This window comes from Hylobates moloch, unplaced genomic scaffold (assembly GCF_009828535.3).
Source record: "Hylobates moloch isolate HMO894 unplaced genomic scaffold, HMol_V3 SCAFFOLD_9, whole genome shotgun sequence".
Lineage (NCBI taxonomy): Eukaryota > Metazoa > Chordata > Mammalia > Primates > Hylobatidae > Hylobates > Hylobates moloch.
The window spans coordinates 121644201-121713993 of record NW_026652284.1 but is presented as its reverse complement, the minus strand read 5'-3'; the positions used below and the strand labels follow the sequence as shown (position 1 = coordinate 121713993).

Below are 69793 nucleotides of genomic sequence, written 5' to 3'. Positions count from 1 at the left end.
CATGGTGAAACCCTGTCTCTACAGAAATACAAAAATTAGCCAGGCGTGGTGGTGCCCGCCTGTAATCCCAGCTACTCGGGAGGCTGAGGCAGGAGAATTGCTTGAATCCAGGAGGAGGAGCTTGCAGTGAGCGGAGATTGCGCCACTGTATTCCAGCCTGAGTGACAGAGCAAGACTCTGTCTCAAAAAATAAAGTAAAATAAAATAAAAAATAAATGTCATAGTAACAGCTCCAACCTCACAAAGCTCTTGGGAAGACCCCACAAGACAGTGCCTGTCAAGTGCTGCGTTGCTTCGGCCTGCACAGAGCAGGTGCTCAGTAGATGTCTTTATGACTGTGCTTTTGAATCCTCCTCAAGCCCTGAGAGTCAAACAAAATAAAAAAAAGAGCTTGTTGTTTAGTGGTTAGTTAGGTTAACAGAAGCAGGGTGCAGGAGTATACATCTAGGAGGAGAGTAAGTGTGGGGAACGATCCTCTCTGGGCCACCTCACATCCCCTCTGTGCCCTGATTTCAGTGGCAGTGGCCCATTCTGAACAAGCTTGGACCCTCCTCCTCAGTGCCTGCCTTCCGTGTGTACCAAGCCCCGAAGGGCAGAGGAGGGCCAGCCCTCCACAGTGTGGCAGGGCTCTGGTGGATACACCTGCCTCCCATCTGCAGAAGGACCTTCCTCAGGTGTCCGGCACACTTCCCAGGAGGTCCTGAAACCAGCTGAGACCTCGATAACACACCTGTGCTGGCTCCCTCACGTGGTCATCACAAGTAAACCACCTGCGCCCACGTCCCCATCTCAGGCTCTGCTATCGAGGGAACCAGCGTAAGCAGCCATGCCCCCGATGCGAAGAGGAAGCAGGGCTTGAGGAAGGCCAGGACTCGGGGGATTGGCGTGCAGGAGCGATGAAGGTCATTTTCATTTCCCTCCTTACCCCAGTTTCATTAATGCAACCATGCTACTGTGATGATGAAATTTTCGTTTGTGTATTAGTTGTGCCTGTGAAACGTGCTCTCTCTCTGCGTCTGTGGTCGGGAGTTCTGAGTGGCTGGGCTGGGCAGTTCTGGCCGGGGTCTCATGAGATGCAGTCAGATGGCCAGGGTTCCAGACATGCAAGGGCCCGCCTGCGGCTGGGGGATCCCCTTCGGAGCCCTCTCACTGTCCCAGCTGTCCAGGCCATGCAGGTTATTAGCTGCTGCTTGAGAGTCTTCCTCAAGACACCCCTCTGTAGGGATGCTTGGGTGTCCTCCCAGCGCTGGGGCTGGCCTCCCCCACAAGGAGTGACCCAGGAGAGCAAGACACGTGTGATCTGACCTCAGAAGCCACCCAGCGCCACCTCACTGTGTTCTGTGGGGCACCCAGGCCTGCCCTGACTTGGCGTGGGCAGGATGGGGTGGCTTCCCGAGCCTGCAGCCAGTGCCGCCTGCAAGGATGAGGGAAGGCCACTGCAGGCTGAGCTCTGGCCCCTTGGGGGCTGGGGTGGAGGTAGGGCAGTGCCTGACCTGGACTTCTGAGACCACCAATGAGGTAGGGTGTGGGAGCTTGGTGGGACACTGAGCTGGCACCTTTGCACCAGCGGGGCTACCCTAAGCCTGGATGCTGTAGCTGTGTGGCCCATTGACAGCTGAAAGCGCTCCTGGCTCCCACTGCCCCTGCATTTGGCAAACTTTCATTGAGCACCTGTGCCAGGCCTCACTGGGACCTGCAGCGGGAGCTCCCCTAGACAGTGCTGCAGCTACTGTAGTGGGGGCACCCAGGAGGCACGTCCCAGGCACTGCCTCTGAGCAGGGACCTGCCAGCCAAGCGTTCTTCCTGGAGGAAAGGGGCTGGCGCTCAGCAGGCAGGAGGGGCGCCTTGGCGGAGGGAGGATGGGGGAGTCAGCAGGGACCCTGTGGCCTGGTACTGGGGTCCCAGGCAAGAGCTAGGGTGTCTCCTGGGGATGACGGGGCCTCCCTGGGGGTGACTGTGGCCAGATGTCCCACCACACACAGCCCTGCTCGCCTCAGCCCCATCTGGCACCTGCCATTGCACTTGTGACTCCCAGCTCCCGGAGGACCACCGTCCATAGATGCTCCCGCCAGTGAGGAAGCTGAGACACCCACGCTGCGGCATTGAGGATGCCTGGAGGGTCAGGGCAGGCGAACTTGCGGGGAGTGGGCCTCAGGAATGCCACACGGGCGCCCCCTCGTGGGGCCTGTGGGGCAGGGCCGCTGCACTGGGTACGAGCTGGGCACAGGTCACGGGCACCGCCCTCAGCCAGGTCGAATGCTCTGCTGTTGCTGTAGGGCGATGTTGAACGTTTTTGAATGAGAGGCCTGCATTTCCATTTTGCCCCAGGCCCCTGAAATTACGTATCAGGTCCTGCCTGCAGGTCCGCCACTTGGCTTCCTCATCTGCTGGGATTCAGGGGAGACTCCAGCAAAAAGCATCCACATGCCAGCCCTGCAGCACCCTATTCAGGGCAAGAGGCAGAGCCGCAGCCGGGGTCTGCTCCTCACCCCACAATCCCGGTGAAGGAGGGTGTGATCTGGAAGCGCGGGGCCCTCCACTCAGTCCTTTGAGGCTGAGCGTGTTCACAGCTTGACTGAGGCTCCCACACACATGGCATGGCCAAAGGGAGACCTCTCGTGTGTCTGATGTGCCCCCATCCTGTGGCCCATCAAGGTGGGGTCCAGCTCCGTCCTCTCTGCACTGCAGGGTCCAGCAGAGCCGGCCTGGAGCGGCTGGTGGGGAGAGTAGAACCGTGCTCCCCGTCCGCCCCAGGAGCAGGGCTTTGGGACGCCATGGCTGGCTGTGGCCTCAAAGGTGGTGGAGGGCTCGGGGACTCTCAGAGCAGGCCTGGCAGCTGGTGGATGTCAGGGGGCTGGCCCAGCCACCACCCCCTACTTCCATCCATGGAGACTATGGCCCTGGGAGAGGCCTCCTCAGCACCCAGGGCTCCCGGGGGTCAGGACCCTCCCCCAGAGATCAGCCTGGGAGGGCCTGTCCTTTCACCTCCACCAATGCAGGCAGAGCCCGCTCCATGAGTTGCCCACACCAGGTCCTGAGGCCCAGAGCAGAAGCCCTCCCCAGCTGCAGCCCAGACCACTGGCAAGTGGGGAGTGACAGGCTGGTCTGCAGGAAGACCCCCAGCTGGGCCTCAGCAAGCCCGCCCCTCAGTGTGACTTAGGAAAACCTATATCTTCAGAGGGGCAGACCCCACGGGAGGTCTCCAGGGAGAGTGGGGAGTGGCCTTCCACGGGGCCTGCCCAACTCACCCACCCACACAGGTTCAGAACACCGCTCTCCCCTGTACCCCTGGCCCACCAGCGGCCCAGGAGTGGGGCTCCTGCTTCCTGTCCTGAAGCCCTCACGTGTACCTCTGGGCAAGGGTATTGACAAGGGCTTTTATCCCGCCTCATTTTCTGGGGACCTCTTAGACCCTGGAGGGGCCCACAGGGCTCAGAGACCCCTGCCAAACCAGGAAAATGACACTGTTTCTGGCATGGAAGTTCCCAACCCTCAATCCAAGAACAATCTGGAGAATTTGTGATGAGGCTGTTTCTCCTGTTCTTTCCAGATTCAGTGAAGGTCCCTGAGCTGAGGAGGAGAGAGGAGAGATGATGAGGAAGGCAAAGGGCACAGCGGGAGGAGAGCAAGGCACAGAAGGAAGAAGGGGAGGAGGGAGAAGAGAAAGAGAGGGAGGGGGGAGGAAGGGAAAGAGAGAGAGGGAGGGAGGGAGAAAGGAGGGAGGAGGTGAAGGGGAAGATGAGAAGGGGAGGAGGCAGAAGATGTTCTGGGAACGGACCTGGTGCCTGGGCCCCGCGCCTCCCGTTCCTCAGCAGATGAGGCCTGCTGGGGAGGCTGAGGAAGGGAGATTGGTGTCCCCACAGGGAGCAGAGCAGGGCTGAATCTAGGGATGCAACAATGCAGAGGGTCCAAATGTCCCCACCACGCCCGGAAGAGGGCGGGGACAGCTGGCCCCACCCAGGGACCCAGGCTCGGGCAGGCTGTGCAGTGCCCAGCAGCAGGGAACGTGGGGCCAGGGCCTCCATGCCTGATGTGTGCTGAGCCTGCATGCTGAGCCCCCCATGGGGAGCCTGGTGGGGGACAGAGGGCAGCCACAGAACAAGTGACCCTCCCTGGAGGTCGTGGGGCCCAAACGCTGGATGCTGCCCAAGACACAGCAGGTCCAGGCTGAGGAACCCTGAGGTCCCAACCCTCTCACCGTGGGACAGGGTCTGCAGGAGGCAGCCTCCAGGCTCCCCCAACCTGACAACCCCTCGTCCTCCTGGTGTGTAGGTCTGTATTCTCCACTGGCCTGGGATCCATCCACGGTTGCTATCTCCCTCGTCCCCACCAGTGGGCACTCAGGGACAGGAGTTGAGTGAGGCTCCATGTGAGATGCAGGGAACGCAGGCACTGGTGGAGGCAGCACCGCTTGCTGGAGTCCCAGCTTCCTGGCTGCTGCGGAGTCAAGGAAGGCTGTGGGTCTCATACCACATCCTCAGGGCTGCTGACCGCCCTCCACAGGGGCCTTTTTCCCAGGAAAAATCCCTCATTCCTGGGAAGCTCCCATTGCCAAAAATATGGCCTGACAGGCACCCGTCTGACAGGTGCTCCTCAAGAACCCATCCGCGGACACATGCTGAACCCGTACGATGCTCTAAACGGGGGGTGCACACTGCAGCCCTCTCAGCACAGGGGCCATGCACCACCAGTTACCAGGAGAGTCCCTGTGGATGTCGGATTACAGCCTACTGGGCTGGAGAAGTGGCCGCCCTCAGCAGGGCGCGTGCCTCCCCAATCATCCCAGTCCCCCGCTGCAATGACACAATGACAGGGCCCCAGGGAGCTGCAGAGAAGGGGATTTCTTCTTGCAAACAAAACCCCACAGGGAACCCCAAGTTCTAGCTCTAGTTTATTCCTCTATCCAGCAAGCATCAGTCAGACACCTCCTGCCTGCCAGGCCTGTGTCAGGACAAGGGGACACCAGACCCTGTCCTCCGGCCACATCAGGGAGGAGTTGGCGAACAAGGGAAGGAACAACAGGAAGGTGCCAGTGGAGAGGCCAGGCGCGTGCGATGGCGGTGGCAGTCCTCCTTCCTGCAGATCACCCAAAGCCAAACAGCAAGGAAATGCAGGCGCGGGGAAGCAAAGCCAGGAGCCCCTGATGCCCACACTGTTAGCCACCCATCCACCTGGGTGCGGAAGATGCTCTCGGGGTTCACACTGAGAGAGAGGCTGGAGCTGGGCGATGGCCCAAGTGAGTTCGGAACAGGCTGTGGGGCGGGGGCACACCCACATCTCTAGCAGGGCTTAGAGAACAGTCAAAAGTGGATTCCGATCTCGGCGAGCCAGTGAGTATCCCCTCCTTGGAGGGTAACCAAGCCTCTCTGGGGACTCCTGGGGTGGTAGATGGGAGAGGAGATTTCTCCCCGGAGGGGAGACCAGCCTGCTGGCCTGGGCTCTGCAGCAGCTGAAACTCCTTTTGGGGAATTTTCTTGGGAGCTGATTTATGAGGCACAGGAAGAGCCCAGTGTGGTGCAGCCCCACCCCGCTTGTATCCAAACACAGCCCATTGCTGTGGGCACCCTCACCTCGCTCCTGGCCCAGGAAGGGGCGACTTGCCAGGGCGCACAGAGCCTCCTACCAGGAGCCGGCCTGATCCCTGACCTCTGACCCTAGGAGCATTTGGGCGGTGCTAGCTGAGGAAGCAAAACTGCCAGTGTGGCGTCCATCACACTTTCTACATGTTTTAGCAGCAGGGTGTTTGTTTGTTTAAGAGACAGGGTCTGGCTCTGTTGCCCAGGCTGGAGTGCAGCAGTGTGAGCACAGCTCACTGCAGCCTTAAACTCCCAGGCTCAAGCGCTCCTCCTGCCTCAGCCTCCAGAGTAGCTAGGACTGTGGCATATGCCTCCACAGCTGGCTTAGCAGCAGATTTCTTCTTGCAAACAAAACCTCACAGGGAGGAACTCCAAGTTAGGGAACTAGCTTATTCCTATACTAGCAAGCATCAGCCGAACACCTTCTACATGTCAGGCCTGCACAGTTCAAGGTGATACCAGGCCCCGTCCTCCGGCCACATCAGGGAGGGGTCAGTGAACAAGCCAAGGAGCGACAGGAAGATGCTGTGAGCACGGCCAGGCACGTGCAAGGGCAGCGGCTGCTTCCCCTCCCTGCAGAACACACCACCTAAGAGAGAAGCTGCTCATAACTGGAGATCAGCAACATGCCCAGTTCACAGAGAGGGAAACAGAGGCACAGTGGGAGCAAGTAACTGCGGAGAGGGATCAGTTAAGGAAGGAATGCAATGGGATGAGGCCTAGGTATCTACCCAAAAGAATTAAAAGCCAGGACTCAGCCGGGTGCTGTGGCTCACGCCTGTAATCCCAGCACTTTGGGAGGCCGAAGCGGGTGGATCATGAGGTCAGGGGTTTGAGACCAGCCTGACCAACATCTTGAAACCCCATCTCTACTAAAAATACAAAAATTAGCCGGGCGTGGTGGCGGGCACCTGTAATCCCAGCTACTCAGGAGGCTGAGGCAGGAGAATTGCTTGAACCCGGGAGGCGGAGCTTGCAGTGAGCCGAGATCGCGCCACTGCACTCCAGCCTGGGTGACAGAGCGAGACTCTGTCTCAAAAAAAAAAAAAAAGCCAGGACTCAAACAAAAACTTGTATGTGAACATGCGTAGCAGTGCTATTCACAATGGGCAAAGCCAGGAAACACTCAAATGTCCGTCAACCATCACTGGATGAACAGACAAAGAAAAGGTGGCACATCTCTGCAGTGGAATAGCATGCGGCTGTGAAAAGGAAGGACACTCTGATCCAGGCTGCGGTGTGGATGATTCTTGAGAAAATGAGGCTGAGTGAAAGAAGCCAGACACGACAGACTGTATATCACATGATTCCATTTATACAAAATGCCCAGGGTGGGCAAATCATAGAGATGAGCACAGATTGGTGGTTGCCAGGGCCCGGCGGGAGGAATGGGGGTTCCCGTTTCGGGTGATAGAAATGTTTTGGAAGCAGAGGCGACGGGGCTGCACCCTGTGAATGAGGCCGGGTTGCATACTTTAACGTGGTGAATTTTGTGTTATGTGCATTTTTTCCCGAATAAGAACAGGACGCCGCTGTGGAGGGGAGAGACCGCTCATGGGGACTGGATGGCCGGGAAGCCACTGCTGTGTGCCAGGCCCCTTCCAGGCTTGGGGTCACACCCCCTCGCATTAGGCATGGCCACCACCACTGACTGTGGTCCTTGGAATGTGAGTAGAAGAGATGAATGTGATGGGCACTTTAGGGACAAAGGTTTTAGGAACTGGTGCCCTGTTCGTCCACTCTTCCCCACCACAGGGGACCTGAGGCCTTGTATTGAGACAGCACCGGCTGCAGGCAGTGGTGGAGCCTCTGTCATTCGGGTCCCCAGGCCACCAAGGAGCAAGAGCCCCATCCCCCACTGCACCAACCAGCAATTCGTGGCGTGAGCGAGACCCACACCTCCATCAATAAGGCCACAGAAGAATCAGGGGTGTGTGTGGCTGCAGCAAACCCAGATTGTCCTAGCCACTCACCTGCCCTGAGGGGCCAACATTTGAGCTCGGCCCTCAATGAGGTGAGCAGTGACCGGCCTAAAGGAAGAGCGCTCCTGGCCAAGGGAGGAGCAGTGCCAAGGCCCCGCAGCAGATGTGTGCTTGGTGTGTTCAAGGACAGTCAGGGGCCAGCAGAGCCCGCAGTGGGAGGCACAGGCTGTGGGGTGAAGCACTACGCTTCCTCATCAAGGGGTGGGAGCCCCTGACGGTTTTCAGCAGGGAGGGATGCAATCAGATGTGGGCTCTAGGAGGACACTCGGCCATGTGGACACTGGGTACTTTGAGAAGCAAGTGACAGAATCCCAGTCTTCCCAGTGAGGAAATTTAGGAACTCACATAATGGAAAGTGCAGAGGGACTGTGGGCTCCAGGACAGGGTGACCACACCCAGCTGTGCCTCTCTAAGATTTTCCCCACCGTCATTCTCAGGCAGGCTCCCCTCATGTTCACAAAAAGGCTGCCTGTCTATCCGGGGACAGGAGAGAGCTCAGAACCCACAATAAGCCTCTGGTCACCTGTTATTGGCCCAAAGCCGGCTAGGCTAACCCACCCTAAACCAATCACTGGCCAGGAGGAAGGGTAGCCAATCTGTGATTGGTCAGCAGTAACAATATAAAACCCTCACAACCCAGCCATGCAGAAAAGGCTTTGGGAGCTCAGACCCTCAGAAAGCCCAGCTCCAGCACTGCTCAACCACTTGCCATAACTCCCTACTGCCTACAGGGCAGAGCACAAACTCCTGAGTATGGTATTCTAGGCTCTGTGTCTCTAGATGATTTCGCCCTTGCAATGACCCTGAGAAGTTAATATGATTACTCCCTTGAGAGATGAGGCAACCGAAGTATAGGGAAGTTAAGTAACGTGCCCAAGGTCACTCAGCCATCAGGTGGTGGTGGCAGGACTCACACCCAGGCAGTGGCCCAGAGCCTCCTCTGCCCACACCGCCAGCATCTGACCAGTCCCCTCCATGGACGGCCATGGTATTTCAAGCCACTGCCTAAGGTTTTCCCTGCAGGTCGTGCCGTTCACTCCATGGCGGGCACGTTTGCTCCCTGGTCTTTACAGAAAACCAATTCAGGCATCTCCCACTCAAAAAGCCTTCCTGGGCGCGCTCCACTTAGCAGCCTGAGGCCTCGCCTCAGCACTTCCCCTGGCCTAAGTGACCTCCGAGGCCTCGGCTGTGAGAACGAGGACGAGGCTGGAAACAGGGCGACCTGAGACACCGTGTGGAAAGGACGCCCTGAAACCCCAGTGGTCCCTGCCCTGTCTCCAGCCTCCCTGCCGCACCTGGAGTTTCCGCTGATGGCCCTAGTGTAAACACGCCAAGGCGGGAGGAGAAGAAGTGTCAGCCCAGCCTTAAACAAACCTGCTCAGCCGGAGATGGGGAGCAGGCTCGCAGGCAGCATGGGCTCTGGCTGGAGGGATTTGGATGGGATTTAAGCAGGACTTGGTTTACAGAGGGAAAAAATAATTATCTGCAAGGCCTCGGATAAAGTAAAGCCCATTTGTTCCTGAGTGAATGAAGGAACACGTGGACACTGACGATGTGTACCTGAGACTGGGCTCAAGCAGTCACTCAGTGGGAGCCCGACTGGAGGCTGGCCGTGGGAAACAAGCGGGCTGACCCCCGGTATCCACTCAAACCGGCATCTCAGTGTGTGCGCAAGAGCCAAAGGCCAGCTTAGGCACAGCCACCCGGGCAGCACATCAGAATCATGGCAGAGTCCTTAAAATGCTGATGACTGGCCGGTCACGGTGGCTCATGCCTGTAATCCCAGCACTTTGGGAGGCCAAGGCGGGCGGATCATGAGGTCAGGAGTTCGAGACCAGCCTGGCGAACATGGTGAAACGCCATCTCTACTAAAAATACAAAAATTAGCCAGGCATAGTAGCGGGCACCTGTAATTCCAGCTGCTTGGGAGGCTGAGGCAGGAGAATTGCTTGAACCCTGGAGGCGGAGGTTGCAGTGAGCCGAGATCATGCCACTGCACTCCAGCCTGGGAGACAGAGTTTCACTCTGTCTTGGGAAAAAAAAAATGCTGATGACCAGGCCTCTGCCCAAACCATTAAAGTCAGCCTCCCTGGGCCAGGCCCAGACATCTGTGTTTGATGGGAGCTCCCAGTGATAATGATGCACAGGCAGGCATGGGTACACACGGGCTCACTTGACCCCACACAGCCACGAACCAGACCCAAACCATAACTGTTGCCTCATTTACTCCTCACATGGCCCCAAACATTGCTGTCCTCACCATGCAGATTGGGAAACTGAGGCACAGGGAGGCTAAGTAACTGCTTCTGGTGGGAGGCGGTGGGGCCTGGGTTGAGATCCAAATTTGCCATCCCAAAATGTCCCCATCACCCTGTTGATGAGTCATTTTTTCTGTTGCCTCCTCCCTCAGATCAGGGTCCCCAGGGCAGATACTGTCCCCATCAGATCCGCAGTCCTCAGGGCTGCGTCCTCCCTCCTGACTTGCTCCACAGGCGCCTGTGGGGAAGGGCCTGTGTGCTGGCATGGGTGGGCCTGGGTCTGAGTCCGGACTCTGCCCCCCCGCTAGCTAGGTGGTCCAGGGTCCACATCTCACGCCTCTGAGCTGCAACCCCTGGGCCCTTGGGTAAGGGCTGGGTCCTGGCAGACCTCAGGCTGGGGTGGGGGCTGGTTCCTGGGTCTGGGGCTCTAGGGGAGGCAGCTCTGGTGGGCAGGGAGGTGCTTCACCCCTGCCCTGCCCCTGCCCAGGTGGAAGACATGACACATTAAGTATTCCCCTGGACGGCGGACAGCGCTGGGAGGCTTCCCTCACCCTGCCTGGCAGTCCCACCCAGATGGACCCAAATGCAGAGTGAGGAAGTGCAGAGCCCATGGCCCAGCTCCCAGCAGGAAGAACACTGAGCCAGGGGCAGGCTGGCCCTGAACACTCGTGGGACTTTGGCAATTCCCATGCCTCTGGGCTTCGGGTTCCTCATGGGTAAGTTAAGGAGTCTGGACCCAATCCAGTCGGGGCCGTGCTGCCTGCTATGCTGGTCCAGTGGGCCGGTTGCCCAGAGGGCCAGGGAAGGGGTGTCCATCCAGGCTTCTGGGGAGCAAGAGCCTCATTGATTGGTGACGCCTGCCCGGGACCAGCCAGGGATGAGGCAGGCGTGCCCAGGGCTTCTCTCCTCCTGTCACCCTGCACCCACAACCTGGGAAGGGAAGTTGGCATTAAGCTACACATTTCTGCTTCTACTGGCATACAGGCCTGATGGTGATATGCAAGTGACTGAATAATTAGAGAGCAGAGGGGTTTCTGTATTAAATTTTTTTAATAAATTAATAATAAATACAAATCAGTGGAAAGAAGAAATTAACAGTCACCTGCTTTCTCCCACCCAGAATGAACCCTTGCTAATGTCCTGCAAGGGTTGCTTCCAGTCACTCCAGGCAGCCTTTTGCTGTTCTTTAAGGAAGAAAAGGACGTATGTTTATAGAACGGCACGAGCTCACCGTAAAGATGTCAAACACGCCCAGGATGTACAAAGGTGAAGGACGAAAGCCACTGGGACGCTGCTGCCTGGAACTAACCCCACACCATCGTGACCGACCCCCCGGCGGCCTTCTCTGCCAGGGTCCCAGAGAAGGACAGGTAGACGCATGGTCAGTTGGACAAGTGAGGCGGATCTTCCACAACCCATTTCTCTTTGGATGTTGATGGGGCTCATCTGAGGCCCATCCCAGTCTCTCTGACAGAAATCTGCCCCTGGAGGAGGGTCTGGGGCATGGGCGCAGAGAAGCCCTTCCCAACAGCTGACCTGGCTCTAACTCTCCAACTCTCAGTGTGGCTTTGGGGACTGCCTGCCCCATCTGCACTGAACGGGGTGGGACCACACCGTGGTTCTAACCCACGTGGGTTTTCAGACCCTTGACAGCCCCGATGGACCCTCGTGGCACACACATGGGCAATTGCACACACACAAAGTCTAGGGGTTCATGAAGCCATTGGAGCTGCCCAGGACCTCAGATCCAGAACTCTGAATCGAAGGATGTTGCCCCCTGACCCACCCCAGCTAAAGGGACGAAAGATTCTAAGAGCTTCCTCTTGGAGAATATTTTCAAATGACCTGACTGTCCACCTGCCCCACACACAGATGCCTGGTAGAGACAGAGGCTGGACTGGTGGCCAGGACCCCAGGGTCTTTGCTGGGTCTGAGAGGGCCACAACCCCTTCCCCACCCATGACCATGCCCTTTCTGCCCACTCCCCAGACACCCAGAGGCAGGACACAGCAACCATCTGCTTCTGGACGCGGTCTCACAGTAGCCCATCCCCAGCTGTCCTGCGCCTGCCCCCAGTGATAGGAGGCCTCACCCAGAACTGGCCCTCAGCCGTGACTCCTGCCTGAGACCTGCTGCCCCTCCCACCACCCACCAGTGGGGTCTCTCCTCCCTCCCCTCCAGGAAGCCCCACCAGCTCCTCCACTGACCGCCAACCTTAATCCCACCTGCCACGCCAGGCAGGGCCTTCAGGGACGGGGCTCCTCCAGGTCTGGCTAGGGTCTGCAGAGTTTCTCACTTGCAGCCCTTGCACCCCATGGCCGGCCTTTGTGAGAAACAGCACAGGTGGCTCAGTGCCCTGCTGCGGGGCCACTGTCATGAAGATACTGCCGTCACCACCATCGCTATCATGATGGCCATTTGTCCCTTTGTGTTTGTGGATCTGCTACCTAGTTTCCCGCCAGGCTCAAGGCTCTCACACCCCCACAGAGAAGGGCCTGAGTGGCAGGGTCAGGGAAGGCGCCCAGTGTGGGCACAAGGCTCACTTCTTGAGAGCGGGGTGAGGGGCGGGTGGAGTGCGGACTGGAGCCCAGAGTCCAGCTCGTCAGAGGGCACGCAGGGCCCAAAACCCAGACACTCACCATGACCCTCTTCAAAAGCAGAGGCCCGAGCAGGATGGGAACCGGGGAGCTGGCCATCCAAAAGCACCCCTGGCCATGGGCAGCCACCCTGCAGCCTGAGAATGTGCCTGCCCTACCCAGCCTCCCTCACCTCTTCCCTGAGCTTCAGCCGCTCCCAGCCGCCCCCACCAGCTAAGCACCTTCCGGGCCTGCTCTCTGTCCTCCTGACACGCCTCATAAGCAGGAAGTGGCCTGGGGCCCTCCACAGGCAGGCCTGCTGGATCCCAGACCCCAGCAGCTCTACTGCGAGAAAGATGTGGGGAGCGCCTGGGAGGGGATGCGGGGAGCGCATGGGAGGGAACTTTGAGCACCTCCCCATTCTTCACTGGAGAAAGGACCGCCACCCCCACCCCAGGACAGGGCACAGAGGTCATGGGAAATGCCCTATGTAGGGCCACCTGGGGTCTATGAGAGGCCTTCTTAAGGGGGCCAGGGTAGATGGGGGGTAACCTGCATCGGGCTGAGTGCCCTGACTGCTGACTTCAGCCAGAGGATGAGCCCTGATCCCGCTCACACTGAGCCCTGATCCTGCTCACGCACTGAGCCCTGATCCTGGTCACACACTGATCCCTGGCCCTGGTTACACACTGATCCTTGGTTCTAGTCACAGCCTGAGCCCTGATCCTGCTCACTCACTGAGCCCTGATCCTGGTCACACACTGATCCCCGGCCCTGGTTACACACTGATCCTTGGTTCTAGTCACAGCCTGAGCCCTGATCCTGGTCACACAGTGAACCCTGACCCTGGTCACAGGCTGAGCCTTGACCCAGGCCTCACACTTGACCCCCCATATGGCCCCACGAGTTGGTCAGGACAGAGAGTTCAATGCTCTTGACTCCAAGTAAGCCAGCTGAGGCTCTGAGCCACTAAGCCCTGGCCTTGGTCAGGTGCCACGCTGGGACCTGAGCCCGGGGCTTAGACTTTGAGCCTAGTTCTTGCTCCCACCTCCAAAGCACCTGAGGACCTGGCCTCAGCTGGTACCCTGGAGGCGCAGTGACAGAGCTGGAGGAGGTAGCCCCTCCTGGATCAGCACCCATGGGGCTGGAGGCAGAGAGGGTCTGTGCCCCAGACAGTGAACGACGGCTGGTAGGGGTCCAGAGCTAGGCGGAGCCAGGGCTGCCAGTGGGGGCTGAGCTCCCCTGGGAGGCCTTCAGGAAGACTGCTCAGGACAGAACAGGCCGATTTTAGGGGGCAGCAGAGACAGGGAAGGTACTTCCTTAGTGAGAGACTCCATAGCTCTTGGGATAACCTCAGACTGGGCCCCACCAGCAAGGGCTGGAATTCTGATCCCAAGGAGTCCTCGTCTCAGCCCCCAGGGCAGGTCCCGGCCACCCGCTGGTCCCTTCTCCAAGCCTCAGGTTTCTCGTCTGTAAAATGCAGGAGACAATCAGGTTCACAGTGGCTTGTAGAAACTTTTGAGGCTGTGTGCATTTCAGGATCTGGTTCAGATTTTAGAAAGACAGTGAGATGCACCTAGCGGATGTCACATACACCCCATGGGGTCTGGGAAGCACCTCCACCACACACGCGGATACTTTTGCCGCGAGCCTTATTGATATGCCCACGGGGAGGGATAAATGGGTATTATGGATTCTGAATACCCTCGGGTTGGGTCCAGTCAGTTTACGTGGCTGAGTGAGCTTGTGTCAAACCTACCTAAATGCTTCCCTATCTCAGAGCAGTTTGGATTTCAGGGTCCTGGGCTGGGGCTTCAGCAGAGGCACATGAGATCTGGTCTGCAGCCCCCACCAGGGCCCCGCCTACCCTGTTGGGAGCGCCCGTTGGCGGGTGCCATCCACTCCCCTTTGCTCAGTTCCCAGCGCCCTCCCCCGCCTGCCAACCAGGAGACTTGGCACCAGCCTTCCGGAAAGTAACCTACCCCGCCAACAACAGCTTCCCTCCTCCCATCCCCGCGCACTCCTCCAGGGCGGCAGGCAGTCGGCAGAGGCAGCAGGGCTCTATAAATAGTGGCCCTGACTCCTCCACCGCCTCGCTGGGGTTGTACCCCCACTGCCCAGATGGACAGACCCAGGTCGGGAAGGAGACAGGCTGGGACTTGCCCAGGGCTCCCCTGGGAGGTAGGGGTCAGGCCTGGTGAGTAGGGGAGGAACCCACTGCAGGAGGGTCTCCGCACAGAGAAATGTGAGGCTCACAGCCATGGAGGTCCGTCCGAGGCCCTGTGCTCACCCGAATGGTTCAAATCCTGGCTCCACCTCCCAGTAGCTGGGTGATTCCTCGGAGCTTAGTGTCCTTGCTTATGACAGTGGAAGTAACATCAGTCTATGCCACTGCCGCCATCCCCCAAGACCACTGCATCCATTTCACTCACTAAGAGATAGTCTCCTGGCCCCGAGGAGAAGAGGGCAGGGTGAGCACGTCCAGCTTTTAGGAGTCTCAAAACCCAGCCAGAATGAGATGAAGCTGCCACAGGAAGGACTAAGGTTAGAAACGAGAAAGAACTTCCTGTTCACAAGAGCAGTGTGTGCCACCCCGGAAGGTTCTGTGGGAAAGTTTATACAGGCAGAAAAGGGGCCCAAGTGCCTGCAATGGGGCCATGCCAGCCTGGAGCCCTGCCCTTCCCACCCATTTTTAAAATGAGTAGGCATTTGCATTTATTGAGCTTCTACTATATACCTTCCCACATGCTCTGCAACAGAAAGGAGGAAGAAACAAGCGAAACGTTGGCCCTGGCTCTGAGGAGTCAAACATTTGGCTGGAGACAAACTTGGCCCAGGAAAATCCCAGCAAATGATCCAGGCCTAGACTGCCCTCAGAATTCAGGGCTAAGACAAACCAGTCAGGGCAGGCTTCCTGGAAGAGGTGGCCTTGTGGCTAGAGGCTGGTTTGGATCTGTGGGAAAGGCCTTCTAGGTGGAGAGAACAGTAGGGCAGAGCTGTGCAGGTGGGAAGGCTCTCAGGCTTCTGCAGAGACAGTGAGGAGAGACCTTGGGGTCGCATTCTCGGTCCTGAGCTTGTGGCCAGTGCCTTTGAGAGCTTGTCCCGGAAACCCTGAACCCAAGCGACTTCCTAAAAGTTGCTCTCAGAGCCAGAGAGTTCAGAGCCTGGGTCTCCACGTCCTGCTCCTTAGAGGTCACCAGTTTCCCTGCCCACCAGTGCCAGATGTCCAGCCAGTAGCTTTTAGCCTGTGCTGGCCTAGGCCATTTTGGCCACTCACAGTGACCAAAGCTCATTGCTATGAGGGAAGGTGGAGGGGTCGGGCAGAGAACAGCAGCTGCCACTGCAGCGTCCCCACACGGACGCTACCCCTGGACATCCATGCTCCCCGCTCCTGGGCCAGCGAGGAAGCCAAGGTCGGGAGAACCCGGGTACCCAGGGCCGCTCCTCTGAGGCCTGCCGAGCAGACAGACACAGACAGACACAGCTATTCCCATCCCAAGGGGCCATCGGGGGCTGGGAAGTGCTGAAATAGAAAGCAGGTCCCGAGCCCTGCTGGGGACATGGCCTGTTCTTGACCTGGGTGGACTGGGCCAACTCTAGAGGGAGTTGCAGCTCAGCCCAGCCTGGCCAGTTTGTGGTGGCTGGCCTGGGCCACCCCGGGCAGGTACCTGGGCCCAGGAGGGATCTTAGACCCCACACTCTCTCCCCTGGGGTTCCCGGGCTGTGGGGTCCTTGTCACAGTTCCCAGGGAGTAGGTTCCTGGAGCTTCCAGAGAGAAAGCAAGCCCGGCTCAGCAGGGCAATTTGGAGGCTTCGTAAAGGCTGAGAGGCTCCAGACCTGGTCCCAGCTCCACCCGCCTAGCTGCGTGACCTTGGGCAAGTGACTTTGCCTCTCTGAGCCTCTCTTTCCTCTTCTGAAGATGGGAACAGGATGCCCCATTATAAGATTATTTGGGGAATTAATAGACCTGAAGTGCTTCCTCTGTGCCTGGCATGCCAGAAGTGCTCAGTGAGTGGCAGCTGTTATAGGCTTGTCTCGGTGAGCACTGCTTGTTGAGTGACTGACCTGCTAGATCAGTGGTTGCAACCCCATGGATCACATCCCAACAGGGCTCCGGGCAGCAGTGCCCCATACTCGGCCCTGTTTTGTGTTCCAGTGCCTGGGATAAGAGGTGCCAAGCAGGGCCCGCATGGCCACCACCCACGGCCACCAAGCCCGCTGGACCTGTGCTTGCTCTGGCACCTGTGCTGACCCCACTAGAGACCCTCTCTGGCTGGGCCAAGTGTCAGAGGAGGTGGTGGAAGGAGGGAGCAGGGCCAGGCCCCTGAGAGGGCCCCGGGGCTTCCTCTCTCCCTCTCCCTGGGGAGTCTATTGCCCCAGCAGCCACAACGTGGGTCAGACCCCAGAGGCTCGGCTGCCTCCTCAAACCCTAAGTGGAAGGTCCTGGGGTGGTGGGAGCCCAGTGGCTTGACCTCTGAGCTCCCAGGTTCCCACCTGACTCTTCAGGGACCCAGCTGTGTGAGCCCAAGGGAGGGAAGGGACTTAGTCCCCTTGCTCTCTGTGAAGACCCTCTCCAGGAGGTGGGCGGGATGAGAAGTACTAGTCCAGGCGCAGGCCAGGTGGAACGGGACACACGGGAAGCCCCCCATGGTGGCAATCCTCGTCCTGCTGTCTCTGCCCTGGGGGAACCCACCACTCACCCAGCACCTCCTGGGTTGGCCCTGGGTGGGCCTGGAGACCCAGATGATGGGAACTGCACCCCCTCCCAGCTGTAACCTGGCCGGCCACAAGGAGGCCAGGGCATGAAGAGGCACCCCTGCCCAGGTGGCAGGAAGGCTGGCATGGAGCTGAGCTGCCTCGGAGCTTTGATGGCTGAACCCCCTCTCCGGGCCTTGGTCTCCTCGTATACAAAAGGTGGGGCCAACTTGGCAGGTTCCAAGTTCCTCTGGTCCCAGTGTTCCCCCTGAGGCCCTGCTGCCCCATTCTGTAAGCTAAGACTCAGCTATCCCCACCCACGCTCCACACTCAGACCTCACCCCTGGCTTCTGGACACATGGCAAGGCCAGGCAGAGCCAGTGTGAATCCCGGGAGAGCCTGTGAGGCTGGTGACCAGACCTCCTCCAGCAGCCATCCCTCCCGGATTGGGTCTTAGGAGCCTGCGGCGTTCCCTCTGCTTTCTCACCAATAAGCCCAGCGCCACCGTCCCCCACCATTCCCTGCGGGGACCCTCCCTTGGCTCCATGGGGCTCAAGGCTGCAGCTTCTTCCATGTGGGCCCCCTCAGCAGCACCAGCCCACACTGAGTCTCACCACCTTGTGCCAGCCGTGGCCAGGGCCACAGCCCTGCCAGACCCCATGATGGAGCCATGTTCTGTGGGTGCCCCTTCTCACAGTCCATGAGACTGGGTTTAACAGAAGGGTACTGGGGGGCTGCAAGCCAGGCGTGGTTCCAGCCAGGGTCTGCATGCCCCATTTGCTGTGTGACTTTGGACAGGCCTCCCTCCCTTTCTGGGCCTCAATTTCCCTGTGCGTAAGAGCAGACGGTGAGACAAGATGCCCTGGGGGGAAGCCTGAGTGTTGAGCAGGCATAAAGGGGTTTCTTGGGGCACCGAGGGGGCCAGCCCAGAGGGTAGCAGTCCCAGCAGCCACCCTAGGATGACTCCCTAGAGCTCCAGAGCCGAGCGCTAACTGTGCACCGGGCACAGCACCAGGTACCCTGGACGTCCCCAGTTGTGGCTGAGTTCCAGGCATTCAGCCAAAACTGGCCTGGATGACCCCGGACTCTGGGTACCTCCCACCCACCTCTCAAAGGCTCTGCCCTGCAGGGACTCATAGCCTGCCCTGGTTCCTCCAGCCTCCACCCCTGGAGCCCTGATACCCTCTGCTACCATGGGGTCTGCCTCTTCCCCTCAGATAGGAGGAGGCCACAGACTGGGCCCAGGCTGCCCCCTCACTGCTGTGGGCCTTGGGGCTGGTGCTGCCCCTGCACCCCCAGCCCGGTTTCCTTGGTTCCCACTGTGGGGCTGAGCCTCCCTGTGGAGCTGCGATGTGGCCAGCAGGACCCGGCGCTTCCTGAGAGGAAGGACGCCCCTTCCCAGCCGTGAGCACAGGCCACAGGGCCAAGGCTGAGGATCAGAGCAGACAAGGGAGGCGCCAGGCTGGGCTTGAACCCAGGGCTGCACAAGGGGCCCCCACATTCCCTGGACGCGCAGGCTCACCTCTCCCTGGGGCAGAGAAAGGCTCCTGCCCACCCCAGCTCTCTGGCAGGTGCCTGCCCGCTACCCAGCAAGTCCAGAGAGTAGGAGAGGGCCTGTGGGCACTGGACCCCACAGGAAGGAGCCTGCAGGTCTCCTGATCACCCCTCATCTGGAAGCTCTGCACTCCCCCTCTGCCCCTCCTCCATAGCCCTGGCCTCGAGTAGGTGGGAGTCCTGCAGAGCTGGCTGGCATCACCCTACCTTCGCAGGTCCCTTCGGGCGGGCCTCACTCCTGGACACATCGCAGGAAACTGCTGCCAGGGGCCTGGGGCTGTTTACATCCTCAAGTGGCACCAAGACGAGGGTCCCTCAGGAGGACAGACGAGGTCTGCAGTGTCAGGCACCAGCAGGAGTGGCAGAGCCCGCCTGTCACCACCGTCTGCTGTTCCCCGTTATCCTGTGCCCTCTCCACCCTGTGGACTGCTCAGTGGCCCGTTGTTGGCTTCATCCCTCAGGATGGGGACCCTGCAGCACCAGCACCGCCATGATGGGCGGGGGCTTGTCAGTCCTGATTGCAGCGTTACGGGATTCCCAACTGCAGCTGCCACAGCAAGAGGGCCTTGGCGTCACAGGCCCATCCTCCTGGAAGCACAGGCTCTCGGACCCTCTCCAGGGTCACCGGAGCTGCACGGTCGGGCCTTGGAGTCAAGGCCAAGGGTGGAGGACAGGAGCCATGGGTCCGCCTGGCTCCCATGGGGGTTCACAAGGGGCCGCTCTGCGTCCTGCCCAGGGTGGCCTGGTAGCCCTGCTGGTGGCTCATGTGGAGATATCACCGTGGCACTTCCCTGCACCCTGTCCCCTGGGGAAGGAGGAATGGTAGGCTGCTGATGCCTCACCGCTGGCGGGGCCTCCAAGGATGCTTCCACGGGCTTGAGAGGGCTCTCCACCAGGCCCAGCTCCCTACAGTGTCTGCCCAAGGGGCCCCTCCCACCCTGCAAAGTATGCCGGAGCCCAGGATGAGCAGAGAGTAGGCCGGAGCCCAGGATGAGTGGTCCTGCCCTTCGAAGGGCCAGTCAGACGCACCTGAAGGGGTCCTGACCCTGGGCACAGCCACTCTCTGACCTCTGACCCCAGTCATAGACAGCCTGGCCTGACCTGCCAGCCTGGTAAAGATGACAAGGAGGAAATTGTCCCTGTGCCCTGTCTCCTCTGAGGGTTGTGGGGGGTTGGCCCTGAGCTCGGGATCCCCATCCCTGGCGTCCCCCCAAGAGGATCCCTGGGTCCTGCTGAGAAGAGTCTCCCTGGGGGAGGAGTCAGGGAGGCTGGCCTGGGCGGTGACCCCTCCCCAGGCAGTTCCCCACTGTTTGCTGAGGGACTGTCTCTGAGATTTCTTTGAGAACGAGCCTGACTATGCAAGGCTGGAGCCCCAGGCCCTCAGAGGTGGGCATGAGGCCTGGCACTGGTGCAGTGACTCAGCCACCCTCGCCTGCTCAGGAAATCTGAGCCTCCTCTGGCTCCAGCGCTGCCCAATCTGGGCTGCCTCCAGGCCACCCCAACACAAAATTGACATTGCATCCACCCCCACCTTCCACAAGCCCAGTAAAACCCTGCCTGCCAGGAGCCAGTGCTGGTCCAGAGAGGTGTGAGAGGCTGATGGCCAGAGACTCCTGTGCTTCTCTGGGCCTCAGTTTCCCCAGCTAAAACAGACACAACAACGTTCTAAAGGAGATAATTGCAGCCTGTGGGCTCAGCCCTGCAGCAGCAGGGAGGCTGCTCCAGAGTGAAGAAACCATCCTCACCCAGAACGTTCAATGGCTCCCCGTTGCAGCACTCTGGTACCCATAGAGGCTGCTGAGACTCAGTGTGGAAGTCCCCTGTCCACTCCCAGCTTTGCTCCCCAGGAATTATTCTGATGGCCTCCTGTCCCTCTGCCCATCTGGGCTGCCTGCCTCCTGTTATACCTCCCTCTGCCCCCTCCAGGAAGCCTTCCCAGATTGCATCCCTCCCCAGCAGGCTGGGTCAGGACCCCAGGGCCCACCTACTCTCTCCTGTTGGTCTGCATTGCAACCAACCTGAGCTCGGGGAGGCCCAGCACCTCCGCTGGGGAGCCTTCCCTGAGTCTCCGGTGTGCAGTACAACCCACTCAGCAGGGCCTCGGAGCTCAGGTGGCTCAAAGATTAAAGTGTGAGTATGAGCAGAAGCACACGGGACAGGAAAGAGAGGAGATGGCGCTCTCGGCAGAGGAGACAGTGCATGGCCCCAACCACTCCCCGACAACCCCACTGCCACCCCAGGCTGGCCACAAGGCCTCCCGGCTCTGAGGCTGTCTGGGGGGAGTGGCCCTCCAGCAGCCCTCTGGGATCAAGCCTGTTAATGAGCTCACGCTTCCTCCAGCACTGAGGTCCGGGTCCCACACGCTGTCCCCACCTGCTGGCCTGGGTCACGTCCAGGTCTTTCCCACACACCCGACCCCACATGCCACGTGCCATTGGTGCATGGGTGCAAACAGAGGCCCAGATACCAGGTGTGCAGGCTGTCGGTCATGGGTACACACGGACACAGCCAGACCCAGGACATGTGCAAAACAGAGAGCCGTGCAGGAACCCAGGCTTGCATGGGCTGAAGCCTCCGTGCACATGCCCCCTCCCGGGAAGGAACCTGGGCTTTCGTGTGTTCACACCTCCTGCCGCACACACAGCACACACAAGTGCCAGCCACCATCTCCTGGATGGTGCAGCTGAGACTCAGCCCCTCCGTGCCTCAGTTTCCCCCTCCTGCCCCACACACAGCACACACAAGTGCCAGCCACCGTTTCCTGGATGGTGCAGCTGAGACTCAGCCCCTCCTTGCCTCAGTTTCCCCCTCCTGCCCCACACACGGCACACACAAGTGCCAGCCACCGTCTCCTGGATGGTGCATCTGAGACTCAGCCCCTCCGTGCCTCAGTTTCCCCCTTCTGCTCCACACACGGCACACACAAGTGCCAGCCACCATCTCCTGGATGGTGCAGCTGAGACTCGGGCCCTCTGTGCCTCAGTTTCCCCCTCTGTCTCCAGTGGGTGTGGGGACTCTGGTGCCCCAGGCCCCTTCGTGCCTCAGTTTCTTCTTCTGTCTCCAGTGGGTGCGGGGACTCTGGCGCCCCAGGCACCCTCCCTCAGGCTCTGAGCCTCGGCTCCTCCTGGGGGCGGGGAAGGAGCCTGCCCCGCCCCCACCCTGTCTTTGCCCAAAAGGAGCCCCAGGCGCTGGCCTGACGTCAGGCCCTAGGAAGGCGAGGTCCGGGCTGCATGCAGAGCTGAGAGCTGAGGACTCCCATCTCCAGCCTGCCCGGGTGAAGCGCGGTAAGTGCCCCTGTGGGCTGGCCCAGCCTCCCTCTCCCCAGCTTCCCTAGACAGGAGGCTCCTGAGCTGCTCCCTGAAGGGGTTCTCACCCCCAGCCAAGCAGGAGTGGGAAGGGAAGGGCAGAGAAACTGCCTCCAGATCCGGGCTGGGGAGAGCTCAGAGCAGGTCCTGCTGGACACGGAGCCATTTCTCAGATGAGAAAACAGAGACCTGAGGGAGAACGTGGGCGAGAGCTGGGCCGGCTGCATAAGGGGGAGCTGCGCTGCTAGGTGCCCACCCAACTCTGGATTTCATTCATTCACTCATTCATCCCTCCGTTCAACACTCACCGAGCATCTGCTGGGTGCCCAGAGCTGTGTCTTGGTTTCCCCACCTGGCAAGGCAGCAGGGTGGCCCACAGGCCAGGCCAGGGACAGAGGTGGGGGACCCCAGAGGCACTTGGCAGGCTCTGGGGCCTCAGCTACCACCACCCCGCAGCTGGGGCAGGGCCATGGTGAGGGCTTTGTGGGCATGGACTCCAAGCGCCATGCTCCCCCTTCAGAGTGCCCATTCTGCCATCCAGCTCAGCTGCCCGTCCAGCTCAGGCCCTCTGCAGCAGCCTTGGTGCTTTCTCTACCCCTTAGGGGTGGGGAAACTGAGGCCCAGGGAAGGCTTGCTTACCAGCCCTCAGTGTGGACCTAGAAGCTGGCTCCAGCCCTGCGAAGCTTGCACTGGGGCTGCGCTGTGAGAAGGCGGCGGGACAGGGTCCCGAGGGGGCAGCGGGCTGGGAACTGGCCAGCAGCCAGGGTGCTGGCGGGGCAGACGTGGAGCAGCTGGCGACCTCGCAGGACAGGGAATGCACCCTGCAGGAGGCTGGGCCTGTCCACTTGCCCTGTCTTCTTCCTTCAACAGGGCATCCCTCCCCTCTCCCCCCAGGACTCATCCGGTCGCTGGGCTCCAGGGCGGTCTGCTGAGTGGCCGTGGGCGAGTCGCTGCCCCTCTCTGAGCCACACGGTGTGGGCCCATCAGCAAAGGCGGGGTCTGCGGCTGGAGAGCCGGGCGTGGGGGCCATGCAGTTTGGGCCATTTCTGAGCAGCTCCTGGGGCCCAGCGGGTGGGCTCGTTGTCTTCTTGTTAAGTGGTATTAGCATCTCCTCTTTATAGATGAGGAAACTGAGGCTCAAGGAGATCAGAGGGGTCTTCTAAAATCATTCACTCGGTCACTTGGCAGTGACTCAGTGACTCAGAGGGGCCAGCCAAGGCCAGGGCCCCTGAGGCACTCCAGTTCAGTGAGGGAAGCACAGCGAACAGGAAAGCAGGGACGTGGGGAACTGCCCGTGGCAGGGCACTGCGAAGGGAGCCAGGCGGTGCAGGCGTGCGGGGCGGCGGGCTCGGGAGGGCCTCCCTGAGGAGGGGCGTCAGGACCCAAAGAACCTTAAGCTGACCCCCTCACCATACGTCCCAAAGCCCTCCCGACGCCCCCGGCGTCTCACAGAGCCCTGAACACAGACTCTCCTTCCCACCTCCGGCCCTTCGTGCTCACTGTGCCCTTCCTGCTGCCGGGAAGGCTTTTCCCTCTGATCCTTCTGAGGCCCATCCCGGCCGTGACCCGCCACCTCCCACCCTACCCTGAGCTGTCAGCTTGGAAAGGTTGGACCAGGTCTGCCTGGGACCCTTTTGTGCCCGCAGTGCTGGGGTCTAAGTCCCGGTCTGACACCTCCAAACTGCACGGGGCTGTGTGGCCTGGGGCCTCTGGGGCCTGGGGCCTGATTCCCTCCACACACAAGGCTGGGTGCAGCAGAAGGCTGATCCCGGGCACTGGGACAAAGGGCCAGCAGGCAGATTGAGGCAGAGCTCAGCCCCTCCTGCACCCCAGCTGGGTGAGCCCAGGCACATGACTTAGCCCCTCTGTATTCGCTCCCCACGGGCACAGTGGGGCCGGAAACACCCACCCAGGGGCGTCTTGAGGGAAGTCAATGAGACCCTAGGGAGGATGAGCCCAGCAGGTGCCCTTCGGATTGCAGGATCATAGCTCTCGCCCTGGGGCAGGGGCATCCAGGGCACTAGGGCATCAGAGGGGCTCAGGGAGGGCTCTGTGGAACAATGACTGTGGGTGCCCGGAGCCTTCACCAGGTGGCACAGGGAGAGGAACAGCATTCCAGGCAGAGGGAACAGCAGGTGCAGAGGGAATAGGCTGAGAGGACCAGGCTGAGGATCTTCAGGCAGAAGGACCAGGCTGAGGCCAGGCAGGTGTACATGACAGAATGCCTGTCCCAGCAGCTCCTGGAGAGGCTGAGGTTGGGGAGGGGGTTTCAGGAGCTGCTGCAGCTACAGCTATCCCAGCTAGAGGTGAGCAACGAACCCGGTGATGGAGAAGAAAGGAGGGGCCGGCGGGTGACACGCAGGACCTCCAACTGGCCATGCCCCACCCAGAGACACTGGTGTTTCCATTAGAGCCACAGTCTCAGCAAAAGGGCTCTCAGCTGGTGGAACCGAGGCAGAGTCGGGCCAGATGGGGCCAGGTGTCCTTCCCCACAGAGCTCAGGCCATGTCCACCAGTGACGTCTCTCTCTGCACTGAGGTGGAGGGAGCCCTGGCCTGTGGGCGTGGGGGGTGGGAAGAAAGACTTAGCTTCTGGCCAGGGCCACCTGGGACCTGCTAGGTGACCTGGGGCGAGTCTGACCCCATTTGGAGAGCTCAGCAACCACCCACCCGCCTCTGGGTGGAAGAAACAGAGGCTCAGACTTGTCAAAAACAGCAGGTGATATTCAAAAGCAGATGCTGTGAAACCAAGAATAATCATAAAAATAAACAGGCAGACAGTTCCCCGAATCATGGCTATTTTAGCCCTGGAAGGCCATGAGGGCCATGCCGTCTGGGGTGCAGGCTCAAGCACACACAGACCTGTGATCACACATGTGGCCTCAGGGCCCCGAGAATCCCCTTGTGCACAAACTCCTGGTCCAGAGATGCCTAATCCAGTCCCTCTGCTCCCCAGCCTGCGCTCTGCTCCACTCCAGCCTGCCCCGGGTCCTGCCAGCAGAACTGGGTCTGATTCCCAGCCCTACCAGCTCCATGCTGGGTAACCGTGAGGACACTACTCACCCCTCTGGGCCTCCGGTTCCTCATCTGTAAAAGCTGGGATTGCTGTGTGAATGCAAAGTGCCCTTAGCAGGTGCTCAGAGCCCCTCTGTGGGGAAAAGGCTGGGCCTGTCCTCCACACGTCCACAGGCAGCACACAGGGTCCTGAGCCAGACCCCCAGGCAGGCTCAACAGCCACTCTGGGCCATCTGCTGCCCTGGGGCCGGGACCACTCTGCTGCCTGGTCTCACATGTGGCAGGACAGAGGCAGACAGGCTGCTGGGCAGCCAAGAGAGAACTCCTAGGTTGGTGGGGTGGGTTTGAGAGGAGCCCAGGGAAGTGAGGACACAGCCCTCCCCACCCACCTGCCAAGGAGGGAGGCTGGCATGACCTTGGTGCCCCCCTGGAGGCCTCTGGGCAGGTGCCAGCACCCCAAGCCCAGGGGTCTGGGCTTCCATGGCCGGGTGCCCAGCAGAAATTCAACAAGCTGTGGGTGGGGGCAGGGAGGCAGCAGCCCCCATCAGTGCTCTGGGCACGGACTAGTGATGTGGCCATTGGGATGGATGGAGCAGGAACCCTCAGGGAGGGGACAGGGTCAAATAGCTTCCATGCTCGATGCTCGTTCCCACCCCTTGGAAGTTCCCAGGACCGTGAGCTTCACAAAGGCACTGAGAAGTCCTGTACGGAGCACACGTATTGGCCGTGGCCTCTCCCCACATGTGAGCAGGCTGGTCCACACAGGGCCCTATCCAGGTGCCAAAACCAGGAGCCTCCCGTGCTCTTATATCACGCACCTCCCATGTTGGAGGTATCTGCAGTGTTTCTCACTTAGTCCAGCCACCCTGCCTGATTTCATTCATTCATTCAACAAATATGGTTCCCAAAGTCCCAGGTGAGGGAGGTGAGGCTCCCAGTGATGAAATGATTTGCCCGAGGCCTCGAAGGTGGCGGGTGGTACAGTTGGCCTGCAAACCAAAGACCACTGCCATCAAGAGTGGTGCTGGGGCCGGGCGCAGTAGCTCACGCCTGTAATCCCAGTACTTTGGGAGACCAAGGTGGGCAAATCGCCTGAGGCCAGGAGTATGAGACTACGTTGGCCAACATGGTGAAACCCCATCTCTACCAAAAATACAAAAATTAGCCAGGTGTGGCGCGGGCACCTGTAATCCCAGCTACTCCGGAGGCTGAGCATGAGACTCACTTGAACCCAGGAAGTGGAGGTTGCAGTGAGCCGAGATTTCACCACTGCACTCCGTCTCAGAAAAAAAAAAGAAAGAAAGAAAGAGTGGTGATGGGAGATAGAGGGTAGGAAGGAATGTAAGTGTGGACACAATGGTCAGAGTGATTAGGACGGGCTTCCTGGAGGAGGTGTCAGCCTTGCTCGGCTGGGAGGACTCGTGGGTAGTGAGGATGGGGCTGGGGGTGGAAGCCAATTCCAGACCAGTGTACCAAGACACTGGGTAGGTAGGTTTCAGCGGGGGCCAGGCCAGGTGGCATTCACCCTGAATGCCAGTGTGAGAAACTGGGCCACACCTTGCCAGCCCTGATGGGGCTTGCTCAGGGCGTTCATTCAGCCCAAGGGGAAGATGGGTGCTGCTCTCTGCCAGACCAATCTGGGTGCTGGGCTGGTGGAACAGATGGGAGCTCAGCCCCCACCCACAGCCCCGCCTCAAGATGCTCAGAGTGCAACAGGGAAGCCTGCAGCACAGCAGCACCGTGGGATGAACCCTGGAGTGGAGGAAGCGCAGGGTGCCCTGGGAGGACGCGCCAGGGAGAGGCAGCCCAGGGAGGAAGAAGGCTTCCTTAAGGAGGCAAGTCCAGGGGAAAGTCCGAAAAACGGGCATGAATAAGCCAAAAGGGAGAGAGCAGGAACAGCTTGGGGACGGGCCTGGAGGGCGCATGGAGTGTTCAGGCCCCGCTAGTAGTTTCGCCTGCAGAAGCGTCAGTCAGGTGCAGTGACTGGAGAGGCACATCCCCAGCCCTGCCCAGCAGTCCAGGCCTCAGGCCCCTCCCAGGGAGAACCCCCAACCCAGCGGCAGCCCTGCCTAGGAAGGCTGTTTTGTGATGTCATAGCTACGGGGAGGGCGTGAGGGACATCCTCCTTCACCCTCTGCCCCCTCCCCTGGAGGAGCTCAGCGAAGCCTTGAAAGGCCGGGGCTCTGGGGGTCTGCCCACCTGGAGGGGTGGGGGCTCTGGGCGGTGTGCCCACCTGGAGGGGTGGGGGCTCTGGGGGTCTGCCCACCTGGAGGGGTGGGGGCTCTGGGCGGTGTGCCCACCTGGAGGGGTGGGGGCTCTGGGGGTCTGCCCACCTGGAGGGGTGGGCCAGAAACAGAAAAGAAAGAGACGCTGCAGCGCACCTACCCCTGCCCCGCCACACCTGCAGCAGGTGCTCTGTCTCAGCCAAGGCCCAAGACAGCCCTGCAGGGCGGCGTGTCCGGCCATTCCCACTTCACAGAAGGAGAGACTGAGGCTCAGAGAGGACCCACCCAGGTCAGAACCCTCCCTCTGGGCTGGCGGGGGCAGAGAGTAGTGTGGGAGCTGGACCTGGTCTAGGCTGCTTGCCCAGGTTGGAGCAGAGCTCACCCCCTCGCCCTCTGGGTCCCCCACTGGCAGCTTGTCCCATCCTTTCATCACTTCCTGTGTCTGAGCCCCTACTCTGGGCTGGCACATCAGGACAAGAACCCCCAAGGGAGATTCTATTTTGCCCACTCTACAGATGAGGAAACTGAGGCTCAGAGACTGTGAAGCCACACAGTCCGTTCAGAGATGGAGCCAGGCTTTGGCAGGGCCATCCAGGCCAGAGCCGGGGCTCCATGGCCACACTCCAGGTCCCTACCCCGCTGGGTCTCCACTCACTGACTCTCAGCCCTGGAGAGCAGGCCGTTGTTCCCTCTGTTCTGTCCCCAAGGAAGTACCTGTGTGTGGGTGGGGAGCAGAGCAGGCCTGGGCCAGTGGGAAAGAGAAGCCTCCCAGCCCTGGCACAGCCTCCAGACCCTGAGCCCCAGCACCATGTCGGCACGGTCAGGACATGGTGCCAGCCCCTGCCCATGAGGCTCTGGCCAGTTGGCCCCCGCCATGGAGTCTGCTGTCTCAGACAGGCCCAGGGTGCCTGCCAGGAAAGAGGGAGGAGACAGGACCATCTCCCCCACACCCAGGTTTGGCTTAGGGAAACTGGGCTTGGGGACAGGGCCCTGCCTCCTCTCTCTGGCCAGCTCTGAGGGTAAAGCCATGCCTCTCCCCTCAGTCCAGGCTAGCAGGGCGAGGCGGAGCTGTGGAAGGCACGAGTGACCCCATTTAGCAGATGAGGATGGTCAGCCTCACTGACCAGGCCCAGGTCTCAGCTGAGGGAGTGGCAGGGCTGGACTCAAACCCGGGTCTCTGTGCTGGTGACTGCTCGTCGCCCAGGACCTCCGGAGAGCAGAGTCTGTGCCTCTCCCACAGGCAGAGCCAGGCTGTCCCAGGAGGGGCGGAACCTTCTCCGTTCCCCAGGCGCTCGCCAGGGAGCCACTTCCATGGGCCCGTGCAGGGTCTGGAGTCCCCGCTTGCATTCCTCCTCCTTCTGAACAAAGAGGGTGGTGAGTAGGAGCCCCAGAGAGGCCCCTTAATAACCGAATTGGGACATCCGTCGCTGTGGGAGGCGGGTGGGGGTTGACAATATGGAGACAGAGACAGCCAGACGAAGCTGGGAGAGCAGGGCAGAGACAGGGACGGAAGGTCCAGGCCAAGGGCCTAGGTCGTGGCTGGGATCAGGGCTCAGAGCGCCACAGGAATCAACGCCCATTGTGCTATTAGGATTGGGGTGTGTGACCAGGGTCAGGGCTCAGAGTGGGACAGGGATCGAGGTTCATCACATTACTGGGATCATGGCTCAGTGTGTGACCAAGATGAGGGCTCAGCTTTGTTTGAGATCAGGGTCAGACCCTCAGTGTGGGGAATCAGAGCATTTTTTGCTAGCTCCCTCTCCTCACCGGTCTGGCCTCTGGGGTGTCCAGCACATTCTGCCCATCCCCCCAGCTCCAGAGGCCACAGAGCCCCCACATCCCTAGCCAGGACCCCAGCACTGCAGCGTTGCTGGTGAGCCTGCTGGGCTGGCCCTGGGGAGTTTTCTGGGAGGGCAGAATCCCCAGGGGCCAGCATCACCCTGGGACTCACTCCCAGAGGAAACGTTCTGTGTTGTTTACGATTTGTCTCTGATTGGGACACTAGTATAGGCCCCGTGCAGACAAATTGGAAAAGCAAAAGGCACATAGAAAGGAATCCCAAAATACTTTTTTGGCCGCGCAGTCCCTCAGTCCAGCTGCAGAGCCGCCTCCACCTTTTCTGAGAGCGTTTCATCCACAGCAGAGGAGGGACCCATCTCCTTCAGGGGGACCTTCTGGGGCTCCTGAAGCCCACAGCCCTGAGACGCCAGGTTCCCAGCCCGCATGTGCCCAGCCTCCTCCCCTCCCCTGGCTGCCTGCTGTGCCCCAAATCCCCTGTCTCTGGTGGCCCACCTGGGCTGAGGGAGGACTGATCTATTCATCCAACAAATGCACCCATCAATGCCCGCGTGTCAGGGCCTGGACATACAGAGCGTGCTTGCAGTCAGGGGGAGCTGGGAGCTGAGCCTGGGCCCTTGTGTGGTGGGGGTGGCAGGAGGGGCTGGGCACAGGCCTGGGCAGCACTTGACTCCTCCCAGCAGCCTCCAGGGTAGCACGCACCCAGGGCTGGGGTCCCGGAGGCAGAGGGCATGCTGGGTGACCTCATGCAGGCACTGACCTCTCTGACTGAGGCAGAAGGTGGCCGCCGACTGGAGGGACCTGGCCCTCCGAAAGCGAGAGTTCTTTTGCTGCCCTGAGCCAGGCCAGGGGCTGTTTGAAGGCAGGGCTCATTGTTCCCCAGGGGTGGGATGGGGCCACGCACTGGTCAGAGGGAGTGGCGGGGCACAGCCTGTTTACAGCAGGGGCCACCAGGAGGGGAAGGGGTAAGGGTCCTCACTTCTCCAGCAGGTGGGGGAGGGGTGCTGTGCAGAAGAAACGGCCCACGAGCCTCCCCACCCTGCCTGGCCCCAAAGCCTTCTCCTTTCTCCTGAAAAAGCCAGAAATGCCCTTATTTGGAGGGTCAGCCCAGCTCTAGGGTGGGGGTAGGGCCGTTAACCCTTCATTTATAAATAGAGGGATAAATCACTGCCCAGTTAAACACGCCAGGGCGGGAACATAAACAGAGTGGGTGGCTCCGGCACAGCCCCTCGCCCGCCCCCCACCCCGGCCCCCCTGCCCAGGCCAGACCAGACGGGAGCTCGGTGTTTATTTGACTCACACCCTGGCTCCAGGCTTCAGCCCCAGCCAGCCACCCCACATGGGCCTCTGTCTCCTTTTCTGTAGTTTGGGGGGGTCATAGGGGTGCCCGCCTCTCGGGGCCTGTAGGAGCCTGGGATGCCCAGTGGGACTGGTCCTTGGCTACCATGCGGCCCCACTGGACAGCCTAGTTCCCTTTGTAAAGGTCCCTCATGAGGACCCCCGTCCAGGGCATTGACCTGAGGCTGGCCTGGGAGGAGGGGAGAACAGATGGGTGGTCCCGGAGGATGGGGGCCATGACGGTGGGTGTGGGGACAGGGGAGTGGGCAGGGTAGTCAAAGGTCCCCACCACGAGCAAGGCTCTGTCCCAGCAGAACTGATTCATCAGCCACCAACTCTGCTGGCGCTGCTGTGCTGACCCACTTGCTTAATCACCCCAGCAGCAATGCGATCCCAGTGATATAGATTAGGAAGCAGGTAGAGAGGTTAAGTGGCCTATCCGAGCACGCACACTAGTCAGTGGCACAGCTGGGGCTGGAGCCAGGCCCTGGAACTGCACACTGGAGCCCCGTGGTCTTGCCCTTATCAGCTCTCCATCCTGAGGACAGCCCTGCACTGCACGTGTTTCCACCTCCTCCTCCTGCCTGGACAGTCGCAGAAACCTCCATATTTTGTCAAGGCTCCATGCTGGCAAGTGCCAGGGCTGGAATTTGAACACGTGTCTGACTCTGAAAGCCTGTGCCTTTTCTGCTGATGTCCAAGGCTCTCTCTGGGTAGAGGCAAGGGAGCAGGCATTGGAGGCCCTGGCCAGGCGAGGGCATGGAGATGGGGGCTGCTGGGCGTGCAGGGGCAGATGGGCCAGCTGAGTTCTGGGCCTCAGGGCAGGGCTTAAGGCCAGGCTGGCGCCTGGGGTGACCTGGTCTCCTTGCTTCCAGGCCTGGGGTGTGCTGGCTGCCGTCATGCCCTCTGTGTCTCCAGCGGGGCCCTCGGCCGGGGCAGTCCCCAATGCCACCACAGTGACAACAGTGTGGACCAATACCAGCGGGCTGGAGGTGCCCCTGTTCCACCTGTTTGCCCGGCTGGACGAGGAGCTGCATGGCGCCTTCCCAGGCCTGTGGCTGGCGCTGATGGCGGTGCACGGAGCCATCTTCCTGGTGGGGCTGGTGCTCAACGGGCTGGCGCTGTACGTCTTCTGCTGCCGCACCCGGGCCAAGACACCCTCAGTCATCTACACCATCAACCTGGTGGTGACCGATCTGCTGGTAGGGCTGTCCCTGCCCACGCGCTTCGCTGTGTACTATGGCGCCAGGGGCTGCCTGCACTGCGCCTTCCCGCACGTCCTCGGTTACTTCCTCAACATGCACTGCTCCATCCTCTTCCTCACCTGCATCTGCGTGGACCGCTACCTGGCCATTGTGCGGCCTGAAGGCTCCCGCCGGTGCCGCCAGCCTGCCTGTGCCAGGGCCGTGTGCGCCTTCGTGTGGCTGGCCGCCGGTGCCGTGACCCTGTCGGTGCTGGGCGTGACAGGCAGCCGGCCCTGCTGCCGTGTCTTTGCGCTGACCGTCCTGGAGTTCCTGCTGCCTCTGCTGGTCATCAGCGTGTTCACCGGCCGCATCATGTGTGCACTGTCGCGGCCCGGTCTGCTCCGCCAGGGTCGCCAGCGCCGCGTGCGGGCCATGCAGCTGCTGCTCACGGTGCTCATCATCTTTCTCGTCTGCTTCACGCCCTTCCATGCCCGCCAGGTGGCCGTGGCGCTGTGGCCCGACATGCCACACCACGTGAGCCTCGTGGTCTACCACGTGGCCGTGACCCTCAGCAGCCTCAACAGCTGCATGGACCCCATCGTCTACTGCTTCGTCACCAGTGGCTTCCAGGCCACCGTCCGAGGCCTCTTCGGCCAGCACGGAGGAGAGTGTGAGCCCAGCAGCGGTGATGTGGTCAGCATGCACAGGAGCTCCAAGGGCTCAGGCCGTCCTCACATCCTCAGCGCCAGCCCTCACGCCCTCACCCAGGCCCTGGCTAATGGGCCGGAGGCTTAGTCAGCAGGGCTCTGCCAGGGGCCAAAGGTCAGGGCTCATCTGGGCATGCCAGCGTGGATACCCACCATGCCAGGGGTGGCAATCGGTTTCATCTCGATTGATTGGTGATGGCTACCCAGAGCACAGCATTGAGAGTCTAAGGCCACTGTGCTGTGGTTGATTAGCAATGTCTGCCACTGACTCCAGATGGGATGTGGTGGCCTGAATGCCAGTGATTTGCTGTTCCTGGGGTATAGCGCGTCCACTGAAAACTCACAGGGGTAGCCAGGAGCTGCTCCTCGCTTTGGCCAGTTTGTCTCCAGAAGGAGTTCCTCAGAAAAAAGGACGAGGTGGATTCCATTGATTAGAAGGATGAGATGAAAAAGAAAAAAGAAAAAAGGACAAAGATTATTTAGGTGCTGGGAGTTCCCAAGAGAGTTAAGAAACAACCTGAATTCCCAAGAGAGTTAACAACAACAATGCTCCCTCCATCACACACACAGGAGGAAGGACAAGGACAGAAAGAAAAGGCCAGGGAGCATTCGTGTTGCATTAATGGAGGTGGTGGGGGGTGCATGTCTCTGCAAGACCCCCCCACCTGAGGCCTCCGTGAATTGCACGATAAAACGGCAGACACCCACGGGCCGCTCTGCTGTGAGCAAGCACTTTGAGATCTGGGTTGACACTTGAACCCACAACAACCCACAAAGGAGAGGCTATTTTTCATCCATTTCTTGGGGCTGGAGGGGTCAAGTGACACACACAGGGGCCACAGCTGGGAAATGGCAGGGTCAGAATGAAAACCAGCCCCACCTCCTCCAGTGCCCTTGCACCTCCTTCCACAGAGAGTGCACGATCTTCCCAAAGCCCCCACTCTAGGAATGGCCTCAGAACGGCTCGCCTGCTGCCCCAGGCAGAGGCAGTGCCCACGGCCCCATCCTATGGATAAGAAAACCAAGAACAAAGTCACGCAGCAGTGAGCCCAGGCATGCCGGGTTGTGGCCGCCATCTCGCCATGCAAACAGCCATTTTCCTCCCCTCCGGGGACAGAGAAGACGTGACCAGCTGCTCTGGCCCAGCTCACTATGCATCCCCATGCCTTCACTAGGGAGGGAGCCTTTCTCTGGCTGGGGCCTCTGATCTTCTCCTCGGAGCTGGACGCCAGGATTTCCTCCCACGTGCCTTCTGCCGAGTGTCCAAGCTCCCAGCCCCTTCAGGACTGGTATATGGGGAAGGGGGCCTGTGGTGAGGAAGAGGAGTGTGGGGCATCCCTGGCACTTCCAGCTCCGAGGCCCTGCCATCAGACCTGGCCATAGCCACTGAAGCAGGTGAGATGGGCTCAGGTCCTCAGGCCAGGCCTTTGGCTACAGAGAAGTCCTACACACTCAGGGTGACCATGGCCTGTGTGGCTGGGAGCAGGAGGGAGAGGAGGAGGAAAAGGCTGGTGCTCCCCGATTAGGCTTGAGGCAGAGTCTCCTGTCCCCAGTTTAGGGTCCTGGACTTTATCTCCCCATGTTACCAATGAGGAAACTGAGGCTCAGAGGGAGAAAGGGGCTTGCCAAGGTCATAAAGGGAGTGCCTGAGTCATCCAAGGCCAGTATTGTCCTCACCAACCCCAACTGTGGCCATGTGGGGCAGCTGGGGTGGGGGGTGCCGGCCCAGAGGAGGCAGAGGCGTGCCCAGCAAGGTGGTGGAACTGGGAGTGCTGCCGGGGTACTTCCTCCCTGGGTCCAGATGCTCGAGAAGCAGTGGGTATCACCATGGCCACCAGCATTCTTGATACTTACCAGGCACCAGACACAATTCTGGAACCTTCCCCCAGCCCCCAGCTCTCGGGCGCTGCTCAGAGAGGGGCTGTGGCTTACTAGGGATGCAGGGTTCCACAGGGTGGAGGGGTCCAGCTTTCAGGAAAGGACGCGGCTGGGGAACAGGGCTGTGCATGCAGAAAAACCCCGCTGACCACAGGAGCAGCCTTCACAGCGGCTTTCAGGCAAGCAGGCACCAACAGCGAGCGAGCCATCATTCCCAGGGCTGCGAGCCGGCACCCACGTGGTCACACGTCTAGAGCTGAGGAGTGAGGGGTCAGGGCTCAGGTGTCCTGCCCAGCCCAAGCCATGAGCCTCTTCCAGGCTCATGTGGCCCAGCAGTCCCTGAACGGCCTTGCTTCTCTGGGACCCCTCCACCCACGCTCACAAGTCATCCAGGGCCAGGGACTCTGGACCCCACTCCTCCAGGGGCTGTGGGTCCTCTTGCTCCATCTTAGGGGGCGCCCAAAGCCCCAGAGACTACCTGCCGGCTCCCACTCCCGCCCCTCAAACAAGCTCTGCACGTGGCCTGGAGTATGACACCCCTCTGCCCTTGGTCCCGCACTGTACTGTGAAGACCCCTCCAAGCCGGGGCTGCAAGGAGGCAGGGGCCAGCGGGAACGAGTGCTAAGGCGAGGGGGAGTGGCCTGGGCAAAGGTGAGGCCGAGTGCCCACCTCGCTGGGGCCAGTGAAGGGCCTTCCATGCAGCTTCCCGGCCCCTTCCCCGCCAGTCTTCCCTGCCCCTCCTCCACCAGTGTTACCTGCCCCTCGGGCCTTCGGCCTCCCCATCAGTGATCCGCAGCCTGGCTCCATTCCTGGTTGTCACTCTAATTCACTCGAAAGAGTGAATGGCTGACACTCAAGGATTGCTGTGCTTGAAGAGGCAGGGCTTGCAATTTTTCTGGAACAATCCCTTTCTTCAGGAGGAGGGGTCTCTAAGGCAGGTGAGCCAGGTCCCCCTCCTTGTCCCCAAGTCTGAAATCCCATCATTCAACTTGGGTTCCTCGGGCCTCAGAGGCTTCTCAGACTGTAAGAGGCTGGGAGGGGAAGGAATCCTGTCCGAAGCAGGTGCGTCCGCTACCACTCATGCTGGAGAGGACGGGCTGCCTGTCTTCTGTGGCCAGGGACACAGGCTTGGGTCCCATCCTCAGACCTCTGAGAACTGCCTGCCAGGCCCCCATGCAGAACCCTTGATAGGCAAGCCTCAGTTTCTCCACACCCCACTCCTCTTTCTCCTCTCCTCAGCCTTATAGCTGGAGGGCAGGGGGCTGGGGGAGGGGGGTCACCCTAATGCCCTGGACTGGGCCTCACGACTCCTCCAGGGGCTTGCTTCCTCCTCCTGATGGCCAGCTCCTTCCCACTTCAGCCTCCTCTGTGGGCACCGAGGCCCAGGAGCTTCAAAAGTCAGACCAAGGCTGTCCTTGGTCCCACGGGGGCAGAGGTGAGCTCTGTGCGCGCCCCCTCTCCACACTCTCACGGGGACAGGGCATGAGATCTTTGCGTCCCCTCCCTGTGATCTCCCTTTCCAGATTTTCAAAACGCCCAAGTGACGTGAAATGGAGTGTGTATTTATATCCGACGTAAACAATCTCCTTCACGAGATGTCCTCGTCTGGAATTAAAGCTGTTTATTCTATTCTTGCCCACGACTCTGCTCCTGGGCTAGTGGGGGACATGGAGCTGGCGGAGGACATGGGGCAGGGTGGCAGCCCTACGCATGCTCCAACTCTGTGTCCTGCAGACCAGCAGGGCTCCACAGGGAGGCAGTGGCAGTGGTTTTGGGGTTTTGTCATCCCTGCTGGGAGGCAGATTTAGGGGACTTGAACCCTGCCCGGCTCTGATGGGCAGGGGATGGAGGGGGCATAAGTGGCCGACTTGCCAGCAAGGTGTGGGCATAGCAGCTGGGTGGGGGGCATGGACCAGAACAAGGGGCTCCATCCCTGATCCCAACCCTGCCTACCCAGGGCAAGGACGTGGAGGTGGGTGAGGCAGCCAGACCACCCACATCCACTGAGTCCTAGCATATCAGCAGAGACACAGCCTAGAGGGAGAGGGAGGGGATGGGTCAGCTGCTCCGACACACCAGGGAGAGGGAGCACTGGCCTTCTTGTGGGCCTACTAAGTGCTGCTGAGTGGCCCCTTCTCTGAACGTGGGAGGGTGAGATGACCACCTCCATTCCTACAGGAGAAACTTAGGCTTTGGGGGTGGCCAGGGAGGGGGCTCAAACCAGGGCCCCCAGGTGCCCAGTTCTTGGTCTCTGGTTTGGCCCAGCGGAGCTCCGGGTGGGGACGCGCTGTTTGGGGGCCCATCACTCCCACAGTCTGGCACCCGCGGCGGCCGGAGGCGTCTGGAGGTAAATATTAGGGCCTGTTTAGATTAAGCTCCATTAATAGCAGGAAATGTCGCCTGGGTGCCTGCCCCAGCTTCCTGGAGGCCTGAAGGCATGGAGCGGGGTGGGGGTGCACTGTCTAAGCTGGACACCCCCCTGTGTGCCCTACTGGAGCTGGACACCCCCTATCTCCACCCCCTCCCCCACGCCCTGCTTGCCTCCTGGCTTAGCAGCTCCAACTCCAGCCTCTTCACACACAGCCCCTCCTCTCTCCTTCAGGGCCGCTGCAGCCCAGCGCTCTGTGTTCCCTGCCCCATCACCTCCTGGGGTAAATCTTCACGAGATGAGAGGGGACCCACCGGCCACATCTGCCCACCCTCCGGAGCTGGGCCCCCACCCGAAGGGGTCTGTGCACCCAATGCACAGAGGAGAAAACTGAGGCTCAGAGACATCGTGGGACCAACCCAAAGTTCCCAGGCGCCACCTCAAAAAGGAGCTGGAATTCCCCTCCCAGCCCTGCCTGACTCCAGGGTCAAGGCCACCCCTTACTTCCTGACACCCCATCAGGAGTCACAGAAAGCTGTGGGCCGGGGAGAGGGGGCAGTCAAGCTCAGCGTCTGCAGAAAGTCTCTGGCTGTGGAGGGGCAGGCCCAGGTGCAGGAGGGAGCGGAGGGCTGAGCAGGAAAGGCGGGAGGAGAGAGAGGGGCAGGGGAGGGGCTGCGGCTGGAGGGCCAGGACAGGCCTGGGGAAGTGGCTCCGCCCATGAGACCACACTCTCCTGCTCCCAGGCCTGTCCCCTGCCATTCCCTCCCCCGGACGGTCCCTCACCCCATCTCCTCGGACTACCTGCTCCGTGACTCCTGGCCCTGCCCCACTGGCCCAGCAGCCTGTGCCCAGCCCCAGCCAGGGCCTCCCGCTTGTCAAGTCCCACCCCCTCCTCTGCCCCTACTCTTCCTGGGGCCGCCTCTTGAAGCTGATTCTTCCCCACCCCCACCCCACCCCCACCCCAGGACAGGCCACGAGGCCCAGCCTCGCCCTCCAGACTGGACCCTGCCCCACCTCTCCTCGGCCTCACCGAGCCCTCAAGGACTCAGCACGGATGACCCCTTCACCATCCCTCGGCTCGTTCTGGGCCTCCAGGTGTGTCTACCTAACTCTCCCCTGCAGCACCTCTCTGGAACTCAGCTGGAGCTGGGGCCAGGCCCCCTGCAGAGCCCTGGGGAGTCCTGTGCTCTCGTGGTGCTGCAGGGGTGCTCAGATCCTACCCCCATGTGGCCAGCCCCAGGGAGAACGGTCAAGTGTTGGGTACAGGACAGGGTCACCCAGGAGGGTTCCAGTGAGGAAGTCGACGTCCTTCCCTTCTGGGCCTCTCTTTGCCCACCTGGGCCAGAAGGGACCTCTTCCAGACGGCTCCCAGCTGGGCCTCTCCTGGAGGGTGTGGTGCTGGGAGCACCAAGTGCCACGCAGACCCGGACAGGCTGGCAGGGCCAGGGGTGTTGTACCCCCATTTTACAGATGAGCTCAGCTGCTGCAACCACACACCCTCCTGCCTAGTCCAGCTCGGCCCCTGATTCGCTGATTCCAGGTCACCTCTGAGCCTGGGCTTTGCCCCTGTAGGTGGGAGCCTAACACCAAACTGCAGGTGCCCCTCGCACCCACCCAAGGGAGGCAGCGGAGGCCTGGCAGCTCGGGGGTCCCCCTGAGACCTCAGCCATGTCCCTACCCCTCTCTGGGCCTCAGTTTCCCCATCTGCAATCCACAGCTTAGAACAAATGGTTCCCTAGCCCTGGTGTGCGAGGCACCCACCCAGTGCCTTTGGGCCCTGCCCACCTCCTCTGCTGCCCCGGCCCTCAGCACAGCCTCTGCCTATCATGCCTGCATGGGGACGCCCTCACAAGTTGACACCAAGGGCGGACACGGGAAAAGCTCTCTGTGTTTATAAACCAGCCCCAGGCTCTGTGGCTGTCCTCCTACAGCCCCCCAGCTTCCCAGGGCACCAGCGTGAGAGGGGAACTCGCCCAGCACCACACCACAACCCAGGGAGGTCTCGGGACACTCCACTGAGATGGAATGGGGGTGGGGCATGAACCTGGGTGGGAGGAGTGGGCCAGGTGGGCTGTCACTTGTCCTGCACTGGAACATCAGGGACCCGGGTGCCTCCCTGGCGTGTCACAGCATCAAGGGGCCTCTGGGTGTCCAGTGTGCTGTCTGACCACCCAGTGAGAGCTGCCCTTCGGACTACCACTTGACACCAAGGGCCAGTCAGGAAATGCCACGTCATCTACGTGCTCACTATTTCGATGACATTATAGCATCACTGGGTTTTGGGAATCCTCGGTGTTTTACATCACGGGAGTCCACAGGCATCTTCAGCCACCAAGGGTCCCCGGGGAAACAGGCACTGACCATCTGAACCTGGTGTGCCTGGGCGGGGCTCCCAGGGGACTGGGAGTGCTGGGGCCACCACTCTCCTGGTACCTGCCTCACTGTCCATGAGAGGCCCATCCCCTCCCAAATGCACTGCACATTTTACAAACTATTCTGCTTGGAAACTCGGCAAATGAGCTACCTGTGGGGGGAAGGGGGCAGCATGGGGGCCCAACACCCATCAGACTTCACATCCGGGCCAGCCTGGGGGCTGAAGGGCATCAGATCCCCTGTGTACTGCAGGCATCCAGGCGGTACCAGTGGCCTGGGGTCAGGGTCCTCCACTCACCCCCACGGGTGCCCCTCTTAGTGGCCTGGTGGGGGTGCAGGGTTGAGGTCCAGGAGTCTGAATCCCCCACCTCAACCATCCTCTCCGGAACAAAGCCATGGAAGGGTTCCGGGGAGCTCCCAGAACCCTAACTCAGGAGATCACAGAGAGACTGCCACAGCCCAGCCCAGAGCAGACCCTCCAGAATACAGCCCAGGTAACAGGATGGCCCAGCCGCCAGGCCCCTGAATCACACTAGCCCTCAGCAAGTTACATGTCTTTCCTGAGCCTCAGTTTCCTCCTCTGTCAAAGGGAGATTGCCGACACCCTAGGCCTTAAGGCAAAGTTGCGAGAATTAAGTGAGTGCATATGGATCTGTGTGTAGGCACGTGTGTGCCTGCGTGTCTGTGTGTCCACATGCACGCAGGCATTCATGTGTACATGCAGGAATGTGTGTGTGTGTGCGTGCGTGTGTGTGTGTGTGTGTGTCTCAGTCCACTTTCTGTTGCTATAACCACATGTGCAGAACACCACAAACTGGCTAATTCCTAATGACTAGGAATTAATTGGCTCAACAAATTCTGAAGGCTGGGAAGTCCAAGATGGAGGGGCCCCATCTGGTGAAGGCGAGACACAGAGAGAGACAGACAGAGAGAAAGAGAGCAAGAGAGGGCGTGCCAAACTTGTCCTTTCCTAAGGAACCCACTCCCAGGATGATGAACCATTCCCTGCTTTTACCTTTCGTTGCTTTGGAGGAAAAGGAACCATTCCTGAGATAACGCATTAATTCATTCCTGAGGATGGTGCCCCCACGACTCAAACACCTCCCAGTGGCCCCTCATCCCAACCCTGTCACACTGGTGATCAAGTTTCTGACACGTGAACCTAGGGGGACCCGTGCGAACTGCAGCAGTGTGCATGTGTGAGTGTGTGTGTACGTGTACCCATGTACAGTCATGCGTCACTTACTGACAAGATACATTCTGAGAAATGCATCATTAGACCATTTCCTCATTAGGGGAACATCACAGACTGTCCTTACACAAACCCAGATGGAACGGCCTCCAGCACCACTCGGCTGCACACTGTAGCCTTTGCTCCTAGGCTGCAAACCTGTACCGCATGTTACTGTACTGAGTCCTGTGGGCAACTGTAACACAGTGGTAAGTATGTGTGCATCTAAACAAATCTACACATAGAAAGGGTAACGCACTGTGCCACAGTGTTTCAGTGGCTAGGACATCATTGGGCAACAGCCATTTCTCAGCTATTTAGAATCTGATAGGACCACTGTCATATACGCAGCCAATCAGCCAGCCCTACTTTCTCTGGGCTTCCCCTGGAACTTGCACACACGTAGGGGTGGGCAGAGCTAAGGGGGCACATTCTGGGCCCCAGCCCAGCCTGGGGGAGCCCCTCCAGCTGGCCCCAGCCCCTCCGCTGATCCGCTGGGAATGCCAGCAGGATGGAAGTGCCTGTGGCATGTGACCACCAGGTGGCGCTGCTGGCCTGGGAGAGGCTGCAGAGGCACCAGGCCCCTCTGACCTTCCTCTGCCACCTGCCTCTCAAGGAGTCGTCCCCAGAGCTGGGCAATCCGGGAAGAATGCTCAGAGGATCTGTGATTTCCTGACCAGCCTGGGAGAGGTTCTCGGACCGGACCTTGTTCCAGACTGCCCCTCCCTCTAGGTCTCTTTCCCCTCCCAGGGGAGGGCTTGTGCTCAGGGGTCACAGCCTCGAGAAAGTGTCTGCACTCCTTACCTGAGTGGCCTTGCAGGTTCCTTTGCCTTCCCAACTTGGGGACAAGTGAGAGCGTCTTCACTGTGTGCCTGCCTCAGGCCAGCCTTGCAGATGGAGTGCAGATGGAGTCGGGTACAAATGCCCTCCAAAGTGCCCTCCACCCTCCACGCACAGGCAGGCTAGCTCCTCCCTCCTCTGTATACCCGGACAGGAGGGGTTCTTATAATGCCCTCCTACCAAGCAGAAGGAGGTTGAGGCGCAGCGAAGTGAGCCCTCACTCTGCCAGGGGTACACAGCTGGGGGCAGAGCCCACTCCTCACCTTCACCTTCTCTCCAGTCCCCGAGGCACTGTGCTGCCTTGCAGAGCGAAGCTGCTTTCCCTGTTGTAGAGATGGGTGGGGAGCATGCAGGGAGACAGAAAATGCCCTGTCTGGAGCCACCTCAGCGAAGAGCAGTAGGGCTGGGGCTGGGCAGCTGTGTAGGGGTCAGGGGGCCGCTGGGGAGCTGCCTCTCCTTCTGGATGACAGGCTGCACTTGCAGGGATGTGGGGGGAGCCAAGAGCCCCCATGGCCATCCACGGTCCCCAGGTTAAAAACCTCATTCACCACCTGTGAGCCCAGAGAGGTCAGAGCCCCCCACCCCAAGTCACACAGCCTGGCAGCCGAGCCCGCTGTGTGGGCAGGAGCGAGAAACCAGCCTGAGGGCTCGGATGTCCTGACAGGCAGTCCTGAGCATTGCCAACCAGATCACTGGCACCTGCCCCAAAGCCTGTGGCGAGGGAGAGAGTGCTTGAGTGTGTGTCACTCAGCGGTCTCTGGCCCCTTGGGTCAGGCAGAGGGGACAGGCCCCACCTGTAGGGACAGAGGGAGACAGTGACAGTGTCCAGTAGACCCTGGCCCGACAGCTGGGCCACGCCCCTGCCTGTGTTTCCATCTGCCCACTGCGGTTTGGCTGAGGGTAGCCTGGCCTGGCAGGTGGACACAAGGCCCAGGCCCCAGATTCCTGCAGAGGTCAGTGGGAGCTCCTGTCAGGGGGCCCCAGGGAGCAGGAAGTGTAGCCGCTGGGCCCTGAGACCCTCTGGGGAGCCAGGGCGGGGCCGGGCCAGGGGTCTTTCCAGCCCACTCCCGCTCCCGGGCTCCGAGTTGCCTGCCAGCTGTCTCACTTCCTTCCTGTCCACCGGCCCTCAGGCCACCTGCTGCCACCTTCTCCAGCACTCGCTCTGCCTCACCCATAGGCCTTTGCTGGACTGGGGGAGGCCGGAAAGATGGAAACAACTCCGGAACCCCAGAACCTTGATTCTTTTTGTTTGTTTTTAGTTTTGAGGCAGAGTCTTGCTCTGTCGCCCAGGCTGGAGTGCAGTGGTGCAATCACAGCTCACTGCAGCCTCGACCTCCTGGGCTCAAGCAACAGCCACCCTCACCCCAATGCCCATAGTAGCTGGGACTACAGGCACATGGAACCATGGTCAGATTTTTTTTTTTTTTTTTTTTTTTTACTTTTAGTAGAGATGGGGTCTCAACATGTTGCCCAAGCTGGTCTCCAATTCCTGAGCTCAAGGGATCCTCCTGCCTCAGCCTCCTAAAGTGCTATAATTATAGGTATGAGCCACTGTGCCTGGCTGATTCTTTAAACCAGGATTTGAAATCCTTTCTTCATATCTTGTCCCTGCAATAGCTAATAGTTCTACAACCTTCTATCTAGTCACTTCCCTCTTCCCCTGTGGCATGACCCCCACAAGTCTCTCACAGAGGAAGCCTCAGGCCACAGTGCTTACCAACGACCCCTCTAAGGGGACAAGTTGGGGGCCAGCCTGAGGGAAGGCACTCCCACTGTGTCTGTGTGGGAGCCCTTGGGAGACGATGCTGGCCCAGCAGGGTGGGTGCTGGGCCTGCGGGGGAAGGTGGAGATGCCACACCTGAGAGCCAGCCCAGGGGTCTGTGGGGCCACAGGTGCAGGGGAAGGTGGACAGGCCGGGTAGTCAGATACACTGCCCACCCCTAGAGCCCACCTGAGCCCATGCTAGGTACATAGTGGGGCTGTGTTTGTGGGGCTGGGACCAAATCCCAGGTCCAGCCCTTGACTGTTGTGTGACCTCGGAGCAGGTGAGTTCACCTCTGTAAGCCTGTTTGCTCCTTAGTAAAGCAGCCAGACTCATGCTAACTTCTGGGGTGGTTGAGATGAAATTGTGGGAAAGGGACAAGGCATTCAACTTAGCACCACACACAGCCCATCTATCATTCAGCAAGCATTTACTGAGCACCTACTATAAGCCTCGGCATGGAATCAGGATGAATGAGGGACAATCCCTGTCCTCAAGGAGCCCGCAGCTCCAATCCCCGGCAGTGAGGGCCTGTCAGAAATGTAAGCTGGGCTCAACTGCCTGCTGGAGAGGTGGGGAAGGCTTTCCAGAGGAAGTGACATTTAGCTGGGTTTTGAAGAATGAGTAGGAGTTTGCATCTGGAAGGGCATCTGCTGCAGCAGGAACTGTGGGAGCAGAAGTGGAGATACAGCCGTGTCATGGAAGCACAGGGGTCACAGGGCCTGGCCGGCTGGCAGAGGAACCTCAGGAAGGTCACCTTCCCTCTCTGGGCCACAGTTTCCCTGTCTCTAAATGAGGATAAACGTGCCCGCCTCCCAAATGGGATAGTGGCTGTGGCAAGCACGGGGTGAATGCTAATGTTCCCTATTTAATTTTCCATGTTCTGTTTTGAGGTCAGTCAGGGTTATTTCTGTCCACACTCAACTATTTCCAGGCCCAGAGTCCTCCTTTCCCACAGAGGACAGCGCTGGGCCTGCCCCCAGCCCACTGTCTACTCCCAGGCCGTGGTGGGAGGCTGGGGGCGGGGGCACCTGGAGAAGCAATGCAGACTCAGGGCGGATGAGAGGCAGCGTAGAGCCCCAGCCACCCCAGGAAGCCCAGGGCTCCAAGGGTCCCATTTGGGATGCCCAAGGCTGAGCAGCCCAGTTCCAAGCCCCTTTTCCAGGTGAGGTGGGACAGAGGCTCCCATGTAGTCAGGGAAAGAGAACAGAAGCATTCACCACACCCCCAGAGACTGCCCCGCTGCTGCCCGGCCTGCCCAGGTGAGGAATCTCCCCATCCCCACAGCCACAGTCCTGGTGTGCCCCACCCAGGCTCCTCCCTGGTCTCTCAGCTTCCCAGTTCCCACCATCACCCCCATTCTGGCCCAAGGGGCTGACCGAGGGGTGTGACATCTGGGAAGACAATGGGTGGGGTTAGGGCGCTGCCTGATCTCCTGCAAAACAAGCTGCCTTCCTGGTAGCCCTGGGCAGCTGGCCCAGGGATGGCCCATGGGGGCCCCACCCTCTAGCCAGGTTCCCTGCTGCTGGCCAAGAAGCTGGGGTGCCCTGGGCTGCCTCCCTCTCCCTTCTGCAAAGCCCAATCCTCGCAACCTCTCTCCCACACTGAGAGCCTGCCGGGGGTCCTTCCTGGCCATCCCTGGGCTCAGCCTCCTTGTGGTGGGGCACAGGATTGGGTGGCAGGAAAGAACAGGGGTGGCTGAGGCTGGGGCACAAGGGGGGCAGGGAAGAGACACAGAGTGGAAGGTGGGGAGGGAGAGGCACAGCTGGAGACGACAGTGTGTGGAGGCTCTGGGCAAACACATCTCATCTCCAGCCCGTTCTGAGCAATCCATCAGTGTGGCTGCCCCTGGAACGTGCGGGGGCGCCAAGGCGGAGTTGCAGAGGCTGTTACTGATATTCGTCGTGGGGTGAGTCGGGGTGGGGGACGCATATCCCCACTCAGAACTCTGCATAGTAGATCCCACGCGTCTTGACACCTTCGTCTGCTAACATCTAGAAACCTTAGCATTTGAGAATCTTCAGATCTAAGGGTTCCAAGAGCTTAGAATTGTAGGATTTGTGAATTCTAGAAACACAGGCAAGAAGATCAACTGCAGGGTGTCTCCTCTGCTCATGCAGCCTGGAGGGACCTCTCGGTGATCCCTGCCCAACCTGCAATACCTCCTCCCATCTCCCACCCTCGGACAGCCCATCCCTCCTGCAAGGTCCAGTCCGAAGCCGCCACCTCCCCCAGGAGGCCCACCTGTCCTCCTCAGCCCAGCCTGACTCTCAGGATCGGGCTCACCCTGGGGGCGCCGAAGCCACCAATTCATGGTCCCGGTCCCAGGGGGAGGGCAGGCCTGGAGCAGTGAGAGGTGTGGGCGAGAACACAGCCTCGGTCCCACAAAGAGGAGTTCAAACCCCTACTCCAGCCCAAATGGCCTGGGCAGTGCCCTCACCCGTCCGCTTCAGCGGCCTCACCCGACTACTCACGATGGCTGCAGATGGAAACCGCCCACGCATCTCTCAGCAGCTGAAAGGATGACTCGACAGTGGACGATTACTCGGGTGTAAAAACGAGCAAAGCACTGGCACATGCGACAATGTGAGGGACCTGCAAGGCATCGTGCTAAGTGAAAGAAGCCAGACACGGAAGGCCATGTGGTGCACACACCTCCAGAGACGGCCAGAACAGGCAAAGCCAGAGACAGAACACAGACGTGCTGGCCAGGGCTGGCTTCCTCGGAGGCTCCCAAGGAGAATCTGTTTCCCTGCCTTTTCCAGCCCCTGGGGACCCCCCTGGACTCCATGGCTATGGGGGCGGGTGCCAAGGCCCTGGAGCAGGGCATGACCACCAGGACCCACTGGGAGTTGGCATCTGACTCCCTTCCACCGCCCTGGGTGCCCCCACGGAGGAAGAGCAGACTCTCAGCAACTCTGCCGAGTGGCCTGGCCCATCAGCCATGTGCCCCCTCAGCCTTCCTGCAGCCATTTAGAGACAGCAGTAAACGCTCCTCCATCCCAGTGTGTGGGCCCAAAGCTGAGAGCCCAGCCCAGGTCTCCCAGCTCACAGCCCCGCCCAGGGCCACCCTCTTGCTAGACGTCACATCAATGAGCATCTACCCCGTGCAAGGAAGAGGCCGGCGATGGGGTCCAGCTGAGGGGACAGCCAAGCCCACCAGGCGGTGGCCTCCCCTCACCTGCCCATTCTGGGCTAGGTCAGCTCTACCTGGAGCCCGAGCCCAGGCCCCTCCAGTGCCCTCTGCTGGCTGCAGCAGACTGACCACCCCAGAGACCCTCCTGCCCCTGCCCTGCAACCCTCCATGCCACCCTGCCTCCAACCTCTGTCTTCTGCCTCCACTGCCCCTTCATGGCCCTGCAGGCCGCCCATGCTCTGTAAATCCAGCCCACCTGGGCACCCCGTGAGACCTCGGACCCATCACATCCTGCTCCCTCCTCTTCCCCCACCCCCCCATCTGACTGGCACTCCCTTAGGGCAGCTCCATCGGTGGCGTCCTCTCTGAGTCCCAGGGCCTGGCACTCAGCAGGCCCTGGGGACATCAACCAGGGGCCCTTGAAGCTGTGTCCCTGGACACAGTCTCCCTGCCCCAAGCCCTGGCACCCTCGGCCCAGGCTTGGCAAAAGCTCCTTGTCCTCCAAGGACTCGGCTGCACCAGCCACTCAAATAAATTGATGTTCCCATCTCCGCTGACTCATGGATGAGACCATCAGGGCTCCTGCCAATGGCCACACACACTCCCAGCCCCACCAGAGAATAGCCCTGCATCCTGCGAGGACAATGTCATGAGCCTAAGAAGCCACCAGCTTCCCCTACTCCGTCAGCACCAAGCTCCAGCCTGCTTGAGCTGTGCCAAGGGGCCCCCTGCCTTGGCACTGTTCCTAATAGAGCCTAGGATCTTGTTTGAACCCTACAAGGAGGCAGGGACCCCAGGCATCATCTTACAAAAGAGGAAACTGAGGCTTGGGGAGGGGAGGAGCTTGTGGGTCCAAGTTCCCTGCCGCCTGTAACACTGTAGGAATCAGAACCTGGCCAATGCCTGGAGGGGGCTTCCTTGGCCAGGGCTGAGCCTCAGGCTGCCCCCACCCCATCTCTCCCCCACTCCCATTGCATATGGAAACCAGAAAATCAATCCTAAGACCCCCAGCCAAATGAACGGACCCTCGTCTTGGCCAAGGACATTCCAAAGATAACCTGAAAAACGAGTTCAGGCATCTCCCATCGATTCTCTCTGCAGCCTGCTGCCTGGAGGCGTCATCTGCACGATGAAACCTTGGTCTGCACAACCCATTATCTCAACCCAGACATTCCTATCTACCGACAATAACTCTTTCAACCAACTGCCAATCAGAAAATCTTCGAATCCACCTATGACCTGGAAGCATCCCTGCTTCCGGTGGTTCCGCCTTCCTAGGCGTAACCAATGTACAGCTTATGTGTATTGATTGATGCCTTGTGTCCCCCTAAAATGTACGAAACCTAGCTGTGGCCCCGACCACCTTGAACACATGGTCTCAGGGTCTCCTGGGGCTGTCATGAGCCCCCGGCCATTCATCTTTGGCTCAGAATAAATGTCTCAAATGCTTTACAGAGTTTGACTTTTTGTTGATATCTACCTTCAGGGAGGCCTCACTGCAGACTCACTGGGCCGTGGGGGCCTCAAGGACCAACATGGCCCCTCCTCTTGGAACAGACGGCAGAGGGAATCCCCCCAAACCAAGAGGACTTGGGGACCCTGTGGCCCAAATGGGTCATTTCACAGAATGGGAGACGGAGGCCCACACGGGGAATGGAGGACAGAGAGGTGGAGCAAGGCCCTTCCGAGCCCTGAACGGCCCCTTGACACTTTGTTCCCCCTTGCTGACAGGCCTGTGACTGGGTGGGCCTGGGTCTGCAGCCCTACGGGGCCTGGAGGGACAGCTGTGTGAGCAGAAGGTGCCTTGTGGGCCACGGCACAGAGGTGTCAGGGCCCAGCCGCGTTCAGCAGGAAGGTCTGTGAGTGGAATGTGGGAGTGCAGCAGGGTGCGGGGCAGCCAGCCTGCAGCTCAGATGCTGCTCTGGGGCCTCGGCTGTGACCACGCTCAGCCTCTGTGTCCTCCCCTGTAAAGTGGGAGGAATCGCCTTCCACACAGGACTCAGGGCTGGATGAGGGCTGGGCAGCCACCACCACCTGCCCTGGGGCAGCAGGAGCTGCAAAGCCAGGCTCAAGGCCTGGGGGAAGGAACCTGGCACTGGGTGCCCAGAGTCCAGATGAGATGGGTATGGGGGGAAGGAACCCAGCACTGGGCGCCCAGGGCCCACACGAGATGGGTGTGGGGGGAAGGAACCCGGTGCTGGGCACCCAGGGCCCACACGAGATGGGTGTCGGAGGAAGGCGGCCCCACCCAGGCCATCCCAGCCAGGGCTCAGGGACTTTGCCCTCATGTTACCCTCTGGATTTTTTGGAACATTCTGCTGAATAAAAACTGGATTTAAAAAAGAGGCCAGGCACGGTGGCTCATGCTTGTAATCCTAGCACTTTGGGAGGCCAAGGTGGGCAGATCACTTGAGGTTAGGAGTTCAAGACCAGCCTGACCAACATGGTGAAACGCTGTCTCTACTAAAAATACAAAAATTAGCCAGGTGTGGTGGTGCATGCCTGTAATTCCAGCTACTTGGGAGGCTGAAACAGGAGAATCACTTGAAACTGGGAGGCGGAGGTTGCAGTGAGCCGAGATCGCGCCACTGCACTTCAGCCTGGGCAACAGAGAGAGACTCCATTTAAAAAAAAAAAAATGAAAAATAAAAAAGATATATTCTATGAAACTCTATTTGGGGTACGCTCTCGTTTTTAACAAGTATTTAAGAAGTATGCTGGTGCAAGGTGTCTCTAAACGCTTCACAGTGTTATCTTTAGCAAACATTTCATCTGATGGTCTTTTGAATGAGGAGCTCCTGAACGTTCGGCAGAGGAGGCGGAACAGAAGAGAGAGGGCAGGCAGGGGCGTCTCCCTTCTAATCAAGGTATGACTAAGGGCACAACTTTATTTCCAAACAGTGGACAAACCGGGAGAGGGAGAGTCTGGCGAGATGAAGCGATGCTATTAGTGCAGCTGACATGTCAATCACGGGGCTGGCACCGTTCACAGCTCTGAGGCTGCTGGATCTTTCCTGCCTCTCACCTCTGCTCTGCTCAGGCAAGCCTAGCCGGGCAGGGACTGGAGTGGGGGGCTGTTTTCCAGTTCATAGAGGAAGTCACAAGGCCCTACGACACTCAGGGCCTCGGGAAAGCCGGCCAAGGACCAGAACAGACAGCGCCTACTCTTGGGTTAAGCATCACCCTCTGTTTGAAAAATAGAAGTGAGGCCAGGAGTGGCTCACACCTGTAAACCCCAGCACTTTGGGAGGCCAAGGCGGGCAGATCACTTGAGATCAGGAGTTCAAGACCAGCCTGGCCAACATAGTGAAACCCTGTCTCTACTAAAAATACAAAAATTAGCCGGGCATGGTGGTGGGCACCATAATCCCAGCTATTCGGAAGGCTGAGGCTGGAGAATTGCTTGAACCCAGGAGGCAGAGGTTGCAGTGGGCCGAGACTGCACCATTGCACTCCAGCCTGGGCGACAGAGCAAGACCCTGTCTCAATAAATAAATAAATAAAATTTTTTAAAAAAATAATAAAAAAAAAAACAGGCTGGGCACGGTGGCTCATGCCTGTAATTCTAGCACTTTGGGAGGCCGAGGTGGGCGGATCACTCAAGGTCAGGAGTTCAAAACCAGCCTGGCCAACATGGTGAAACCCTGTCTCTACTAAAAATACAAAAAATTAGCGGGCGTGGTGGCACGCACCTGTAGTCCCAGCTACTCAGGAGACTGAGGCAGGAGAATCGCTTGAACCTGGGAGGTGGAGGTTGCAGTGAGCTGAGATCATGCCACCGCACTCCAGCCTGGGTGACAGAGCAAGACTCCATCTCAAATAATAATAATAATAATGATAATAATAAAACAGAAGTGGGTAGGGCACGGTGGTTGACACATATAATCCCAGTACTTTGGGAGGCTGAGGCAGGCAGAAGGCTTGAGCCCAGGAGTTCAAGATTAGCCTGAGAAACACAGTGAGACCCCATCTCTATAAAAATAAGTAAATAAATTAGCCAGGCATAGTGGTGCCAACCCATAGACCCAGCTACTCAGGGGGCTGAGGCAGGACGATTGCTTGAGCCTAGGAGTTTAAGACCAACCTGGGCAACATAGGAGACTTTGTCTCTATAGATAATTTTTAAAAATTAGCCAGGCCTAGTGGCACACACCTGTAGTACCAGCTACTTGGGAGGCTGAGGCGGGACGATTGCTTGAGCCCAGGATGTCGAGGCAGCAGTGAGCTGTGATGGTGCCACCGCACTCCAGCCTGGACAACAGAGCAAGATTCTGTCTCTAAAAAGAAAAAAAAAGAAGAAGTATTCATAGGAGGATCACAGAAGACCCCCAACGCCCTGGTGATGTCACCCTGAAGTCCAAGAGAACCGAGGCTGGAGTCTTGAGGGGAAGGACCTGGCCTGGATTGGGCTGCAAGCCTCAGCGGTGGAGCCAGGTCTAAGACACTGCTCTCCATCATGCTGGGCTTCCCCTGCGGTGCTGCACAGCGTGGGCTGGGCACCCTCTCTGGGATCAGCTTGCTCCATGCAGGATGACAGGGTGGGCCTCAGGGACCTGTAGGGGACTCACCACCCACAGCAGGGACCCAGGTCCTTCCCCATCTGGCTGGGGTCAGCCTGGGAGGGGCAGGGGTCCGCCTGCCTGATGCATTGCCGCCTGCTCCCTACCCCCAAGCAACACTCCGGTCACTTCTTCCTTCCGTACCAGGTCTTCGCACTTGCTGTTCCCTCTGTTTCCCGTGCCTTTCCTCAGGAGAGCTGCTATGCCTCCTTCAACACACAGCTGGGCTGCTGCATGATCTGGGAAGCTGCCTCTGAGCAGAGGCAGCCACTGTGCCCCAAGCCCCGTGGGCCCTCGTCCTCACCTCCATTCAGCTGTGGCCCTGCTGGATGGTCACCATCCAAGTTGATACTCTCTTTCCCAGGGCCCTGTGAGCCCCATCAGTGCAGAGACTCCATTTGCTCTCTCCAGACTCCCTGCGGCACCTGGTCCAGGGTTCCCCACGGAGGAGCTACTCCATGAAGGCTCAGCGACCAAATGTGGAAGTCCCAAACATGGGCTCCAGGGAGGAGGAGAGACAGGCAGGGGCATGCGGTCAGATAGGGACAGTGAGGACACCACTCACAGGCTGATCTGTGTCACCCACATAGGAACCCTGGGGAGATGCCATTCTCTCCTTCCCAAGCTATAGGAAGGGGAAACTGAGGCTCAGAGACATAAGAAACCTGCTGCGTTTCAGGAGTCTAACCCACCAAGGACCCCAGGATGCCTCACACCCTCCCCAACCCCACTTCCCAGCACCAAGTTGAAGACAAACTGGACTCACACCCTGGCCAAGGACCACCACCACCCGCCGCTGCCCACATGCAGCTCCGGTCTTCCTGCCTGGAAGCGGGCATGAGTGTGCGTGTGCACATGTCCATACAGGCATCTGCTGCACACCCATCAGCTTCCTGATCCCCTAAACAATCTGTCAGCTGTGACTGCCCATGTCCTGGCCAGGTGCGTGCAGAAGGGTGGGATGAGGGAGGGAGCCCGGAGGATCTGCCGGGGAGGCTGGGTCCGGGTCAGGGACACAACCAAGATGGCTGATGGGGTGGAGACGGCTCAGGCTTTGAGCAAGGACTTGGCATGTAATCCTGTGTCCAGATCCTTGTCAACAGGAGGCTTAAAACATGGGCGAAAGGATGGCACTCAAGAATGACTGACCTGCCCCTCCAGGGCCCAGGTAGGGCGCCCCTGTGGGGTCAAAGCTCTGGCTTCTGGTCCAGCAAGATCCAGCGGAAGATGGTTACTAAGGGGCCTAACTTCAGAGAGCACCCTGCGCTCCCTTACCTCCTGAGCCCTGGCCCTGGTCACTCCTGACACACGTCGAGCCCTGACCTCAATCACAATCTGAGCCCTGGCCCTACCCACAGTCTCAACCAGGGGCCTTTATCGGGCAGTACCAGCACTCAGGCAGTCCTTGAGTTGGGGTTGCAGCTTCATGACCTCCTGGCCCCAGCTCCAGCCGCTGGGGATGTCAGAGCTGCGTCCCCTGCCTGCCAGCTGCCCCGTCTCTGGACCCCGAGCCTGCAGGTCAGTGGGAGTCCTCAGGGCTGGCCCCCACACTCCGCACGGAGCTGGGTGCCAGGTGCTGGGTGGAGAGCTGCATCACATCCGCTCCCCCGGGCACCCAGCAGGAGGCAGGAACAAGGGACTGGAGCTGAGGGCGGCGATTTCTCTCCAGAATATTTTCCGTGCTCCTACCGTTTGCCAGGATCTGAAAGACTCACAGGCCCGTGGGATCCCCCCTCTTCCAGGCTGCGGTCCGCAGAGGAGGTGCCGGCTGTGTGGGGTGCTGGACATTCGAGCAGTCTCGGGTGGCCGGAGGTGTCAGCCAGGCAGAGTGGACAAGAGCCATGCAGACAGAAGCGGGGGGGCCACTGGGAGACCCCAACAGTCCACGGGAGGCTGGGGCATCCGGGTGGCAACAGGAGGGTGCGGAGGACCCAAGACCTGGAGGTCAGAGAGGGGATGGCAGTGGGCTCTGGGTGAGCAGTGGGGCTGGGACAGAGAGGGACAAGGGGCTGTGTGTTTGCCGGAGGCTTGGCCTCTGGTTGTGAAGCCTGAGGTCGGGTGGGGCTGGGGGTAAGGGCCTGAGCTGAGCCCCAGGGCTCTGGCTAGGAGGCTAGGAAAGCGGTGGAGGTAGAAGACCAGCAGGAGATGTGTGCCTGTGCACACGGGCGTGCACACACACACACACACACACTGTGTTTGCACCACTGGCTCCTGGTCAGGTGCTTTTCCCCACTACCACCGTAACTTCCCTTCCCCTCCACCCTGCCAGGACATCTTTTCCCAGACTTTCCACCCCCAGGCCCTTGCCCCACTTTCTCCCCATCTAAATCTTCCCAAACTGCCAGCCCGCCTCCTCCAGGAAGTCCTTCCTGTCTACTCCTGCCCCCGGGCTCCCCATTTTGGCAGAGGCCGGCATGCAGTGACAGTCCCTCCCCTCCTCAGCATCCATCCAGCACCCACCGCAGCCAGACCCGTCCTCGATCCTGAGGGCCGGGGCACATGACATGCAGACATTCAAGGGACAGGTGGCATCCTACTGCACATGCATTTCCTCACCTAGCCCTCACACTCTGAGGGTGGGCACTGAAACAGTCCTGTTATGCAATGAGAAAACTGAGGCAGGAGGCTAAGACACTTACTCTCAGTCACAGAAGGAACTTTTGTGTCTGAAAAAGACTAAAGTCCCCCCACCCCCGCCCCGCCAGGTCTCTGTAAAACATCTCTGGGAAAGGGTTTGGCTGCCTCTGCCGTGGGATTGGGGCTGTTCATGGCCTGCCTGCAGTCTCACCCACCCGTGTCCTCTGTGGGTCCCTGCACACAACCCCAGGCTTTCCTCCAGCCCCTCCTCTCACTCTCCCTTCCAGCTCCCCTCTGCTGCTTCCTCCTCCTCTTCCCTCCCACACTCCACACTCCTGTCCAACCTCGGTGCAAAGACGTGAACTTGCTTCCCACGGACCCCAATCCCATCCCCTCCAGGCCCCACCTTGACTTCTCTAGATCTTTTCCTAAATAAATTCCAGGGGAGGACTGGGAGCTGGTCTCATGGTGATGGGCTTTGCTTCCTTTGCCCAGTGCTATCACATTTCATCTTTCAGTGACCTGGCTTCATCCAAAGTACCAGGCCCAGCCCCTCCAGCCTCACCTCCCTCCACCAGCCACCCCTTTCTCTGGCTCCAGCCCCTCCCTCTCACCTCCAGGCCTGTCCCCAGCTACACGCTCTCCACCCATCTCCTCCTCCACCTGCTCACCCCCTGCCTTCCACAGATCCAGCTGAGACGCTGCGTGCTCCGGCAGCCATCCTGGCCTGCCCTGTCTCCCCGATGATCCTTTGTAGGCACCGTTCCCTCTGCCTGTAACACACTGTCCCACCCCCCTTCTCCAGAGGCCTGGCTGTCTGTGCGTCAGCGGGAGAGATGATCCAGATGCTCCAGATGCTCCAGAAATGCCATTCTTCTGCCATTCTTCTGGGCTAGAAAAGAGAACTGGCTAGGAGTCTCCTCTGAGGGGCAAACCAGGCGCCAAGCCCGTGAGTCCAAGGATGGCATCTGCTCAGAGGAGGGGATTTTTCTAGTTCTCAGGGAGGGCTCTAAACCTAGAGGCGAGTGCTGGCACAGTTGCCCCGATGCCCAGGGGCACACTTCAGCCCTCCCGGAACACCATTCCCTGCTCTGTGCCCCCCTTGCTAGAGATCAATGTAAACACTGGCCCAATTATTTATTGTCAAACTAAGTAGACAGGCTCCAGACTCTGGCAGGATCTTCCTATTGAATTCTCAAGAACGTATTTTTGAATTATATCTTAGTATCCCATTTGATAAGAGGACACCGGGGCTCAGAGAGGTGAAGTAACTTGCTCAAGGGCACACAGCCCATTGTGACTGAGCAGAGCTGGAATCCAGAACTGCGGAAGCCCAAGGGTAGCCTCCCTCCCGTTCCGTCAGCTGCCTGGTTTCACCCAGCATGCTTACAGGGACCTGCTGTCCCCACCTGGGTTAGGGGTGGGTCTAAAGATGATCAGGGTGCTCCTGGTCCCATCATCACATAGGCAGGGCTCCATCCTGCTTCTGCCACAAGCTGGGTGACCTTAGGCAACTTACCTAGCCTCTCTGAGCTGCTGCTTCCTTTTCTGCAAATGGGTTACTGGGATTTATCCTGCATAAACAAGACATATAAAAAAAAAAAAAATCAAAAGGCTCAGGACAAAGCCTGCTATACAGAACACTCTCAGTAAGTGTCAGCTTCAGGCAACAGCTCATGACTGTGTGCTTAACGCTGGAAAATCAAGGAATGTTATAGGACCAAAGCAATGAGGCCCCAGTGGTGGGGTTTCAGGCACTGTGACAGCATTCAGGGGTACAGGAAGCCCCACAAAGGCCCTGAGGCCCATGGCCCTTCCCGGCAGCAGGTCACCAGGAAGCAGGTGAAGGGGTTATGGGCCCTCAGGATAGATGACCTGTTGCTGTCCATTCTTGTCGGGGTAAAGTGCTCCCCTCCCCCCAGGGAGATTATGGTGAGCTCCCCTTTCTGCTTGGTCCCGGCCTGAGCATCTCCTGGCGTCGTGGTACCACTGCTCTGTGCCCTGACGCCTCTGCCCAGACCTCAGCTGCGGGGCCCATATTGCAGGGAATTACTCCCACTTCCATAGACAGTCCTGAGGCCAAGAACAGAAGCAAGTGCTGGCCCAGCACCCACCTCTTGTCCGCATCCTTTCCCAGACCCCCTTCCTTCCTCCACACGCCCCAGTCATGCCCACCCCGGGTCCTTGGCCGCACAGCCCTCAGTGTAAACCCAGGACCTAGGCCCTGAGGGCTGAGCTCATGGTCTCTGCAGAGGTCCCGGCAGGCAGGCAGGCTGGACACTGTTCCCGGTGACAGCTCAGAGGTCAAGCAGGTGCCCCCGGCCACATGGGCACAGGAGTGAAGTCCCGCAGGGCTCCCCCTCCCCTAAGCTTCTGGCCAGTGCCCCCACCGCAGCTTTGGCTGGGCCTCGAAGGCTTGGTGGAGCCCCTGCGAGATGCTGCTCCCTTGGAGGACAGGAGGAGGCCTGTCCCCTTGTGGCGGGTTCACTCCCCTGCCACTTTATCTTCCCAGAAAGGCAAAAGACAACTTGGGATAGGAGAGTGGGGACAGAATGGAGTCTGATATATTTGAAATTGGAAGCAAAAAACCCAGTTCCCAGGGGCTGGGAGAGAGGCCGAGGGCAGTGGGAAAGTGGGGCGGGGACACACCAGGATGCAGGAGTCTGCTGGATCATAGCCAAGTGCGTGGGGCCCATCCGACCAAGGAAGAGCAGGGGGACCCAAATTAGGAACTTCCCGAGGGGAGCAAGCACTGGAGAAAGCCCAGCCTGCCTGGCTGCCCTCCGCATCCCCGCAGGCTCCTGCCTGGCTGCCCTCCGCGTCCTCACGTGTCTGCACTTCTAGCTCACACCACAGGCTGCCCAGGTGGAGACCTGACCTCGGCTCTTCTCACCCACAAACTCCTGCACCAGGGCCAGCAAATGCTGCCCCTCCTGCTGCTCCCCAGCTTAATTCCCAGCTGAAAACAGAGGAAAGGCATTGGCAAGACCAAAGCCACTTGTTTCCTGAGGCCCTGGATTCTGAAGCGGGTGACCAGGTGTACGGCCACACCGGACTCCCTCTCCATCCTCCCTGGAGCTGAGCTAAGGCCAAGGGCCGGCCCCAGCCCTGGCTGCCTGGTAACTATGCCCAGAGGCCCAGCACAGAAGGCGTAGCCTGCAGAGGCGCTGGGCAGAGGGACGGAGCCCTGAACGTGTGCAGAGGACACACCGCCTGAGGGCAAGCGAGACCGTGGGACTGAGTGAGCTGCGCAAGGTGCACCGCCCGCCGGCAGCCCTGGGCAAGGACCCCCATCCATCTGCTACATGCTCCCCCAAGGCCAGCCAGGTGTTCTGCTGGAGACAGTCAGTTTGTGATCTGTTCATCTGATTAGTGTCTGCCACAGACCGTTAGCTCCAGGCAGGCAGGGTTCTGTCCTGTCCCTTCCAGCTGGACACCCACGTCCTAGCATAGTGCCTGACGTATCGCAGGAGCTCGGCCCATATTTGTGAGAAGAAGAGGAAGAGGGAAGGAGAGGCAGGCACCCCAGGGCCGGCACGGAGGGCAGGTTGGAGGGTCTGGGAAGCTTATTCGGAAGATGGGCATGGGGCGTGAGTGAGTTCGCCTCCACAGCAGCTCAGGGTTTGAGTCCTGAGAGCAGAGTTCAGCCCAGGTGAGAAAAGGCCACATCCCAGGAACGAGGAGCTGGGCCTGACACTTTCCTCTGTGGCCGCGGACGGCTCTCCTTTAGGGACCACGTGCACTCGCTGCCATCTCTCGCTGGCCCTAGGAGGGATGAACACCCCGATACCTCCATTTTCACAGAGGAGCAGCGGGAGGCCCAGAGGTGAAGGTCCTCACCAGGTGTGCAGCTAGGATCTGCTCTTAAACCTGTCCTCTGCTGCCCCAGGTGCGGGCAGGGGCCGAGGCTGAAGCAGAAGCTGGCTTGCTTGCCTGCTCTGTGTTCCTTGAGAACCCTGGCTGTCTAGTGGGGGCAACCCTGGCACACCCAGAGACCCCACGCTGTGGTGGGGAGCCCCTCATGGGCCCAGGTGCAGGTGCGTTTCCTCCCTGCCCCAGAGGCCCTCGCCTTCTGCCGCTGCTGGGGGCCGCCTTGGCTGAGCGCCCACCAAAGTGTGAAGTGCTTCCCGAGGGAGTCCCTGGGGAAGCCCCGGCCCCGCCTGCTGTGGCTGCATCAAGGAGGCGGCCTTCCTTCCGGGCTCATCGCCTGGGCCTCTGGGGTCAGGCCTCAGGTCACCCTCCGGCTGGGACAGGAAGCCTGACATGAGTCTGGAGTTGGGGGTAGGGCAGGGCCGGGAGCCGGCCCAGCGGGATGGGGATGCCGGCTGTCTGGGCAGACACTGGCGGGGTCAGGGAGGAGGCTGGGGCAGGGTAGCTGCCCTGTGACCTGCCCCCCAGGGACGCCGCAGAGCCCAGGCCTGCTGCTCCCCTCCTGTGCAAGCTGGGATGGGCTGGCAGCTGAAGGGAGAGCCAGGAACCCCGCCACAGCTCCAGGCCAGGCACCATCATTCCTGCCCTGGAAAAGGACCTCCTTCCAGCCTCCCTGACTCTACTCCGGCCACCACAGCCCGATGCCCACGTCTGTGTCATCAAAGACTGCGGCCTGAGTCTCATCCAAGATGAGGTCATCCAAGACTGCGGCCTGTCTTCTGAATACATGAGGTGCAGCTAGTCCAAACTGAGTTGTACGGTAAGCGTGGAATAGGTCCCCACCTAGTATGAGACAGACTGTGAAATATCTCATTCATAATTTGTTATATGAATGACACGTTGAGATAATATATTGGATATATTAGGTTCCATAAAATATATTATTAAAATAATTTGCATCAAATTCTTTTTCCATTTTCCTAACGTGGCTACTAGAAAATTAGAAATTATTCACAAGGCTGGCATGAGATTTCGACTGGAGAGTGCTGTCTCTGTGCCGACAGAGGGAGTGTCTCCAATCTAATTCACACCTGTCCCTCCCTTGCTTAAATAAAGCCCATCAGGTTGGGGGAAAGTCTCCCATGTTCGGTGTGGACTTCTCCCAGGACTCAGTCTCACCTCTGCCCGCCAACCCCACTTTCCAGCTGCCCCCGTGGTGCCACATCTTCCAGCTGCCCCCGTGGTGCCACCGCTGGGCCTCTGTAAGCTGCTCCTTCTCTAGGAGTGCCCTTCCCTAACCCTGTTTCCTCCTTTGTCTAGGGATGTCCTCTGGGCTTTCACAGATGCCTGGAGTGTCACCCTTTCTTCAGTGCTCCCATGCCCACCTCCCCTGTCCACCCCAGCAGCCCCTGCCTCAGCCCCGCTGGCTTGGGCTCCAAGAGGCGGGGCACCGTGCCGGGGTCAGGGGGTTGAGTAACTTGCCTCGGAGCGTCAGTTTGCTCATCTGTGAAACAGGAGCCCCACTCACGGGACCCACATCCCAGGCAGTCACTCAGCTCAAGTGAGGTCATCTAGACAGCTCCCTCGGGGCTGCCGCACAGAAGGGAAGCTTTGGCTGGAGGATTAAATGTCCAGGTCACCAAGCTGGCCACCCTCCTGAACAGAGCTGGTGACTCTTGAAAGAAAAAGAAAAGTTGTTTCCTGAACACCAGCCCCACGCTGGGCCTGAAGGTGATCGCTAAGCAGGTCTGGCCCGGTGCCTCTCAGTGCTGAGAGGGCCCCTTCACTTAGGGCAGGGCTGGCTTTCAGACCAAACCTGGCCAGCCACCTGTTTCTGTAGGACTGCAAGCTAAAATGGTTTTTACATTTTTAAATGGTTGAAAAGAAAACTAAAGAAGGGGCCAGGTGCAGTGGCTCACACCTGTAATCCCAGTACTTCGGGAGGCCGAGGCAGGCAGATCACCTGAAGTCAGGAGTTCAAGACCAGCCTGGCCAACATGGTGAAACCCCGTCTCTACTAAAAATACAAAAATTAGCTGGGCTTGGTGATGTGCACCTGTAATCCCAGCTATTCGGGAGGCTGAGGTGGGAGGATTGCTTGAACCCGAGAGGTGGAGGCTGCAGTGAGCCAAGATCGTGCCACTGCACCCCAGCCTGGGTGACAGAGCGAGACCCTGTCTCAAAAAACAAACAAACAAAACAAAAACCAAAGAACAAGAATATTATATGAAGCTCTACTTTCAGTGTCCATGAATCAAGTTTTATGGGAACTCAGCCACACCCACTCCTTCACATCTGCTCTAAGGCTGCGTGCAAACTGCAGCTGCAGAGGTGAGTCTTACAACACAGACCTCACGGCCCGCAAAGGAGAAAAGATTTACTCCCTGCGCCCTTCCCGAAAGAGTTGGCCAACCCCTGCCTTAGGTAATCCTCCAACCCCTTGGGTGGGTGCTATTGGCCAAGGGGGAAACCGAAGCACAGAGGGGCTAAGTGTGTCCCCTGAGGGCCCCGGCCTTCAGCTGCGCTCCTACCCGTCGTGATGCCTGGTGCCCACCCCCAACCCCGAGACCCAGAGGTCAACTACGAGTCCTGCTTTTCCCGCCCACCTCACACCCGGTCTTGGTGTTGTCTTGTTTTGTTGGCTATGTGCCGTGTTTAGGAATCACTCACACTCACCCTCGTCTGCTGGGCGGCACTCCGTGCCTCACACACATCTAAACAACCTTAACAACCCCCTGTCATCTGCCGGGGCTGCCAGAACAAAGTTCCACTCGCTGGGCGGCTGAAACAACAGGCATTTATTGCCTCACAGCTCTGGAGGCCAGAAGTCTGAAATCAAGGTGTCTGCAGGCTGGGTCCTTCTGAGGGCCAGAGGGAAGGGTCCGTTCCAGGCCTGCCTCCTGGGCTTGCAGAGGGCCGTCCTTTCCTTCATGTGGCATATGTCTCCAAATCTCCCTTTTCCCAAGGACACAGTCACATTGGATTAGGGCCACTCCAATGACCTTATTTAACTTGATTACGTCTGTAGAGACTCCCTTCAAATAAGGTCACATTCTAAGGACTTCAATTTGAATTTGGGGAGTCACAATTCAACCATAACACCCCAAGAAAGAAGACTCTCCACCCATTTCACAGATGAAGAGGGCTGGGACCCCTGCTTCAACGTGGGCTGGGGGCTGCAGCCCTCCCTGGAGAGGGAGGCTCCAGGAGAAGGTGGCTCCCAGGCTGGTGGGGTGAATCAAGTTTACCAGGGCGATTGTTGCAGCCACATTTCAAAATCTGGCCCTTGCAACAGCCTCCTCCTCCTCTGCCTCCTCCTCCTCTGCCTCCTCCTCGATTAATTGACCTCAGGCACCCACAGGGGTATCGATGTCTCTTCTCCAGGTCCCACCCAGCCCTGGTACCTCCAGCCCTGCCACCCCACCCCTGGTCGGCATACTCTCAGCTCGGCATATTCTCAGCTCGGCATATTCTCAGCTCGGCATATTCTCAGCTCAGCCTGCTGCTGTCTAGCCGTGTGCCCTGGCAGGCGTCTCTCTGTGCCCACCTGTGAAATGGGTGTGATGAGGCTCGAGTGAGTTCATACCATAGCAGGAAACCCGAAGGAAGCCCTGAGCCCTGGAAGGAGCTTTGCGGGAAGCAAGCTGCCAGAGACCCCACCATAGGCAGTCACGGTCATCTGCTGAGCTCCGGGGTGAAAAGCTGGCAAGCTGGGGAAATCTCTTTAGTGCTTAGGGCACTCCTGCAGGGCTGGACTCGCCTGATGGCAGGGTAGACAGAGTAGGACTGGACCTCAGGCTGCCAGGCCGGACCAAAGCTTCCCCTCCTCCACACCCCCTTGTCCCCACCGCCCCTCGCCCTCCCTGGCCTCCAAGTCCCCACCGTCTCCAGTGAGGCTGTCGGGGAGTCTGTGTCTTGAGCTGGTCGCAGCATCTCTGTTCCTGCTCTGGAATAGGGATGGCTCAGAAAGCCTTCGGGAGGGGCGCTGCGTTTTAGTTTAGATTGGAGGGCATGGGAGCTGGGCAAGGCCGGGCGGCATCTGACTGAAGGAACAGTGTGTGCGAAAGGCCAGAGTGTGTATGACCTTTGACCCCAGGCCCTCTCTGGGTCCTTGCCCCCACCACCCCCGCCCCCGCCTTCTGTGGCTGCGGCCCTCGAGGGGGCTGACAGCCTTAGAGAGTCTCCAGACCTTGCTGTTTTTGCAGCGCGGCTCCTTCAGCCAGGAACGCCTTTCCATCTTTTCCGTCTGCGGAGACCCTGCCCGCCCCTTACCTCCTGGCCAGGAGTCCAGCCCCCGTGTGCCCTTCACGTCCCTGGGCCTCAGCTTCTTCATTCACAAAGTGGGCTGGTCCTGTCCTTGCCGCCCCTTATGGTGGGGGTTGGGTGTAGGGTCGGCAGAGCCCCTGGGAGTAGAATCCTCTGTGAACCGCAGGTCCCATGATGTGCTATGTGTGTCGGGGCCATGGCAGGTGGGGGGCTCAGACCCCAGAATGGCAGGCACCACGTGGCAGCTTGCTCAGCAGCCCCAGGACTTCTGCATCCACTGGCGGGTCATGTAGCAGCAGCCATGCCACGGGGCACTGCCGGGGTCAGTGCCGAAGGCCGGTTGGCCTCAGGACCGGGGCCGGCTCTTATCTCTTGGTTTTTCTTCACTCTTCTGGGTTCGACATCGAGGGACTGCCACATGCTGACGCGAGAGTCCCCTCTCGCCCCCAGAGCTCAGAGTCAGAGCCGGGGCTGTGCTTCCCCGGGTGTCACACTGGGTGACCCGGACAGAACGCTTGTAGTTCCCCAGCAGCTTCAGGGAGCCTGAGAAGCTTCTGGAAGGAGCTCACTCTGAGGGGTGCTGTGGCCTTGGGGCTGAAGAGGTTGTGTCTCATTGCTGCCGTCTCATCGCTGCCCCCTTTATGCAGGGCATATCACCCCCTCCTGCAACCCTGTGGGCCGGTCGGGCTGCATTCCCTGTCACAGATGAGGAGACTGAGGCTTGAGGCGAAGGAGCCACCTGAATGGGGGATCAAGACCCCCCAGCCCGGCCAAATTGACACCTTCTATAGCAGGCCGGCCTTCCCGGAGCCTCCGTGTGGCACCACTTCACCCAGGGCCACCCATTAGTCCCTCGTTCCAAGGGCCCATGAGGTGGGTACTGCTGGTGTTCCCATTGTACAGGTGAGGAGACCGAAGTAGAGCCCAGTGCTTCCCAGAGGCCAAGATTGGAGCCAGGATTCCAGCCCAGCCCTGGGGCTTCTGAGCTGAGGCCCCGGCCCTTCACCATACCCCACTCATGGCGGCGAGGGGAGGGAGGGTCCCCAGACTCCTCGTCAGGAGAGATATGTGAGGCCCAGAGGAGCACAAGGCCTTCCAGAGGGCTCCAAGCACGGCCAGGACAGACCACGCCCTGGACCTGCACAGCTTCTGGTGGCTTCACCCCGGGGAGCCCAGAGCCCGGGCATGAGACTTCTGGTCTTGTGTCTGCCGCAGGCCAGTCAGCAAGACTCTGTGCCTTGGAAGGCTCTGGTTGGGCAGAGCAGCCATGTTTAAGGTGGGCAGGTTTTGTTCCTCACTGGCCTCCTACAGACCAGGCTCCGGGCTGGGCACCAGGACGGGATGGACAGCGTTAGTCCCTGCGGAAGTCACCATGGCGCCATCATGGAGGCCACTGGGACGTGGGAGCTGCACATCAGGGTTCTCCCCTGAGAGGCGTCTGTCCACCTGATCAGTGCTGTGCGTGCAGCCGGACACTCAGGAGCCTGCACACAGGACTCGCCTGGTCAGCGAGGCCCACATTTCCAAGCCCAATGGGCCACAGGACAGTGGCAAAGAGGGTGTGGCTGGCATTCCTTGCAGAAAGGAGGGGTCTCCTCGAGGGGCGCCTGGAGACACATCCCAGAACAGCTGGTGGGCCGAGAGCCAGCAGGGCGTCCGGCACAGGTAGATGGAGCATCAGCCGCTAACAGGAGGACAGGTGGGGTGGCCTTGGCTCTCAAGGACCCCCACTGGGGCCCAGGCCGGGGCAGCAGGAAGAAGGGGCTTTGGTCCTGCGCCTGGCCAGTTCCTGTTTCTCTGAAGCTGTTCAAACCCTTAGGCCCAGGGCAGACTCCCTCAGGAAGACGTGAGCAACAGACAGAAACGTGTGTCAGAAAAAAGGGGCAGGGGACAAAATGAAAAGCAAGACAGCCTGGGGCTGGGGCATGGGACACTGAGGGACTGTGCGTGTGAGCAAGGGACAGGAGGGGTGTGTGTGTGCCCGTGCAGTGGGGCACACCCAGCGGGGCAGGATCCGTGGGCACACATAGACCAGCGGGCCAGTGGCAAAAGGGGAGTATGGGACAGCCGCCGGCATGTGCACGTGGATGTGTACATGTATGTGCATGCACATGTGTGCGAGCCTGTTCACCTGCAGTCTGAGGCAGAATGTGGGCATGCCTGTGCGCTCTCAAATCCCCATCTGGTGCCTTGGTGGCCCCCACTCAATGGGCTACAAATCTGTCTCATTGGCCTCAGAGAAGCGAACGCTCACAACAACCTGTACCAGTGTCATGTGCTATACACCTGGGGAAACTGATGCACAGAGAGGGGAAGCAGGTTGTCTGATGTCATAGCTTGCAGAGAGTGGAGGGGCCTCCAGCACCTGGATCCGATTGTGCCTGTGCCCTTTGACCCCACCCCAACTTGGGGCCAGGGTAGCCAGGATGCAGCCTCCAGGTGGGCCTGGGGTTCATTCATTCATGAAGCCAGCCCCTCATGGCCCTGGAACAAGGGGGCTGAGCTGTGGTGTGTGTCACCTGCTGGGCCAGCATTCAGAGCAGAATCCATGACCCTCCCCGGGCCTCTGTGAGGGGAGGTCACGGCCGAATGTTCTAGATGTGGAAAGCTGGCCTCAACCCTCCACGTGATCTCCCCCAGTCACAGACCCGGCTCCCCAGACATGCCTGCCTCCCATGGTGGCTGTGCACCTGCCCTCACCCTGGAAGCTGGTGGGGCTGAGGCTTTGCCTGGAGACCCAGGAGGGTCAAGCCCAGCTCCTCAAACCCATGTTCTCTGGAGACTAAGGAGGGTATCCCAAAGGCCCGGACCCCCCCATGGCTAGGGGCCCCCAGCCCAGCTGCGACCGCAGAAGTCCCTGCTCTGGGAAAGAGCGGGTGGGGAGGGCGTAGCCTGAGGGTGCTCCAGGTGTGGGGTGCCAGCAGGGTCAAACCAACCTGGCAGGTTGAGCAAGAACTGGGTTAGTCTCGTTCATTTCTGTACCCCACCCCTGCAGGATGAGAGTGACCTTATTACCGGCCTTGAGGACAGCCTGGGGCAATGGACAGAGGGGCCAGGGCTCTGCCTTCCCCTAACAAGTGTCCAGGCCACTGGGCCACGCCCAGGCCCACGTACGCATGGGTAAAGGGAGATCGGAATATGGCCCTAAAATTGCAGGTGGCCTTGAATGAGCAAGGGATGAAAAGTGTTTAGCATGGAGAATGCTCCATAGATGTCAGCTGTCATTGGTCATCGAGGCTCAAATGGCATCATGGCTGTGAGAGCAATGGGGTCATACCTGTGTCAGGAACCTGAACAGGAGTTGAGGGGGGAGCAGGGGGTGAGGGGCCGCCAAAATGCCCAGTCACCTCTGAACTCGGAGATGGTATACTCCCACATCCAGCCCTTTGACCAACACAAGGCTCCAGTCTTTTTATTTTGTATTTTATTTTATGTATATTTTTATTTTTATTTATCTATTATTATTATTTTTTGAGACAGAGTCTCACTCTGTTGCCCAGGATGGAGTATAATGGCGCGATCTCTGCTCACTGCAACCTCCGCCTCCCGAGTTCAAGTGATTCTCCTGCCTCAGCCTTCCAAGTAGCTGGAATTACAGGCACCTACCACCACGCCTGGCTAATTTTTGTACTTTTAACAGAGATGGGGTTTCACCATGTTGGCCAGGCTGGTTTCGAACTCCTGACCTCAGGTGATCCACCTGCCTTGGCCTCCCAAAGTGCTGGGATTACAGGTGTGAGCCACTGCGCCTGGGCATTTTTTGTATATTTTTATTTTATTTTTAATTTTATTTATTTATTTATCTATTTTTTGAGGTCGAGTCTCGCCATGTCGCCCAGGCTGGAGTGCAGTGGTGCAACCTTGACTCACTGCACACTCTGCCTCCCGGGTTCACACCGTCCTCCTGCCTCAGCCTCCCGAGTAGCTGAGACTACAGGCGCCCACTACCACACCCGGCTAATTTTTTGTATTTTTAGTAGAGACGGGGTTTCACCATGTTAGACAGGATGGTCTCGAACTCCTGACCTCGTGATCCACCCGCCTCAGCCTCCCAAAGTGCTGGGATTACAGGCGTGAGCCACAGCGCCCAGCCTTTATGTATATTTTTAAATTTTTAGTAGAGACAGGGGTCTCACTTTGTTGCCCAGGTTGTCTTGAACTCCGGGACTCAGGCGATCCTCTCACCTCAGCCTCCCAATGTGCTGGGATTACGGGCGTCAGCCACCACGCCCAGCCTTACTTTACTTCTAATTCGAGTCCTCTTGCTGGGGAAGAGGCTCCACTATTAATGACCCTGACCACTCTTGGGATCAGCAGTCTGGACTCTATGGCTGGGTGACTTTGATGTGTCACTTAACTGCTCCAGATCTCAGTTTCCTCATCTGAGCAGAGGGAATAATGATAGCACCTGGTCCAATGAAGCAGGCTCTTAGAGGTTGGATGAGTTGCTGTGAGAGGTGCAGGCCCTTCGACCCCACCTGCGCCCTGGCCGCCCCTGCCCTGTCAGCAGGCTCTGGTCTCTTCCTCCTCCCAGCCAGCCCCTGCGCCCCGGCCCTTCCTGCTTTGGGGCCTCAGAGTTCTCCCAGGGAGGGAGCCCCCTGCCCCTCCAACAGCCTGCACTCTCCCCAGCCCTGTCTCTGGTCTCTGGGGATGGGTTGCAGGGGGAAGGGGTGGGAAGGAGTGAGAAGAGGAGTCAGTTTTGGAAGAATTCTCAGATGGAGAGGCCTCAAAGGAGCTGGTCGCCTGGTCCAGGCCTTGGGGGGCAGGAGTGTCAAGAAGAAAAAGATGATTCTGGAAGCTCTGTGAAGATGGGCATGGAGAGGGCCAGGCTGGACACCAAAGCCAAGGTCTCGGGGAGGTGGGAGGCCTGGGCCTAGCAAGCCAAGGCCATGCAGCTCTGTCCTTCCAGGCGCCCACCCGCCCAGTCCCTGTGCCTGCACACCCCTGCACAGATGGCAGAGCAGAGGGCCTCGAGGTCCCCCAGGCAAAGCCTTCGAGCGAGAGGTGGGCAGATGGGGCCTCGAGGCTGCAGGGGTTTGGCCATTCCATCAAGCTCCCAGAGGATGGTACCCACCTGGGGACTCAGCCACCAAGGTCCCCACACACCCCAATGTGCCCCATGTTGGCTTTTTTCTTTCCAGGGCACTCCCCACCCTCACCTGCTCTGCTGCCCTGGCCTCCACCCACCCTTCCGCGCCCATCCGCCCCCTTCCACCCGCCATCCTTGTCTGCCTCACGCAGGTTCATTCCTTTCCATTGTCTTGTGGACTCTGGTCCACCCAAGGTGGGCGGCCTCCAGAGCAGGGAGTGCCCACCGGCTGCTAGAGCAACTACTGTCACCTGGCAGGAACTGTCACCTGGGGCCACCTCAGAACCCATGAAGACCCACTGTCCGATAACAGCCCTCTTCACGCACAGGTGACTCCAGCTCCCAACACTTGCCAAGCACTCATCTTGGCATCCGGCCTCTGTGCCTTTGCTCAGGTTGTACCTGCTGCCTGGAATGCCCTCCTGCCCCCTCCTTCAAGTGACCCAGCCTGCAAAACCTTCTCCAGAGAGCCTTACTGAGTCCCTGGGGAGGAATGCCTCCCTGGCCCTCCCTGAGCCTCTAAGTTATCTTGGTGTGTTGTACAATTGAGACCCGACTGGGCTGCCTGGGGGATGGGAGGTCATTCAGGGCTGGGACTGTGGCTAAGTGGCCCTTGAGTCTGTAGCACCTAGGACAGGTCCTGGCACAGAGAAGATGGTTCTCAAATGAAAGAGAAAGAACGATGAATGGGGCAGAGAAAAGAGACCAGGACACCCTGAGTCCACTTTAGGGCTGTGACTGTCACATCACCCTCATGTTGCATCCTGGCCTCAGTCACAGACTGAGTCCGGATCCCACTCCTTACTAATCCTCATAACGGACTGTCCTGATCCACACTGAACTCTCTAGTCACATTCTGAAGCCTGATCCTAGTCACAGGTTGCACTTTAACCCTGGTCACACACTGAGCCCCGACCCTGGTCACACTCTGAGTGAGCCCTGATCCTGGTCACACACTGAGCCCTGACCCTGGTCACACACTGAACCCTGATCCTGGTCACACACTGAGCCCTGACCCTCGTCACACTCTGAGCCCTGACCCTGGTCACACTCTGAGCCCTGATCCTGGTCACACACTGAGCCCTGACCCTGGTCACACTCTGAGCCCTGACCCTGGTCACACACTGAACCCTGACTCTGGTCACACTCTGAGCCCTGACCCTGGTCACACACTGAGCCCTGATCCTGGTCACACTCTGAGCCCTGACCCTGGTCACACTCTGAGCCCTGACCCTGGTCACAGACAGAGCCCTGACCCTGGTCACACACTGAGCCCTGACCCTGGTCACACTCTGAGCCCTGATCCTGGTCACACACTGAACCCTGAGCCTGGTCATACATTGAGTCCTGATCCTGGTCACGTGCTGAGTTCTGACCCTGGTCACACTCTGAGCCCTGATTCTGGTCATAATCTGAGCCCTGATCCTGGTCATACTCTGAGCCCTGATCCTGGTCACACACAGAGCCCTCATCCTGGCCACAGACTGAGCCCTGACCTTGCTTGGACATTAATCCCTGACCCTGGTTATATGTTAAACCCCGATCCTTCCCTCGACTTAGCACTGGCTCTCATTTTACCCACTAAGCCCTGATCCTATTCACTTTCCGGCTGAGCCTGACCGTATTGACTGAATGGTGACCACTTTGCTGTCTGCTGTGCCCCTCCCTCACCAGGTAGCCTGGAAAAGGGCTCCCAGCTCAGCTCCACCCAAATCAGAGGTGGGCCTGGGAAGTGGCTGCTCAGGCTGCGGTTAAGGAGGGTGGAGCCTCCCCTCCCACTCATGGGTTGCCGGGCAGTCTGCTGCCTCCACCCTTCCCCACTGGTCCAGGCTGGCATCAGCACGGCCGCCCCCACCTCCCAGCGTGCTGTCGAGGGGCTGACCCCGGGCACTCAGCCCAAATACTCAGAGCTCCTTGGAGCCGGAGAGCCCAGTAAACACCCTGGAAAACAGGCCTCCTGGCACCACCACCTCAGGAAATGGGGTCAGCCCTCTCTGCAGCCTGCGTTCCTGGCCCCGGACCTCAGGCACCCCGGGCAACTTCTCCTGGGCTCTCCCGCCTCAGGGCCAGACAGCAGCAACCCTGCCATGGGCAGCTGCCTAACAGGCTGCCACCCTTGACCCAGGATGCCCTGCCGCACCCAGTCACTGTGGCCCCAGTTGCCTTTGGCTTTAGCATTGCTCTCTCCCACCTCCTTTTTTTTTTTTCTTTTCTTTTGAGTCAGGGTCTCACTCCCATTGCTCAGGCTGGAGTGTAGTGGTGCAGTCTCATCTCACTGCAGCCTCAACTTCCCAGGCTCAGGTGATTCTCCCACCTCAGCCTCCCAAGTAGCTGGGACTACAAGCGCAACACCATGCCCAGCTGATTTTTGGTATTTTTAGTAGAGACAGGGTTTCACCATGTTGGCCAGGCTCGTCTTGAACTTTCAGGCTCAAGTGATCTGCCCACCTCGGCCTCCCAAAGTGGTAGAATTACCACTGGCTCACGGCAGCCTCAAACTCTTGAGCTCAAGTGATCTTCCCTCCTTACTTTCTGGAGTAGCTGGGACTGTAGGTGGGTGCCACGATGCCTGGCAAATTTTTAAAATTTTCCGTAGAGACAGGGTCTCACTATGTTGCCCAGGCTTCAGTTGATCCTCCCATCTTGCCCTCCCAAGTGTTGAGATTACAGGCATGAGCCACTATGCCCAGCCAAAACCACTATTTGTTAAGCGCCTGTGGGGTATTGTGTACCCACGCCTAGACCAGTGCCCAGCATGGATGGGGCCCCATTGAGGCTTTGGTGAGCCAACGAGGGCTGGCTTCACTCCCACATTTCCCCTGGCTTCTTCTCACTAGGGCCTTGGCAGTGAGGTACTGGCACCCCACTTCACAGGCGAGAAAACTGAGGCTTCAGGAGGCTTATGCAAGCTTTTACAGCCGCGTCCTACTCCCAGCCCTCCAGTGATCCCGCCCTGCAGCTTCAGTGTTTACCAAGAATCCGGCCACGGCTCCTCCACTGCCAACACCCTGCCTGCAGCCATCAGCTCCCTGAATTGTCAAGAAGCATCCCACGTCCTGTGCCCTCCAGCCACCCTCAGCAGCAGCCTCAGCCTTTTTAAAACATCAAGATCCCTGAGCCCCTCCTCTGCTCAGACCCTCCTGGGGTTCCCGTACCCCACTTGGGGGGGGCTTTGCTGGCCACCTGCTATCCATAGCAACACCCTCCTTGCTCTGCCCTCTTCGTGTATTTAGTACCACCTGGTCTTCCACCATGTATTTATTGCTATGTCTCTTGGATGTAGCGCCCTTGAGAGCAGGGACTTTATCCATTTTGCTTCACACTCCATGGGACCCTGATCACCTATGCTTCTTGCAGAATAGGAGGATGCATGAATGAATGCATGCGTGCATGAATGCAGGGACGTGTGAGTGCGTGAGTGAACAGGAGAGCATCAGAACCAGGATGCGCCCCATTTCCACTAGTTTCTCCAGGGTGTGCCGTTTCCTACAGGACCTCCTCCTAGGGGATGGCACATTCCTGCACCCACCTGTACCCTAGAAAAGACGCAGCTGGGAGCTAGGCCAGTCACACTCACTCATTCACTCCTTTCCTGTCCATTCCTTCGCAAGTTGTGAACTGTGTACCAGGGAC

General features: G+C 59.4%; 1 protein-coding gene across 1 annotated transcript; it reads left to right on the top strand.

Annotated features, from left to right (window-relative positions):
- Positions 1 to 21839: 21839 nt before the first annotated feature.
- Positions 21840 to 32840, top strand: GPR20 (G protein-coupled receptor 20). Its single transcript, XM_032758511.2, has 2 exons — positions 21840 to 21925; positions 31196 to 32840. Exon 2 carries the CDS (start codon positions 31220 to 31222, stop codon positions 32297 to 32299), a length of 1080 nt encoding a protein of 359 aa, XP_032614402.1. The 5' UTR covers positions 21840 to 21925; positions 31196 to 31219; the 3' UTR covers positions 32300 to 32840.
- The last annotated feature ends 36953 nt before the right edge of the window (positions 32841 to 69793 follow it).

What these genes read in the sequence shown, in the direction of transcription:
- GPR20 (XM_032758511.2), top strand. Translation starts at nt 31,220, where the DNA reads ATGCCCTCTGTGTCTCCAGCGGGGCCCTCGGCCGGGGCAGTCCCCAAT.